Source organism: Xyrauchen texanus, chromosome 22 (genome assembly GCF_025860055.1).
Source record: "Xyrauchen texanus isolate HMW12.3.18 chromosome 22, RBS_HiC_50CHRs, whole genome shotgun sequence".
NCBI classification, from domain to species: domain Eukaryota; kingdom Metazoa; phylum Chordata; class Actinopteri; order Cypriniformes; family Catostomidae; genus Xyrauchen; species Xyrauchen texanus.
In genome coordinates this window covers 31,461,302-31,533,390 of record NC_068297.1, presented here as the reverse complement: position 1 = coordinate 31,533,390, position 72,089 = coordinate 31,461,302, and the positions used below count along the sequence as shown (strand labels likewise).

At 40.2% G+C, this 72,089-nt stretch overlaps 1 protein-coding gene across 1 annotated transcript; it reads left to right on the top strand.

Annotated features, from left to right (window-relative positions):
• The first annotated feature begins 14,711 nt into the window (after positions 1-14,711).
• Positions 14,712-45,945, top strand: kif26ab (kinesin family member 26Ab). The gene is made up of 12 exons (XM_052154315.1): positions 14,712-15,137; positions 19,243-19,426; positions 22,422-22,631; positions 29,133-29,226; positions 30,646-30,908; positions 33,142-33,325; positions 35,218-35,377; positions 36,300-36,462; positions 36,657-39,963; positions 41,267-41,457; positions 42,956-43,106; positions 43,252-45,945. Exons 1-12 carry the CDS (start codon positions 15,118-15,120, stop codon positions 43,428-43,430), a joined length of 5,106 nt encoding a protein of 1,701 aa, XP_052010275.1. The 5' UTR covers positions 14,712-15,117; the 3' UTR covers positions 43,431-45,945.
• Positions 45,946-72,089: the final 26,144 nt, after the last annotated feature.

The following is a 72,089-nucleotide window of genomic DNA, read 5'->3' as shown; positions in this document are numbered from 1 at the left end:
AAAAACATTATGACAGCCCCATTAGTATCTTCATTTTGTATCTTTCCAGGGCTTTACCCCAGTGGCTTTAGATTGAACAGTGCAACTCATTAAATAACAAAAACCTTGGTGACGTTTATGGCTTGTATACTGACCTCCCCACTGTGGCTAAACCACAGCAAGCAGAGCTTAGATTAGCGGCATATCCTGTCTGTTCAAGGATGCCATTGAGGGGGTAATTTAGGAAACGCAAAAAGACAACAATACTTCTCGTTCAGCCACTCGCCCCTACTTCAATATGCTTTAACGCCCTTGTCCATGCACTGTAAACAGACTCATTCTTTCTTTTCTTTGATGTTAATGTTTTTGGAAGTGGTAGGCTTGACTTTTTGGACATGTTTGGGTACTTGGTGGTTCTTTTATTTTATTTTTTTACTGTTTTACAAGCCACAAAACTAGCACAGGAAGCAGGAAGCTTAGTGTTAGTGCCTACCTGTTAGCTAATGTGATAGTTAATGCACAACAGGCCACAAACCCACAAAAAAACACTTTTTTACTAAATAAAAAAGTATACTAAATAGAACATGTTTGTAGATGTATGCTCTAGGGGTGTAACATTTTCTCATGGTTCGGTTTGTATCACGGTTTTAGGGTCACAGTTTCAATACGTTTCGGTACTTTCTATGTTCAGAAAGAAATATGCCAAATACAGAGTAAGAATACTCAGTTTGGTAACAAACGCTTCAAACGCTTCCATAAGGTTTGCCCTTATGGAAAATCACGATGATTTTACCTCAGTAACCATAGTTTCACCTTCTAGTATGTCTAGTAAAACCATTGTAATCACAAAATTAACCATTGTTCATACACTCATGGTTACTACAATATTACTATAGTAAAACCGTGACTACTATATAGATACTACAGTAATTGTGTAATAAAACCATCTTTAATTCTATCAAGACTGTGGTTTCTGATAATAAAACTATGATTACTTCAGTCATGTTACTACAATAATACCGTAATACAATGAGTCCTTACATTTTTTTTGTTGTTGTATAATTACAAAATTTTAAATAATAACTTTATTATACATCAACATAAAGTGAATTTGAAACTCAAATCAAAATATAGTATATTCAACATTCGAAAGCTGTTCATCACTATAGAAGGAATAACGTGCTATTAAAATGGATACAAGAAGGGATGTTTTAATCGTACGCTGAAATTCCAAATCACCATCAATGGAGTAGGGCAACATATGATTGGCAATCAACACCCCAGTCTCTTTAGTTATTGTTTTATGTCTGTCCGAATTAGCACTGAGTGCTAGCTTAAAAACGGAAGGGAGAATGTGCAGTTTCTGTTCTATCTACCATTTGTTTGAGTGGATCCATCTGCCTGTCTATTTGATGCTGTTTTCTACACCAAACCGTTTGCTCCAGATGCATCGTTAGACTTGCCACAAAAAAACATGCACTACCACGCAGAAGTTTGGATTTGTTTGTCATGATCTTAAAAAAACATTTTGATACAAAGGCTCAAGGACGAAACATATTCTATGCAAGCTGACTTGTTTAATGTGCGTTCTTGCATTTCTGTGGTGAGAAAAAACTTCAGTACTCAAGGGGGTGATAGAGTTACCTTCAAACGTCTGTGCCATTAAATTAGATTATTCAGTTAAATTGTTATAAATATACTGACTTTAACTTACTTGCTCAGCAATATTCTCTTCAAACTGTAGCACCATGACAGTAGTTGATTTCAAAGAGAAAACTCACTGTTGCTATACCAATCTGGCTACAGCGCTCCTAGTGGCAACATTGAGAATACACAACGCGTGAAATCGAGCTGCATTGCAAGATGCATCAGCGCTCAAGTATGTTTTGGCCCTTGTTCTTAAATGCTTGAAATTAGTTTGTATTCAAATATAATTTGTGCCTACAAATTAATTTCTTAACAAAACTAAACATTAATGGAGCCGGAGTTGGAGAATGACCTGATAGTGACAGAAAAGCAGCCAACGTGTTCCTAGAATATATGGTTTAAACATTTTTGACACTACATAGTTCCCATACTTCCTTTTGTGTGATTTCATGGTTTTGATGACTTGACTATTATTTTAAAACGTAGAGAAAATGACTAATACAAAATGAGCAGAAGTGTCCAAACATTTGAGTGGTAATGTAAATGATACTCTTTGCAAACAGATGTTAATGCCTATACTGAAATGTATATGTCAGCCATCTAGTTGGCATGGGGATTTGACTTTCAAATTCATGCAATGTAGAAGGTTCATGCAATTGCTTTGAATCAAAAAGATGTAGGGATTAACAGTCATATGACTGTTAATCCCTACATCTTTTGATATATATATATATATATATACTGAAGAAACTGCATGTCCCAATACAGTAATTATTAGGGATTTTCTTGTCCCTTTTCTTTTTAATTAGAACATTTTCCATTTATATTCAGCCTGCTGCATTTATTTTGGTCTGGCTGGGGATTTCCACCCTAGGCTCTCTAAGGGAATAACACAATCCCTTGCTGAGCTTGGCCTGACTTGAGCAATAATTTTTCAGTGTTCTACACTCAGGCTCAAAATGATTTACCTCTGCTCAGACAGCCGCTGGCTGGCTCCCAGCCAAAATACAAAGACCAGGCTTATCACTTGAGCACTTTTACTAAAAGGTGCTCTACCTCTGAGACGGTGCTCTCGTGTTCTCTCTCTCTTTTCACTCTCTGGAGGTCCTCACACTTTTTCCTTTTTCATTTCCATCTCATTTTCAGATTTTTGGCTCTCTGATTTCTGTCTCATTCGCCCTCTCCCTCAATCTCTCATTCTGTTTCACCATATTGTCTCTCTTTCTCCCACTCTATTTATACTTAATGTAATTTTAGGGTAGGGTAGGGTAATAGTAGGGTAAGATGCCCCCCTTAAGAACAATGTTTATTTACTTTTAAATTGTAACATATATAGATAAAGGTTTAGCATGAACTGGATGATGATCATCATCCAACATATTATAAAAGGAAATAAATATAAAAATTTGCTAATTCTGTTGTCATAGCAGAAAATGTAAAATTATGAAAAGGGGCCATATTATGAGATTTAGTACCATCAATGGTCAAGTGAAAAAGTTAAGGTGGGGGGTCATCCTACCCCTGGAGGCGTCTTCCCCTATCTTCCCTTACCTATAGCATGAGTGCCTTGTTATTGATAACAATAATGTTAATCAGTCTCTGGCTTGGATGTATTTTTTAGGTGATAACTGGTCACAAACTCAAATCAAGCCATCTAAACCAACTCTCTGTATCCAATAACCATGACCGGGCCAGTTGTTTATAGCCTATATTCTCTCCACAAGGGACGCTAATATGATGCACTGTAGAGTCCCAGTGCACCAGATCCCATTTACACTATTGGAATATTCACAGTGGCTAAATGATGTATAGGTGTTATGAACTACACTACATTATGATTAGGCTATATTTTACTGTACTATCTCACACTGCCAAAGCTGCCCTTTGGTGAATTCTGTATTGACGTAATGCTCCAATTTTACGGATATCAGTGTGCTCCCATATTCACTCTGTTTTAATGAGGGATAATGTTACAGAGTGACTGACACCTCAGGTCATACAGTAAGTGCTTGAAGGAAGTGTTTAGTAATGGAGGTGGAGAGAGGTCCCCCTCTCCTGTAGCCCCAGAACAAAGACTTATCCATTCTAGTCGATCTAATTATTCCAGTGAAGGAGGTACATTTTTTGAGGAACTGTGACTGCCAGGTTCCACAGGTTAAAATCGTACATGCCTTACATATCTAGAGAGAGATTTCAGATTTGTACTTAGAATTTGATGTGCATCTTTCCTTTGCTCCAAAGCACAAGAAGAGTGAAGAAAAGTAAATATAAAGAATGAGTATTCAAATTATGTACAGTATTTGTTTAAGGTGTTGGACATGTCTCTAAGAGAATGAGAGTCTCTTGATATAATTGTTTATGTTAATAAAGAAGAGATAATTAAGGGAGTTTCTCTAAACATTATGTATTTGATAGAGGAGACTTAGGTTAGTTGTCACTAGAGAAATATCTCTGCAACTCTCTTTGGAGTCGAAAGTCCAATTACGCAAATGTTTGTTTTGTCTAGCTGTGCTTTGGTATGTTGGTTTCAAACGCCTAGTTCAAAACCCTTGTAAATTAGATCATGTTTTGTGAATAACCTATACTAATTGAACTACTCTTCAAACTAAAATTGCAGTATCATCATATTTTTTGTTGTTTCATGAATTGTTTTATGTTTCATAACTGTTTTAATGTTAACATTTTGGTGAAATGCATACAGTAAGCTGTTTAATGGCAGGTTTCATTGTAACAGTTTACCCTATACACTGTAAATGCATGTCCTGCTATTGGGGCACGTTGTCACAGAATGTCAACTTTTTAATGAACTGTTTTTTTCCGGTTTTGAAACCAGTAAGTAATCACGTTTGCATAATCATTGATGAGCGTAATTCAAAGATACAGTTTGTACTCCTCTGATGGTTAGGTTTAAGTTTGGGGTTTGGGTTGGTGGGATCAGTTGATTAAATATGAATTCCTCTTCACTGTTTTACGGGCTGCAAAAATTTTTATCACAACTTACTTTTGGCGCCACTCCGTGGATATTACACCCAAGGAGCTCTGATGTGCTCATACACCCAGCAACACTTACCGCTTTGGCCACTGGGGGGCAGTGTTTCACATTTTGGGAAGCGCAGACCGATTTTAGTTAAAAATAATTCAATCTACCATTCCCGATTTCACTGTGGGATCAGTCTGAATATCTGAGTAAAAAATGCTATATATACCCTATATGTGTGTATATGTATATATAATTTAAACCTACACACACTTAGCAGCGTCGTATTATAGTAGTATCACTTTTCAACTCTCTCATTTCTGGCTTTCTTTTTGTTTTTCCACACTTACATGGGAAATAAATGTAAGACCCCTGGTTACTGTTATGCCAAATATATCCACGTTGCTTTGATTATTTAAAGAAATCCTGTTCACATGTCTTGTAATGTAGTTGTGCTTGTGTCTATGGTAACATGGGTGAGTTTTTATTATGGCTCTGCCAAGATTATGAACAGTAAGGTAAATAATTATGTTAGGAGTCCATTATATTACGATAGGAATGATGAAAGTGTCATGGCATACTTGCAGTACTTTTACCAGTCTCACCACTTGAAAGATCTAATTCACACACCCTTACTGTAGTGTGGACTGTTGAAATGGCTAGTAAGTGGAGTGGGATGCAGAAAACGCTCTGTAACATATGGGTTTCCTATATCATCCCCTTAACCTCACTCTAAATCGTGTTGGCCAGTGGCTGTATGTAAACAATTACATCATCTCTCAGTGCCCATGAAGTGATGTTATAAAGCCGTAATTACAGGAAAAAGGGGATTCAATTGTGAAGCCTTGATTGCTGAATTATTTGCCACAGTAGCTGATGTTTAGCGAGTCAATGTACCTTCATCATACACACCAAGATTGATAGAAGATACTGCATGTATGTGGCTCTGAATTGGAAATGTTGAAACATTCATAGTTGTTAAATGGAAACAATATAGTTTATTTCTCATTGAGGGTTATCATAATCAGATTATTTGATTATTAATGTCAATTAACTAAAGAACAATTGCTAGGCACTGAAAACTACTGCTGTTAAAATTCAACACTGATCCCAGAGCAGTGTAAGCTATAGCTTTAGATTTAGATATCTTTTTACCCAATATTTGTCAGGTAACACATAGCAGCCATAAAATATAAAAAACAAATGTGTTTGCTGTAAACAACCTGCTGATCTTACAGTGATGGATGGTGGTTGGAGGATATGGGTAACGAAATGTGGGTAATGCAGTCTGATCTGATCCATAGTGTTCAGGGCTTTGTTATTCTTGTAGTAAAGAGAAAGTAAAAATACCTTCTTACCAAAAAGGAAAATGTCAGGTATGGTATATAGGGGCAATGTTGCAATTAGCTACAAAGGCTATCTGGACAGACAGTGAGAGGAACTAATCCTTACAAACAAGCTAATGACTCTACAGGCTAATGAGTCAGTCTGCTTGAGGAATTCCTCTTTTTAATTTGACAAAAGCTGAAAGGGAGAAAAGGCAGTCTACAAAGATTATTGACAGCAAGCCAAATGGTTTGGCTCCCACAACAGTAGATAAGAAACCCCGATACATGCAATGGTTCACACATCCACACACGCTCAAAATCCCCTTCTTCACGTCCATACACACTGGAGTCCATTCTGGTTTAACAAAAGCTCAACTAACCTTTTTATGTGGCTCGACAACCATGTATTCCATTTATTTTAGTCATTTGTACATGTTCTCCATGCTATTTGTAGAGGAGCATTGGAGAAACAGATTGATCTTGGCTCTGTGAGCCCAGCTCTTATATTTCACTAATTCAGGCTGCAAAACGGCAATCGATTATGTGCCAATTAATTGTTTTTGGGATTACCTACCTATGTTGTGGTGCAATCTCTTCCATTTTCTCAAATAATTTGTTTTTACTTTCTATCACTCAATAATGAGTACTCTCATGTCATTTTAAACATTGACAAATGTACTGCAGGTCAATGAAGACAGACTTCAGCTTAATATGGTCTGTGCTTACCGAAATTCAAACTACTGCCACAGTGACTAAGGCTGGAAGTGTTTTTGAATGTAGGGGCATGTGTAGCCTGGCCTCATGAGCATTACGTGAGCATGGTAAAATTTTGGCTAAATTGAAATGACGTGCTACATTACATATTTGGCTGCAGTTTCCCAGTGAAATGTCTAGCGGGGGGGTGCCAAAAATGAGTGAAATGGTGTCATAATCAAATGAGGTTTTAAGGTGAATATTAGATTAGGTTTTAATGAGTGAAGCTAATCTACCCAATCTAAAACTTTAACCTAAGCCTAACCAATATTGATCTAAAATAAAATGAGAGTCAAAGAAAACAGACATCCTTATACTAAACCAATGCCTGAACCTAACCGATAGTATCCAAAACACAATGAGAAATGAAAAGCAACCACATAATTTTGTATCACTTCTATGACACTCCAGTAGAGCGTGTCAGCTTGCATGCTTGACTGGTCACGAACCGCAACTTTCCGAGTTCAAATTCCAACACTCTATGAGGTGAGCTACTGCAGAAGCTAATCACTTAGAATGTGGGTGAGTCTGTAATACAGGTGTTAAAATATATTGTTTTTCAAATTATGCCTCAGGCTTTGTTCACACTGCAGGAAAAACACGAGGTTCAACACTTCTTGTGAAGAGCTGCTAACTTCTGGCAAACATTTGCTGCAAATCGCAAGCTCATTTTTATGTGACAAAAACGAGTAGCAAATTTTCTGCAAGTTTGTCAGAACTTTAGATGTTTTGTAAGGGAATCCATGTAATCATGTTGTAAAATGAGGGTAAATATATTTACTTCTTTATTTACTTGTTTACTTCTATATTATTTCTTTACTATTTGGTTGACAGAGTTGACATGTAACAGAACTGTTGAAGTTACTTTTGAACGCACAGACTGAGGACAGGTTAAGTAGTGTATGATAATCATTTTGATACAATAAAGTGGGAACAACACATTTGGCTTCAGAATATTTTAGTGATCGTCTTGTGGAAAGGAATGGCATTTTACTACACATTTTGTCCCATGTCTTAAGAATCAGGCCTTTTGTAGGGACTGCTTTTGACGCTCTTCTCTCAAACTATAAAACATATCTCCAACAAGATGGATTTCCCTTAAAAGTGTTATCAGAGTGCATAATTTCAGTCATATTCTCTGTGAACCCTCAGAGCTTTGATTTCACCCATCTCTGGGTTAGCAGTGGGTGGTAGTGGGAGTCTGAGCTCTGTGTTGATATGTAGGGCAGTGTGTTGAGGGGTAGTGTGTGAGCTACACTACAGACCTCTGGAAAATTAGTCTCCCTCACCCTTGCAATGTGCTCACATTCTCTCTTTTCTCTCTCTCTCTCTCTCTGTCTTCCTCCTGCTCTTCAGCTCAAATGAGCAGTTTAGGGAATAGATCTCTCTCACATAAAAAGCTTAGACTTGTTCAAGCTGCTAGTTTTTCCCCCATCTTGCCCTTACCCACAGGCCAAGGACTTCTCTAAGCACTGTATGTGTCTCGAATACGATTTTACGGTGGTGGTTGCGCACAATGTGGTTTTGTATGTTTTATTTTCTGAACACACACCACACCACACCTAAGATATGATGTGTGATTTTTGTCACATTTGCGATAACTAATAGCTTTATCCCACCCGTCAGAGCAATTATGTTTGTAATAATGCAAACACTTAATTAGATTTTCAGCACACATTGAGACAGAGGTGCAAACATCGACAAACACAGGACATGGATTTTTACATGTCTTGTATGTATCGTTGCATTTTCTTGGTGAAATGAGCACTAGAGGCGCTACAACCAAGGCCGTAGCTAGTGGGTTGATAGGTGGGAATGATTCTAGGGGCCCAAAGGTCCAGGGGGCCTACAACAAATTTTTAATTGTATTTTTTAAAACATTATGGAGTCAGGGGGCCCAGAATTTCTGGCTACTGCCCTGGCTACAACAACAATGAGATAATTTCAGATTTGTACAGAGCAGATATAACAAATTAGAAATAAATGTAATACAGTTCCTGTAAAAGGTGTGTTTGCAGACATTTTAGAGAAATAAATACAATCCAATAATAGATCCTTTCTCTATTTTAAAGTCCCTCTCCAGTCACTGGTTTAACCCCTAAAAAACTCATCTTTTTACAAGAAAATAATCCCTTCATGCCTTAAAATGGCTTAGATATAACTCTGCACCTTTGCCTCATTTAGTATGCATGGATCTATGAATATGCAAATTAGTCCCCACCTCCATCTCCACCCACCCCTTTGCCTGGAGGTCGGCTCGCTGTTTTTTCGGTTAAATTTTCAAAACAGTTCTCTGGGAAATTACTACTGCAAACCTGAGTTTTCTCTGGAAGTTTTGTTGGGACATTACAATTTTTCCATATAAACTGCACCCATTTATCTCAGATTTTCAGATAATTTGGTAATACATGAAGGCTCACCATTTGTTCTTTTGCAACTTTGCATCCAAAAACAGAACATGTCTTGCAAAATACTGATACGTAGCTACACCTGGCTTCTCCTGATACCATTTGCTTTGCCGTATCATATGCTATTAAAGCCCCACCCCGCAAGTTGACAGGATTGGTTCCTTAGGTTTGTGACGTATGAAACCCTAACTGTCCGAATCCACGTTTTTGAGTTTGTCTTTCATAGACTGCAGTTCCAAGGCAAAAATGCTCTGCCATGGGATTGACTGCTGATTTCACGTATTCTAGCATATAAAAAACATCATATGGACATGTAAACAAGGTTAAAAACGTTAAATAAAGAAATCTAAAAATGTTATGGCATATTTAATTAAATAATTTACAATTTTATAAAATTCCACTTCACAATTTCACTTGATCATTGTGGCAGGGCGGAGGGCGGGCCGGGTTGTGATTATACACACCCGGTCCCTTATCAGTCTAATCAAGCCTCCTAGAGGGATGAAGGCCGATGACAGACGGTGGTGCGACGAGAGAGAGATAGTTTACGGACATGTCCGTCAGTGTGTGTGTTGTATTTTAAGTTTATAATGAAAACTATTATTTATATCGTCAAGCCGGTTCTTGCCTCCTCCTTTCCATTGACTGCTTTACACTGGAGCCGAAGCCCGGGAAGGAGGAGGGATGCCTCGACACTGCCGTCCACCCAGGGTAGCGCCGCTGCCATCCACCGGGGGAGGGAGTAGACTGACCACCCGGACGCTGTGAACGGCCGCCTTCCACGAGGCGAGTGGCGACTGGACTCCCCGACCACCTGGCGCGATGGAGCCGCTGCCAGGGGCGGAGGAGAGCCCTGCCATCCCCCAGAAACGTGGAGGGGTTGGAGGAAGACCGCCATCTGCAAGTTGAGGAGGGAAGTGTTCCCCGACCGCCTGGAGCGGTAGGGCCGCTGCCAGGGGTGGAGGAGTGTCCCCACGAGTCGCCGAGAAGGCGGAGGGGCGTTCTGACCGCCAGGGGTCATGAGTCTGACTCCGGTCCGCCCAGGGAGAAGCAGCTGTCGTCCCCCTGAGAGGGTGGAGGAGTGATCGAGGACCAAGCGATGGTGTATCGGAGAATCAGCGAGTAGGTTTTTTTCATCTCTCTCTCCTCTCTCACTGCCGCTCTGTGTTTAAATTTTAGTGTTTATTTAGGGGGTACTACACTGGAAGTACCCCCCATCTTAATTATTTCTGTTTCCCTCCTCTTGTCCCCTCCTTCATCCAGATAGATGGGGATGACCTGCCGGCAGACTAAGCTTAAAGCACGCCCTCCCCCAGGGAAAGAGCGGTAGGGGAGGAGGAATGCTCAAAAGTGGACTGAATAGATCAAATATTTCTAATTGCAGAGGCATCCTCACGCAGTGGTCTAAAAAGAAGTGTAGCTTCTCCCAACTGTCACGACCATAGGACTGCAGATGGGTATTCTTAATGTTTGAGAGTTTAATTAAGAGTGCTTGAGGTGTTTGTTTGACGTGCAGGGGATTGTGACAAATGTACGAATGAAAAGCCTGTAAGGACCACCTACCGATAGACTTTATTTGGTGTTCTTTAAGCCCTTTTTGAGTAGCAGTAGTAGCCACGCAAATGCAGAGTGGCTAGAGAAGTGTTTAGTGGGGACACCCGACCTGGCGAGAACAGATTTGGGGTGTTTTTGGAACCAGTGCCTGGCAACAGCTTGGTTATAGTCATTAATAAAGAGAGGATTGAGGGGGAACCTGGTTCTGTTTCACCTGTATGAAGAATAGAAGGAGAGAGATTGAAACAGCTGGATGGGTGTGGGTAAGTTGAAAAGATATACAAAGTGACCATGTCTTGACTGGTCTGTTTTACTTTGTGTAATGAAGAAACGAATGGTATCGCTATCTAAAATGTTTAGGTCAGAGATTTTAGGGTTAACAAACCAAAATTTGGATTCAAATTTTGATGTGACTGTACGCGGAGATATCGCAGAGGAAAAGGATGGTTTTAGATGACCATTCTTTCCAACAGATACGAGCTGCTACGACAATCGGGTATAGTTTGTAAAGAGGCAGAAGAGGCAGAGGATAGGGTAAATTTGAGAGCTGGGGTGGCCCAGTTGATGCACACCAATGGCCTTGATAGAATGGCCTTGGGAAATTTTTCATCTGATGTTCCAATGATCTGCAGATGATGCATAACACGTTTTTGCATCCCAAGAACAATTGTTTATCCAATTCTATGTCCAGAGCTCCCCAGTATGGGCATTGGTTCCACTGGGACCCTCTGGATGCACATTCAGCAGAGAAAATCTTGTGGTATACATAGACATATATCACCCTTTAGCTCAAGACTGGTTGCCTACTGAAGCTAAGCAGGGCTGAGCCTGGTAAGTACCTGGATGGGAAACCTCCTGGGAAAACTAAGGGTGCTGCAGGAAAAGGTATTAGGGAGTCCAGCAGGGGGTGCTCACCCTGCAGACTGTGTAGGCATTAATGCCCCAGTATAGTGATGGGGACACTATATTGTTAAAAGGCACTGATCTTCGAATGAGATGTTAAACCAAGGTCCTGACACTCTGTGGGCATTACAATTTCCAGAAAATTCCTCAAAAAAAGAGTAGGGGTGTAACCCTGGTGTCCTGGCCAAATTCCCCCCAATTGACCCTTATCAATCATGGCTTCCTAATAATCCCCATCTATTAATTGGCTCTATCACTCTATAGCTGGTGTGTGGTGAGCATACTGGTGCTCTATGGCTGGTGGTGGTGGTTGAGGAGAGGAGAGTCCCCTGGTCACTGTGTAAAGCACTTTGAGTGTACTGTCAGGCAATATAAATGTAACGTTCATTCATTCAGAACAGTGTTCCCCTGAGTGAGAGGGAGAGTTTGGTGATGATGGCCATGTAGTCATTTAGTTTTCTCTGTCTAGTTGGATATATTGCACAAATAACTTCTGTGAATCTAGAAAATGCTTAGCAAAACTCAGCTAAAGTTAGCGTTTTCTTAGAATTGGCGTTCAGATTTTTAAGCACTACCAAAATTTAACCAGCCTAGAGTGCTGGGGATCATGCAATGAGATAGGTGAGAGGAGAGAGGCTAAATCTATGTTGGCACCTACTAGAATTTAGGCACGGATACTTGGATTAACCTGTGGAGGATCCATTACTGGGGCATGAGGAGGGGCTGGTAAATTAGATGCTGAAGATAGTGTATATGTGGCTGAACATGTTAGAGCTTCGAAGGGAGGATTAGGAAAGGATGGAAAGATATGGGCAGCAGAGGCAGCGTCGTGCTGGAGTCTGCTCCATATGGGAATGAGTGAGGCTGAGTGAAGGCAGTTGAAATAAAGGGGTTAGATGACAAAAGATGTATCAGGCAAAGGCAGATATGCTTAGATCTTCTCCTGAGCAAGAAGGTAGAAGAGAGTAATTTGAATGAGAAAAATATTGGAGAGGCACTGCCGTGGAAGGCAACCTTTGGTTGAAAGAGGGCTTGCAAGGGCCATCTGAGGAGGTATGTGGGGATTGGAAATGGCAATATTTTGGTAGAATGCCGTGGAACGAGCATCAAGAGGAAAGGAAGGGGGATTTTGGAGTTGATTAGAGGAAAGGGGAAACTAAGAGGATAAGGTAACCTGTGGGGGAGGAGATTTACAATGCAGTGGGGCATCAGCTGATTGGAGGGGAGGTTTAGCATGAGCTGTTGTTGTTTGTTGTTGGCTGTGGAGGCCCAAGCTGAGCAGTGAATTGAAGATTTAGCTGGTATTTGAAGAGATTCTGGAGTAACGCCGAGTGGTTGTATTACAGAGCTGTCACATTTAGGAGAGGTAGGCGAGCTACAGTTTATATATCACTTGAACGTGTTTGATTAATGGGATTATATGAACAATCTCCTCCTGAACTTGCATTAGGAACTTCAATTATTAAAACAAAACTTATGTATCTTTAATTATACATTTTCATATGAACAACCAGTCAGTAACTGCAATGCTTGATTTAATAGAGACACATGTCATCCTTAAATAAACAGTACATTTCCAGAGACAGTTTAGACTGTTTTGTAGCCTAATGTTGTACTTCAGGTGTGTGAGACTTCAACAGTTCTTATTTAATTTAGAGTTGGACATTCATAACTTGCACATCAGTATAAGATTACTTGTATACTGGAAGCGCTTTATGTTTCACACTGCTCATTAGAATGGTTCTTTCGGGATCGGACTATACTGGAAGCACCATATGTTTTGCGCTGTTGATTCAAAAGAACCGGCTCCTTTGAATAATTATTTCGGAAATTTAACTGTACCAGAAGCGCATATGTTTCACGATGTAAAAAGAGCCAGCTCTAGACTGCAGAGATGCGCTGCTGGAAACACTGTCAGAGTATTTGAGGACAGTGTACCAGCCACATTGTTGGAAAATTGCATGCTGGAGAACAGTTAACGGAACCGAAAGTCACGAAGATCATACGATTCTGGTATTTTTTAAAGAATGTTCTAAACAATAACCGGTTCTTGGTTTCCAACCCTATATCTGGCAAACATTTGCATGTGAAAATAATGAGTGGAAAATGTGTGCCTTGTTTGCCAAATCTCAACATTTTTGTAAGGGTGGGGAAAGAGCCCTGCAGAGCATGTATGCCAACAAGTGTATATATATAAATTATTAACCTTTAAAAGAAAATTTTACTCGCTTTTATGTCCACACAGTGGACATTTCCACTTCGACACAGTTGTAATGCGTTGAATGATCCATATAATATAATTTCGCCACATTCACTTTATTTTCGTTAAATGGGAAACAATCCCTTAGACTTACAATTGAAGGAGGGACCTGAGCCATATCTAAGGTCTTTGGGGGTGGGCTCTTTTAACTTGGACCAGAATTCAACCACCTCAAATACCAATGCAACCACCTAGCAATGCCCTAGCAATCGCATAGCTAAAAACTATCCAGAAGACTTCTTCAACCATATAGCATTGCCATGGCAACCACCCAAACACGCTAGAGTTTTGCTGGTGAGATTAGCATGTGCATACACCATTCACAATCTCTTAAGAAAATGAAAAAAAATCTATTTATTTTTTTCTCCTGTTCTATCCATGCTTTTCTATCTTCAGGACACACATAAAACAATACACACTTCCTTCCCCACATACATATACAAAAGACCTAAAGCAGATACACACACAGATATAGACAAACAGACAGGCATGCAGCACATGCTAAGCAAATCTGTTTGATGTCTGGAGTAGAATAAAAAAAGAGACCCCTTCTCACATGAAGAATTCATGCAGTTAGGGGCATATGTGTGTGTGTGTGTAAGGGTGAGTAAGAAAGAGAGAGAGAGAGAGAGAGAGAGAGAGAGAGAGAGAGAATGCTTGCAAAGCTTTGATTCCTTTTCTGGCCGTGGGAGTGGAAGGGGCTGGGTTGTGGAAAGAAAGAGAGAGAGACAGAGGGAGAGAGGAAGCGTGCATGTGTTTGTATGAGTGTGTTTGTGTGCAGGGTAGCTACCGGCGCTCCTTCGGCAGCGAGAGCCAAATCCAAACCGCTAGATTTCAGCCCCTCTCCTCCGTGAGAAAGACAAAAAGAGGGAAAGAGGACAAAATGGGCCAGGATGCATGACAGAAGAGGTGGACTAACTCAAAGAGATTCTTCCTGGGAGAGAGAGTTAAGAAAGATGGCAGAGAGAAGAACTTGTATGGTTTAATGCACACTGGACAGTGAATGAGAAATTAAATGACATGAGTATCAGGAATGAAGATGGAATGACTTCAAACTCCCATAGGCTGTTTTTTCGAGTGGACATGATCTATGAACTGCAGACTTTGAGATGTTTATGCATTGAGAATGGGCTGTGACCACAGGAGAGGGGCTTACTTTTCACATCCGTACCTTTGCGATTACTTTTTAAAGAGTTTGTTTTTGTATCTTTCCTTCTTGACGGCAAAATGTGGATATGGACAAATGGACAGAAGCGTTTACTTGCATCTCATCAGCCTTGATTTGGCTATAAATTGTGATTACATTAGATGATGGATTGGAAAGAAGTGTAAGTACTTTGAAGGCATTTTTATGTTCTGTGTGTGCAGTGGGTGGGTTTAAAGGGGGGAGGTGACCCATGCTTACTTTCTTAATCTTACTGCAGATGTCAGTTGCAACATAACCGTCTTAATGCTAAAAATTCTTGCTCTGTCCCCTGAGCTCACCTGCCAAATCTACAAAGGCAGCTGTCTTATTGTTTATACATACTTGGGATATGGATTGCTCCTTGACTGTGGAACTTGTCAAAGCATGTATGTTTAGTTTAGTGTGTGTGCATTTGTGTTGCGGAGATGTATGTTTAGGGGAGTGTGTTTGTGTTGCAGGGAGTTTAAGCAGGTTGATAAGTAACAGAAAGTGCAAGCACACTTACTGTATATGTTCTTTATGGCTGCTGTCCATTCATGAACTGAGCCAGGTTGTTTCTGTGTGTGAGAGAGAGAGAGAGAGAGAGAGAGAGAGAGAGAGAGAGAGAGAGAGAGATAATGAGATAGGGGGGAAAGAGAGCATGTGTGCTTCAACAAGCAATTAATTTGAGCATTAGTGTACATGTGTGCGTGCTGGGCATGTTTGAGCTGTTATTGTGTATTCATGGAGTGCTTTTGTTACTGTACAAGCATTTAATCTCAAACCAGCTTTTTGGTTACATTTATTTGGGTGTTCCACCTTGATAAAATAAATGTGTTTGTGTAGTTATTGAAGAAACATTCATGCTTTACTCATGCACTGCAAAATGTCCTGTTCTTTGCCAGTGTCTTTATCTTATTTCCAGTAAAAAATATCTAAACACCTAAAACAAAACAAAAACAAAAAAATCCTAACAAGCAAAGTGGCAAGAAATTAAAGCTTTTTTTCCCCAGAGAATACAAGTGCATTTAGTCTTTTGCCACTAACAGATTTTATTTATTCACTGTTTTAAGCTCACTATTTTATGTATTCTTAAAAAAATCGAATCTTTTTCCTCTCAATAAATGAATAATGTATTATTTTTAAGAAATATTTAATATATGTTTTTATTATTTATTTTCAAACAACTGTCTTTTATGTGACTTAACATATTGATATTGAGTATTTTTTATGTTTTTTATTGTTTAGTAAATTTTTCACTAGAAAAACGTTGTTCTGCAGAATCTCACAATTATTTTATTTTGAATTTTATTTTTGCCTTTTTTGCCCTCAATAAATTAATATATATATATATATATATATATATATATATATATATATACATATATATATATACACACACACACACACACACACACACACACAGACACACACACTCATGCACATACACACACGCACACACAAACTCCAGTTCTGTCTGTCGCTTTATTTAATTTTTTCTCATTCTCTGTCTCTCACACACTGCTTTCTTAGTGCAGAGCTCGCACTTTTCCTCGATCTCCTCCTATTTGTGCACACACACACACACACACACACACACACACACACACACACACACACACACATACACATACACACACTTGAATCCTTTAGAGGGCTGTCAATTCCCTGGGGAGGGGCTTCTACTGTATTCCTCCTGGATATTATAATTATTTAATCAGCGAGCTGCATGTTCTGAGATTATACTCTTGGGTTTGATGCTGGGTGCTGTACGGACTGAGAGAGAGAGACAAGGCGAGGGATAGGGTTGAGAAATGGGGATAGAGAAAAGAAGGGTGGGGTTTTCACTTTTAGAGGTATGGAATGATGCAGAGAGGAGTAGAGAAAGAAAGGGTGTACTGACAGACAAACCTTGACACACACTATGCATGATCGAAGGCAGTGGCGAAACTTGGATCTTGTGCAAAGGAACTGTCGTGCTCCCTCCTTGGGGGGCCTTGGACGTTTTTCATCACCCCTTGGACCCAGTGTCATTTTTATGGTTTCTTTGTGTCGACCGTTGGGGGCCCCCTCTCACACCTTGCCCTAGGGCGGCTGCCCACCCTGCCCTCCCTCTAGTTACACCCCTGACCAAAAGGCTACTGGCAATGAGATTGCTCACCTTGGGAAAGAAGAGATAGACAGACATTTACGGTCAAAATTACACTCAACAAACCTCAGCTCTGACTTTGTGTCTTCTTTGCTGAAACATTTGTGTGAGTTGGAGGTATCTTGGCTTAACCAGAAAGACTTCCTTGCTCAACCAGCATGGGTGTGCAAATCCATCAAGACCAGAACCAAACTACAATTAACCAGCATAAACCAGCCCTGACCAACATAGAGATAAATACTGGCATAAGCTGGTCTTTTCAGCATTGTTTCTTCCAGATATTTCCACCTTGTAAATTTCATTTGATTTGATCTCATCACAAGAGATTACTAGCACAGAATTTCTCGTAACACCTTATTTAATTATTACAAATCCACAACTGAAAAAGCCAGATGTTGTGTTCTCAAATGAGGTCTCCAACATCTGAATTGCTTCTCCAATAGACAACAATGAGATTAAATGGAGAGCCAATGTGGAAGACTCCTACTATTTTTTACTCACCTACTGTGAGTAAAAAAAGAAAAGGTAATCTCACATTCATCTTTATTAGAGTTTGTCGAAGAGATTTCGACTATATCACAAACTGTGCTCAGATTTGCCAAGATTCCAAAGTCTGCAATCAAAAGTCCGAAATTTCAATGTAAACTAACGTTTCTTCCAAGACCACATTGTTTGTGCCATGCGATACACATACATTTTCTAACTCTACACTCATACTCTATGCCAACAGTTGTCTCTTGTGATTTATCCTTAAGAATTAATGAGAAACATCTGAAATTAAGTTGATAGTAATTTGAAAGTCTCCAGAGGTATGAAACAGCAACCTCTGAGCAAAAGAGTTTTCTTCAGGGATCACATCATATGGTCATGTTACCTAGGTATATGCAATTCTTTTTACAATTTTGCTTTAAAATGTGTGCAATACATGAAATAACACAGACAGAGTTTGGCAATTATGCTACAGATCATATGTGCTGTTATAATGTGTGCTCTCAGCAGTTAAGTATTGTTCCAAGTGTGATTTCTAGAGTACTTCTCTCTTGATCATTGTTGCATAAAGTGTAATTATAATCAGTTACACTTAAAGACAGCTGCAGTCTGTCCTTCTTTTCTTTGTTAGCACTACACTGTTAAACTTCAGCCCAAGAGAACAGCTTTAATGTACCTCTTAATGTGAGTTAAGCCCCCAAATGTCACTTGAGAGCATTTTGGTTGTTCTCGCTCTCTCTCCTCTTTTTCCACTCCTGGCGCTCATTTGTTCCTCTCATGCTGTTCCTTTCCTCATAGGTTAATTCAAAGTTCAGTCTGAGGTTATTGATATGGCTTGCTATGACAGAGGCTGTTACTTGGGTTAAGGTCTTGACACAGCCATTACCACCACTCCATCTGGCTGGAGTCCTGTAGCGACATCTCACGTGGATTTTCAGATTAATTTCAGGGCTGTAGCTGGGTCACTGTTCAGCTATATGTAGATGGGTCATTGTTAAGACAGACTTAGCAAATGGCTAATGTGAAGACTAACTATGGGGCTGATCCCATTAACCACAGTTTCACGTTTTTAGAGGACATTTTTCTAGGGTTTCTGAGCACAGAGCCTATTTAGATGGGAAATAGAGAGGGGAAGACTGCCTGTGGAGAAAAAGTGTATGAGGGAGCCCGGCTGTTTACTTTGGCAATGCAATAGGGGGCTTTTGACCTTTTCAGTTTTGATTTTAGTGTTCAGTTTTAAATGTCAAGCTATACCATTAAATCAATCAGCCAAAATTTCAGAAAGACTTTCGTGTGTACACCCCTCGGCCTGAATGAAAAGATTATTCACAAAATTTGCAGTGCTCTTTCTCTGAAATTGCTTTAAAGAAATAAAGAGTTTTGTCTTTTAATGGAACTGCCTTTGAGTGACTGAATTTGGAAGGTTTTGGTTGACTGCTTTGTAAAATTTTTGTTTGTAATGAAAAAAAAAAAGAAAAGAACAAAAAGACAGAGATGTATGTAATAATTAAACCGTTTTTTTTTTGGTTACTGTAATTTAATTGTAATGTTTTTGTCACACTCAATATTGTGAGTATTTGAGAATTGTATTTGGTCCTAATCGGTGTTTGATTTTTTTCTGTTGTCTCAGGGCTGCTCAGAAGCTGAATCTGTCATCCAAAAGGAAGAAGCAGCAGCCACCACTTGCATACCCCCAGGAACCATCCATCTACCCCACTAACTTTAGTGCTGTTCTCCAGTTCTCCCCTCCACCTGCTCCACCATGTCTACTCAGGGCGGGGTCAAAGGCCAAGGAGAACCCTGGCATGGGCAAGGTCAGACAGACTTGTTTTAAAGTATATACTATTTAAACATCCTTAAAACAATATGAATTTACTTTAGAAGCAAAATTGAGTAAGATTGTTACTTTTTTTTCTGGAAATCAAGTGTTAAAATCATATACAATTCTGCTTCTCAAGAAAATTATCTTGTTTTAAGGATTTCTTGAGGATCATAATTTTTTTTAATACAAATACACACTATACATACATATATATATTGTATGTATTTATCATTTATCATATTTTTTCTGTTGGGCTGGTCTCATATCCAAAACACAGCATATGCTGGTCTGTTCTTTAGGGATATGTACTAAAATATCTTGAATATGCACTGCAGTCATCCAATGAACAAACTTTGCATTCGAAACAGAATGCTCACTATCCATTATCCAGCAGGACTGGAAAGCGACTGGTTATGTTGCTTTTGTTGAACAGATTGTGTGCTTGGGATCTTGGATTGGGATCCAAGCCAAGAGTAGCGAGTTGTTCGGGTTCCACACGCCCCTCCTCACTATCCAGAGGGTTTAGTGTAAGACTTTAGCACCATATTACAGCATAAATATAGAGAGATGGAGAGGATTTGTTCCCGAATAGATGCCACCTGCTTGGAGAGATGATTTTAGAACATCATGCCAAAACCTCTAGTCTGCTGAAATTATTGATAAGTGCCCATTGAGGATGAACTCATTACAACCCAACCCATTCACTAATGAGCTTCCACTTCCTACTACTGCATACATGCATCTGATTTTGTTGAATGGACTCCAATTGTTGGCAGCTTTTGTCGTAACTATAAAAAGCTACAGGCGGTAGAATAATGGCCCAGCCATCAGTGTAACTATTATGTTTTGCACAATGACAGCAGTAACATGTCCAGAAGGAAGCCCCTACTTAGGACAGGTGTTTTAATATTCTGTAGAGATTTTTTGCCTATAATAGCATTGGTCTAAATGTGTGGAATGTGTTGCTTATAATTGGACCATAAGGCCCTTTCACATGATTGAGGTGTCAGCGTTTCCCAAACATTTCTCTCTGTTTTGTTAATTTAGCTCACAAGCTAACAGTTAACCTAGCTTTGGTTAGCATGAGGGACACTATAACCATTGCTTTTAAAGCAGATTATAATTTAAAAGTTCCTTTACTCAAGGTTTACAAGTATTCCACATTTTTGCATCCTGCTAGCCTGGCATAGTGCTAAATGATAAGCCTGCTATCTTAGCATATCACCCACCAATTACTAGGCTAGCTTAACATGATGCTAACTCAAAAAACAGAAATGGTGTTTTATGTAGAACGAGATCAGGAAAAGTCCCTAAGTTTTTGAACAGGCTTTAAGAAACTGCTCTCTCTTGGAGTCCTGGGGTCACTCAGAGTGAAAAGAAATTTCAACTTTGACCCTTTGCCTTGACTTTTCAAAGTGCAACCACAGATTACTGGACATTTGCTGATTCCTGACATATCAACACATGAGTGATGTCAATGCAAACATCAAAACAAGATGGAAGAGAGGCTGATCTGGCACTTTTCTTGACACGGACTCGTACAACACATCTTCAAAGACATGTCTTGATTGTCAGAGAATAATCATCAATAGATATTTGATTATGAATTAATAAATAGTAATAGTGAAAAAAAAAGTAAATAGTCAAATTAAAAAAAACTTCTTGATTGATGCTATCTGCAACACATCATATGGAGGTCTAAACTGCATATAATGCTTGTGTTGTTGAGAGGTGTTTTGAAGTCCTGACACAGGTCATCTGAAAGGGACATTAGTGTGTCACAGTGAGACAGCGTGCCATATCATTTTGGTAGGTTCTGCCAAGACAGTATAGAGTTACTACAGCATAAAATGTCTTCATCTCAGAATCAGTGTACAGCATCATAAAAGACATATTTTCAGACAGCAAGTTAATTGCTGTTTGGATTGACTCAGAAACTTGTGGGTCTCCATTTCCAGCCTAGAGCACATGCGGTGTGAAAACCAACAGCTCAAACCTGTCCTCTCATATCAAATGGCCAACAAATGTAAAACCCAACAGTTTAATCCAAGCCCACATTTCTGTGGTGTCTGGGTGGCTGACCCTTTTCCGGGGCCAGTCATACATTCGTTCACCACGTGCACATGTGCATCAGCGTAAACGGCCTTTGCGAAGCAGTGAGGGGGAGTTCACGCCAGGCAGACACTTTGGCGGAGGCATGCCGCTCGGCCCAGGGTGCCATGAAAAGATCAGTAGTGCAGATATTGTTTCTTTTTGCTGGAGCCCAAGTGCTGTAATTATATCTCCACTACAAATCATCCGTGGAATACTGTGGGTTTGTGCAGATATGAACGTAAGATTGAGGGCATGAGAGCTGTTCCCTTGCAGTATTGTTTGTTTTATTGTGCTGTGTTTGCTACAAAAGGTCTTATCGATTCACCGTTACACAATCGTGACAATGTGCAGTATTAATATAGGCAGTCGATTTGTTAATGGCTGGTTTTGTTAGTTCACTGTGTGTGGTCTGTGATAATGATACGATAAAGGCTGCTTTGAAGGAAAGTTCCCTTCCCATTTTCAGCTGCATTTGTTTGGTTTTAAATGAGTAACAGCCAATATTTCTTTGTTAAAACTTATATCCATCACTCTAGATGGATGAGAACTAAGTTGTAGCATTATGACAAAAAAATCTTAATATTTTAAGAATAATTTCAATAAATTCATAAGGCAAGGAATATCAAAGTGGTGTGGTGGACAACAGCAAAGTGGAGCATCTGGTTCTTTAGATACAGTAAACACCACTAACCATTGTGTGAGCTCTCTGTTCATGAATCACGTGTGAATTATTACAGTAGTTTTCATCCTGTGGGCACCTTTCAAGGGAGGCACAAGATGCTTACACTATGTACTATTGTGTTTATATGTTTTGTTCTCCTAAGTTAGTAGTTAAAGTCACCTAAAGTGGGACTGCATTTCTTTTCTTTTCATTCCACCATTTTCTGCACCAGGTCAAAGTGATGATGCGGATCTGTCCATCTATGGGGGTTCTAGATTCATCTGAGTCCCTGTCCTTCTTGAAGGTGGACACTCGTAAGAAACAGCTGACCCTCTATGATCCCTCCCTCAACACACAGCCCACCTCAGTGCAAAGACGTGCAGTGCTGCCTGCCCCAAAGATGTTTGCTTTTGACTCAGTTTTTTCCCAAGATGCCTCTCAAGTAAGATCCTTTGTGCAAATATAAGCCATTTTCTTGACTTGTTTTGAGTGAAGTTTCTTTTTGTTGTGAGTTGAGGAAATTTTTTTCAAGGATGGGTTAGACTAGGCATTATAGCAAAAAATGAATAAATACAATTAAATCAATATCAATATTCAGGTAATTGCTCTGAACAACATGATCACGTGGGAGGTCAGCATATTGATTCCAATACTTCCTGTACCCTAGGATCGGCCACATTATGCCAACTCATTAACAAGCTGCATCTCCTATCAGACATGTTTGCATATACTTCAGTGTGTTTACCTTGCCCTGTGGCATGAACAGATTTACATCACATCAGCAGCATGGGATATCACAGTTCAGATACCGCATTGAAACCAGAATGCTTGCATAATCAGTGACGATTGTAATTTGGAGGTTGCATCTCACATAAAATTTTTGCTCCACTGATGGTTAGGTTTAGGTTTGGGATATGGTCTCACACACAGACACACACACACACACACACACACACATCACAGCCCTAAGAGCGGGTCCATATAAAGTGCACAAAAACATTCTTAGCAGGGCAAGGAGCTTAATGCTAAAATCCCTGTTTTGAGACAGCACCGTTCTTCATAGTATGAGCTCAACAGCTGTTTCTTTTAAGTATAGAAAATAGTTGGAATTCCAGAATCACATATCTAGCAGCTCATTCACAGTTCATTATCTGTGCTCCAAAGCTGAAATGGTTTACATATTAAGATAAGTGGCTATCAAATGGACAGACAAATAAAGAGGAGGAACTTTAGGATAAACATCCTTGACCATGATCAAGTGCAAGATTTAGATGTCACTCAGAGAAAAATATGGTTGTCATCTTAATGTATTTTTATAAAGAAACAAAAATAAAGCCAGAACCAATTAGCTCTCTGTGTACTTAAACTGTTTAAGGCATCAAAGGTGCACTCCTAACTAGGGGTGTACTGTAACGGTTTATCATGGCACGATACATCGCGGTTCATAAATGTGATGATGCACATAATGGAGATGGGACAGTTATTTATATTAGTGTCTGTTCTGTCCAATATGTAAGTTTGTGAGTTTCATGAAAATCATGAGATCAATGAATCGTTACACCATAAATTCACCCATGATTGCGGATTAATAAAAAATCAAAATTTAATGGCAAATTCGCCACTGATAATTTTTTCATGCAAATGAGTTTTGCGGCAAACTTGAAGATAATGAGCGGCAAAGTTGTGGCAAGTTTACAGCTAGTTTGCCGGAACTCTAGATTTCATTCAATACCAAAAAAACATCAATAAAAATAGTTCAATCTAATTAGTCATTTTTTGTTTTACCCATTTTTTTGTGTGCAATCCATCGTAATGATTAATGGATTGTTTTGTAATTAGCTTAGCAACATGTTAATGTATAAATGTGTTGAAATCAATTGTGATATGAATTTCTACACTTTGAATAAGGAGTGTTATATGTGTATCATGCATAGTTGTTGCTTATTAAAAGCATTCCAAATCAGCCACTTCAATTTTGTTAGGATGCTGCCTTAGAAGCCAGCTGCCTATATAGACGGTGTACTGTAAGGCAGTTCACTAAGTCTTGGAACAGAGCTGTAGATATTCTTTAGCTTCAGAATTTTCAAAATGTCAAACGCAAAAGGGAATCATCTTGGTTACTGTCGTAACCTCCATTCCCTGATGGAGGGAACGAGATGTTGTGTCGAAGTAGTGACACAAGGGCTCTCTCTTGAAAGCCTCGGTTACCTCTTATCTTCAAGAAATGGCCAATGAGAATTGGTGAACAGAATTTGCATGCCCCTCCCCCGGACATTTTTCTCTCTCTATGTTTTCTCTTCATAGAGTGTAAGATGGCGCAGGGGCCAACTAACGCTATAACACATTATCGGGGAAGGCGTTCTTTTCCAATCCTATTCTTTCAGGGGGAAAAGACCCCGTGGAGACCACATCCTGCCCAACAGGGGAGGTTATCATGTGGCAAATACGTCACATGGGCTAACCAGCCACACAAGAAAGTGGCGTGGTGGTAGGTCCTGCCTCAACGGGGAGGAGCTCTACAAACACAGCGACCAGGGACAGAGGGGGCTCTGCCCAAGGGAAACGCGGGTCCACCGATAGGGGGACCGTACTGCGGAAAATACATCACAGGAGATTTTGGAATAATCAGAACCTGTGGAGCACCTATTCCAGTACAGGCAAGTCGGTGCCTGCGGTGGGTCTGGCTGCAAACGTCCTCCGCTGAGAGGAAGAACACCCAGTGTCCGTGACTTGTGGACTCAACTGGGGAGGTAGAGCGCACATCTTCACCTCAAGGGAGGGTAAAGGCGCTATGTGCAAGCGATACACCCGGCCAGTTGTTGTCACCGTATTACCGAATTCTACGTGTTCGGACTTGTCAAAACATGTGACGAGACCGGCTCATGTCATGCTAGAGAGATGCCACTGGCCAGTGCCCACGAGGAATCCACAATTCTTGTAGATTGTGCTTGAACCCGCAAGGGGGCAGGCACGGCCTGGGTTTGGAAGGCCAACGCAATGGCGTCCACGATCCAGTGGGCAAGCCTCTGTTTGGAGACAGCATTCCCTTTCTGCTGTCCACTAAAGCAGACAAAGAGCTGCTCAGAGTGTCTAAAGCTCTGCGTGCAATCCAAATACGTGTGCAAAGAACGCAACGGAACCTTGGGCACATATCCCGGTTGGGGTCTCAAGATGACGTGAGAGTCTGCCGGACCGAACTCCAGGCAAGTGTTGCTGACAGAGAGCACTTGCAGGTCCCCAACCCTCTTGATGGAAGTGAGCGCGATTAGGAGGGCCGTCTTCAAGGAGAGTCAAGTGGCTCAAACAGGGCTTCCAGAAGGCCCGAGAGGGCAATGAAGAGATCCCATGAGGGGAACAGGCATGGCCTAGGAGGGTTCAGCCTCCAGGCACCTCTAAGGAACCTGATGATCAGGTCGTGCTTCCCTAATGACTTAACGTCCACTGCATTGTGGTGAGCCACTATGACGGCTACATAAACATTCAAAGTGTAGGGGGACAGCCGCCCCTACAGCCTTTCCTGCAGGAATGAGAGCACTGACCTGACTGTGCAGCTCTGTGGGTCCTCAGATCGGGAAGAACACCAATTTTTGAGTAAGCGGCACTTTAAGGCATAAAGCTGCCATGTAGAAGGAGCTCTGGCTTGATTGATAGTGTCTACCATGGCTGGTGGTAGACCGTTTAGATCTTACGCATCCCGTCCAGGGGCCAAATATGAAGGTTCCAGAGGGCTGGGCGCAGATGCTAGTGGGTACACCATCCCTGAGATAGAAGGTCCTTCCTCAGGGGAATTTGCCAGGCTGGTGCTGTCGCGAGGAGTGTGAGATCCGAAAGCCAAGTCAGAGTGGCCCATTGGGGGGCCACGAGAATGACTTGTTCCTCGAACTCCTTGACCTTGCACAGGACTTGTGCAAGTAGGCTCACTGGGAAAATGCGTATTCGCACAGCCCCCAGGGTTAGCTATGTGCCAGCGCATCTGTGGGGAGTGTGGCCTCCATCAGAGAATCTCGGGAGGCAAACAGATCTACCTGTGCTCTGCCGAACCGAGCCCAAATCAGCTAGACCACCTGAGGGTGGAGTCTCTACTCTCCGCTGAGCGATACCGGATGTGACAGCGTGTCCGCTGTGGTGTTTAGGTTGCCCAGGATATGAGTGGTGTGCAGCCACCTCAGCCACTGCCGACTCCAAAGGAGGAGATGGCGGGCGAGTTGCGACATGCAACGAGAGCGAACGCCGTCCTGGCAATTTATACACGCTAGTGTTGCTGTGTTGTCTAAGCGAATCAACACATCCTTGCCGCGGATCAGCGGCAGAAAACTCAACTGCCAGCAACTCTAGATTGAGTTGACTGGCAGTTTATTTGCCAACCCAGCCAGGGCCCCATCCAGGAGTCCGTTACACACGGTGCCCCAGCCCAACTGGGAGTAGTAACTATGACACGTCTGAACACCTGCTGTAGGGGGACTCCTGTCCGTAGAAAACAGAGGTCTGTCCAAGGGCTGAATAAGTGACGGCAGGAAGGGTTGAAGGTCACGAAGTATGTGCTATGATGCCGTGCCCATCTCGGGACCTAGGAGCCTCTGAATCTTTTTCAGTTGAATCGCTGTTCTTGTCTGAATGAACTTGGCAGTTCAGCATCGACTGTGCATGCTTGCTCGTGAGGCGCACTGTCATTGAGACTGAGTTTAACTCCAAGCCGAGAAAAGTGATGCTTTGAACTTGCGAGAGCTTGCTCTTTTCCCAGTTGACCCGAAGCCCTAAACGGCTGAGGTGCGTGAGCACCAGGTCCCTGTGCACACAGAGCAACTGTCGAGAGTAGATTAGATAGTCGTCGAGGTAGTTGAGTATGCAAATGCCCACTTCCCTTAATGGGGCAAGAGCTGCCTCTGCAATTTTCGTGAAGACATGATGGGACTGGGACAGACCGGAGGGGAGGACCTAGTATTAATACGCCTGGCCGTCAAAAGCGAACAGTAGGAAGGGTCTGTGATGGGGTAATATTAATATGCGAAAGTACGGATCCTTCAGGACTACTGCCGTGAACCAATCTTGATGACAGAAGAATGTCAGAATATGTTTCTGCGTCAGCATCTTGAACGGGAGTTTGTGCAATGCCCGTTTCAGAACTCGCAGGTCCAAGATTGGATTCAACCCACTGCCTTTCTTGGTTACGATTAAGTAATGGCCAGGCGATCTCCGCATGCAGGATGGAGGTTTTTTCACTCTGCGCGAGGTAACACGGACTCTGCTGAAACGGGGCAGGCACCTGGCAAGTTGAATCGTGTAGCTGAGTCTGATGGTCCTGGCCAACCACTGCGATGGGTTGGAAAGTGTAAGCCACACGTCCAAGCTCCAGGTGAGGGGCACAAAGGGGACGATAACATGTGATGTACCTAGAGGTGGGGCGACGTCACGTCGGGGCGCATTGCTTCATCCCAAGGTGGTTGTCTTAGGAGAGGCTCGAAGCACTTACCTTGCTCCGTGTACCCGGTCTGGGGTACGAGCGAGGGAGTAATTTTCGGGTAGTGAACGACTTCATCAGCTCATCATGCACCTCCAGGAAGAAAGGAACGAGGGCGGGGGGGGGTCATGACCCAACCACAAAGGCTGCCTCTGTGTGATCTCTGCCAAGACTCGAGAGGCAGCACCTGTGGCCGTCAGAAGAGGTAATGACCGCATCCAGGAATGACACAAAGACGGAAGGGCATCTTGAAAAAGACGCATCTTTAAAAAGATGTTCAACGTCAATGTGTTTACTCTTTTAGAGAAATATATACTCTTTTAGAGGGCCGTCGAAGTGCTAAGGGACGTGTCTGCACTGGTGCAGAAGAAGAGAAAAGCCACTGAAATGCCCCATATTTCCAACAGCGTATGCTCTTTAGAGGTGAGTGGAACAGCAGTGGATTTTACTCAGCACGCTGAAACACAACTGCTCGGCTCAGAAGAAAAATCTGTCTGAACAGATGCACACTTCCCTCCTTTTATATAGATATATGTCCGGGGGAGGGCCATGCAAATTCTGTTCACAATTGTCATTGGCCTTTTCTCAAAGATAAGAGGTAACCAAGGCTCTCAAGAGAGACCCCTTGTGTCACTACATTGACACAATGTCGAGTGAGTGAAAGAAGGAGAACTATAGATAACATTGTTTTAAAAAAAACATTTAATCGATTAAAACTTTCTATATTCAAGGTTTTACAAGTATTCCACAGTCTTGCCTATAAATCAGGCCTAGCATAAGGCGTTCAGATCTCAGTACCAGTCCAGTGAAGTTGTGTAACTGTAAATCCTCCAAATCTACCATGTGTGTGGTTTAGTGAGACCACAGGGACATATTTCTTAGCAAAGCAGTGAGCTGTTTTCTGTCTTTTGTAAGAATGTGTGTGTGTTATGATGTATGGGAGGAAATTGCTGCAGTCCCAAATTGTCTCCAGGGACCTGGGCTAGTGGAACAGGTTGTAGCGATTTGTCTGCAGTGTGCAGCCTGTGCAAAGCTTCACATATCTGATAAATCTGTGATGAGGATAAAATTAAATTTAAAAATAACATCAGAATGCTGATTGTTAAGACTGTACTGTGATGTAGACTATTGATTAGACTTTGCATAACTGCTTTTTTAAAACTTAATTTAAAGCTAATACCCAAATTTAAAGGAATAGTTCACCCAAAAATTTTTATTCTGTCATTGTTTACTCACCCTAATGTCATTAAAAACCTATGTAATGTTACTTCTACGATCACGTTGTGGGATGATACCAAAAAGTAAATAAATTGTTATTCATTCTCAAATCAAATCATGGCATTTTGTTGCAAGACACAATTAAACATATTTTGTTCACCTTAATCATGCAATAGTTGTATCAAAACTGAATTGCTTAATAATGATTTCACATATTAATAACAGTAGAAAACTGTTTAAAACCCCTCCCCTACCCACCCCCCACAGGCTGAAGTTTGCTCAGGGACAGTGGCTGAAGTTATTCAGTCAGTGGTGAATGGAGCAGATGGGTGCATATTCTGCTTCGGTCATGTCAAAGTTGGTAAGTTATCCTCAAAACATGGCATGCCAATGAACTGAAATGCCAGTTCAGCCATTGGCCTTACTGTACAGTTGTTTATGACAGATTGCTTGATATTTTAATGTCAAGTATCAAGAGTGAATATCAAAATGTGGTTTTACTTTGAAAGTATACGAGTGGGTCACTCAAGTGTGTGTGTGAATGAGAGACCAGAGGCTAGAGTCTGTAATTAAAAGCTGGCTAATTGACCCTCAGACTGCATCAGAGGTCTGAGCAATTGCCAATTATGCTTGTAAAACATTGCATCTGTTTCATCCTTCATTTTTTACTTGTGGCCTCAGCGTTCAAGCATTATTTATGGCTCTTTTAAAGAGAGCAGGGTAGACTCTACAGAACATTTGACATCTTTTTGTACTTAATGCTCAGTACTGTTAAACTGTAGTCTTGATCTTTAAAGATGACATTAATGGGATTGGCATTCAAATTGCATTTAATCTTGGTTATGTGTTTCTAGTGAAATGGAATAATCAGTGGAAATACTATTGGGAGGATCTTGATTGTATTAATAGTTATTTGATTGGATTGTGAAAATAATCATGTTTCACACTTGTTTATTTAAACGTTTCCTAGTTATCAGCAAAAAATAAATAAATAAAAAATGAGGCAGGGGAAATCCTATTTTTCCATTTTGCAACTTTTAATATAGGCAGATGCTATTTGCACCCTGATGCAAATAATGGTATACTAATTTACACCACAGTGCAAATGGTGGCAGATATTATATTCGCCCGAACCCTGGTGCAAATAGTGTAATATTCTATTTGCACCCATATTTAAATACAACAAACAGTATGGGCATCAATGCAGTGTGTTTATTATGTTTGTTTAGAGTCCCACAGACACACTGCATTAACCCTTACCCCTAAGCCTAACCTTAATCTTACTTTAGAAAAATAATCTTGCTTTTACTACTGTAACCATGGTTTCATCATGGTATTTTTTGTAAAATTATAGTAACCACAAAATTAACCATGATAACTATAATACCACCATATTACTGTACTAACACCATGGTTAATTTCATTAAAACTATGTTTTCTGCCAAAAAAATATGGTTACTACAATATTAGTAATACAATGATGTAATCTACACTCACTGTGTGGCAGATGCTTTTTACATCGAGGTGTAAATAGATATGCCTTTTAAATAAACTCAGTTAGAAAAAGTTCTTAAAATAATATGAGATTTAAAACTCATTCCATTTCATCAGATCCTTTTAAAGTACTGATAATGATGTGATATGATTATTTTCCAACACAGTTATTTAATCAAATTAGTGATTGAAATACCTATACATGAAACACTTGTTCATTGAGTGCTCATCATCATCAACATTATCATCATCTTGCCAGAATCAACAGCTTTCTCTCTCTCTCCAGGAAAGACATACACCATGATTGGCACAGACAGCTCCACCCAGAGCCTTGGCATTGCTCCCTGTGCCATCTCCTGGCTGTTCAAGCTCATCAACGAGCGTAAGGAGAAGACTGGTACACACTTCTCTGTGCGGGTGTCAGCCGTGGAAATCTACGGTAAAAACGAGAGTCTGCAGGACCTGCTGTCGGATGTCCCCACGGGCAGTCTGCAGGAAGGCCAGTCTCCTGGTGTCTACCTGCGGGAAGACCCCATATGTGGTACACAGGTGAGTAACTTCACAAAAAGATCGTATCCTGATGGTTCCAGAAAAAGCACTTCTGATTATTATGATTATATTTAATATAATAATCTACACACTAAATAGTGAAAATGTGCAGATAGAATTATTTTGCCTATCCCAACTTAAAAGGTTAGCCTTTTGTTGGTTGATTCCCCTCCGAAAAGTGTAAACACTGACTCAGTGGTGCTATCACAACATCGATGTTTGAGCATCTCGACCAACATTGGCCCAACCAATTATGTAAGTTTGGGGCAGGTTTTTTTCAGGGGAGTGTTTGGGTATCTTGCCTGAAAATAGACAATTCCGTTTGGTGGTGCAGAAATTATACACTTCACGTTTAAGAGCTTATTTCTACCTGATCTGAGTCTTAAAAAAAATATGAAATTGGTACTAAAACCCAATGTAGTCAGGTTGATTTAGTCATAATAAATAAAACAAATTACTTGAATAAAACCAGTTTAGATTTTACTTGTTTTATTTTTGACTTTGTAATTTGTGTTTTTATTATTATTATTATGGAGAAACTCCCATATCTCCCAACTTGTCTGGACCATGTGGTAGAAAAGCCTATGACATGTCTAGGCCAATTGGCAACGACAATCATTGTATAATTTTTATTCTGACAGTTAATTAGTTTTCATAGGTTTTAAATACATCTCTCTTTACCCTTACCAGTGTGTATTACAGAATAGTTTTGGATTAGTGCCATCACCAAATATTTCTGGAACTGATAGACAGATGTTTTATTTGCCCCATCAGGAATGATCTAGAGGAGCTGCTGCTCTGTTTCACCATCCCCTCCCCCTCTTACCTTCCATTGGAATAATAGGGGAATAATACCAGTTGGGGGTAGTTCTTGTTTCGGGGTAGGTAGAGGGTAGTTAAAAGCGCTGCCAGGTGTTGGCATCAGATGTTGTTGTTTAGTGTTTTTTTTTGGGGGGGGGGGAGCTGCACATCAAAGGCTGCCTAGAGCCCTGTGAAGTTCAGATATGGGGAGTGGGTCTACTCTATGCCCATTTCTACTCCCAGTGTTCTCCCTTGTCTCTAATTCCAGAGTGTACCATAGGCCACAGGCAGTTAGTGAACAATGCATGAAAGCTGTTGCTAGCTGTTGTTCTTAAGGAATATCACTCTGTATGGATGGCTGCTTTTTAAATTGTACCACCTATTAAGGTCAAATCAGCATTAATCATACTGAAATCTTTCATAAATATCAAGAAAGAACATGCATGGAGCAATGACCCATTCTACATTGCAGGACTGACTCATGCAAAATTGTTTGTCTTCTTGAAGATGACCATAAATATACTCCATCTTCCACCAGGCTTTCTTTATGAGAAGAGATGTTGCCCTCTGCCACTATTCACTCTTTCCTTCAATAATCCTACTCTTTCCATGGGCATTTGTTTTTCTATGATTGACCCAGAGAATTGTATTGCCTAGAACAGTGTGAAGAGGCTCAGTTATCTTGATCTCCTTTTCTGTCAGCTCCAACCATATTTATTTTTTTCTTATCTTTATCAACCATAATAGAACACAACCTTGCCCAAGCTAATAATACCACTGGAGTATGTACAAGGAGAACAACAAAGGACCTAAGAATGAACCTTGTGGCACAACACACTAAACCATTTATGGGTTGTCTGATGTCTGTTCATTTATGCAGGACAAAATGGAGTACAAAACTTATCACTGAAACCCTGTCTTTGATGTAATCTAATGATGTATTGGATGAGAAAAGACACTTTACACTTTAAAGCCATTAACTTAAAGTCAATTATTTTATTGTAAATGTATAAACTGTATAGATATGTAAATATGTAAGTAGTTTGATTGTGTAGGGAGACCATCTCTAATAAAAATTATTGTAATTTGAAATTCTTAATGGGAGTAGACACAATTCGTTTCTATAGTAACAGCAACTTATCTGATTGTTGAATCATAATTCATTATTAAGGGTCGTGTAGTTCTTCATCAGATATTTGGCATTTTTTTATATATTTTTTAGGATGAACTGGAGCTTTTAAGGAAGCATATTTCGTGGTTTAAAAACCTCAGAGCTCATGGTAACATTTGAAAGGTTTATAAGTTTGTATCATTAAAAATCAATTTCTCTATGGAAAAAATTCATGGGATTTTTATATCCACAAACCTGTGTTTTGCACTTTTTCGATACCACTCACTTAAAAGCTCTATCTCAACCCTCTCCATGTTCTAGCTCCAGAACCAGAGTGAGTTAAGGGCACCCACCGTAGAGCAGGCTGCCCTGTTTCTTGATGCAGCCATCGCAGCACGTAGCACCAGCCAGCCAGATGCAGACGAGAAAGACCGTCGCAATTCCCACATGCTGTTCACCTTGCATATCTACCAATACCGCATGGAAAAGAGTGGCAAGGGTGGAAGTAAGTCTAATGTTTAAACACTGTGTTAGAAGAAACTACTGTGATGTTAGAGCCTCTGTGTGTAGTAAATTGATTATGCTCAGTCTAGTTTAATAACTTCTCCTCCTCCTCACATTCCCAAAAATACATCTCCAGCTCATTGATGTAATAGCTTAGATATTACAGACTGAATCAGTGTTACCAGAATCCCATATATTTCCCTCTCACTCCATCATGGTAGGAGTGAAATCAATCATGCCTGCTTTGACCACTTCATTAAACCTTAATGGGAATTTTAACAGACATTAATAATTAATGAGCAGCTAACAGCTCTAATCATAGAGGTACCTGTCACTATGCCATCACATAGCTGATATGCATATGTAAATGCTGTGCTGGCCACAGCATCTAATAACAGTGGAATAACCATAGAAGCACCCTTAAATGGCTTCATCAAGCCTGCAGATTTTAAATGCTTGGTGACATTATTTGAGAAAAACAGCAAAAGGAAGACAAAATGCTGGAAAGGGATAAAATAGTTTTTCCTGTTTTTCACAAATGTAATAATATAGCGTAGTCGAGTTTCAAGGTCTGCCAATATTTTATATGATCACGTGCAACACACTTGTTTAGCCCACATGGTGTGAAATATTTGTCATCTCAGATTCACCCTTTGTCTTTCCGTGAAATAAAACAAACAGTAAATGAAGATAATGACCATCATTCACCACTTATGTTTATTGTACTTTAGCTATTCATTGTAAACACATTTTACCTACATATACAGCTTTGCACACTCTAGGCATTCTCCCAACCAACTTCATGAGGTGCCACTGTAAACGGCCCTGCTCGCCCCGCTCCGAACGGGACTCGAACCGGCGTCTCCAATGTGGGAGGCCGGTGCGCTAACAAGGATGCTAAAGGCTACAGCCTCTAGCGTCAGTCGCTAGTGCACCTCTTGAGGTCAGGAGAGTGAGGTTTTTTTCACTGCACAGCTATCTACCAGCTGGCTCCCGTTACACTCACCCCCCTAAACCTCACTCCCATCTGGGTCACGGCACCATTGTTACTGGTCCTGCTCGCCCCACTCCAAACGGGACTCGAACCAGCGTCTCTGGCGTGGGCGCCGGGTGCTCTAACAAGGAGGCTAAAGGCTACAACCTTTAGCGTCAGTCTCTAGTGCACCTCTTGAGGTCAGGAGAGTGAGGTTTACACACTGCACAGCTATTTACCAGCTGGCCACCGTTACACCACCTTGGATTGGCTTTTGAAACAGTATTGGAATTCCTATGTATGCTGGCCACTTGTTGGCTACTTTTCCTACACTATTTGGTCCAGCTAATTTAAATAAATAAATTGTAAAGACATTAATATTTAGGTACAAATTATATTTGTCTGTGAAACCAATTTCAAGCATTTTACCATAAACCTTTAGATTAAGATCCTTAAAAAACAAATAAAAGTTAAGTGTATCCAAACTGTTGACAGGTAGTAGCTGCTACTGATATCAGTAATCGGGTTTGTCAGTGTATTTGTATCTTCAATTGCATGGTAGGTTTAAGAATGAATTATATGTCTTTTAACTGCTATAATTTTTCACGTTTACACTGTTGCTATTGTAAACACTATATTAACACAATAGTTATTACATTGCATGGCTACGTGATTTTATTATATTAACAATTTTGTTATTATGTTTTTAAGCTCTCAATTTGGTAATTTTTATATGAAAGCATAATTAATGTAAATGTAACTGTTGCAAAAGTATTTATTTAATAGTAAAAAATTATGCATTGGTTGTGGTAATAAAATTTGGTTGTGTTGAACACAGCTGAGATGCAATCACAAAGTCACAATGACAGAATGTTTGGACCTCAGGAATCACCTCTCTTTTTCTTCAATTTGCTCTTTAGTGTCTGGTGGTAGGAGCCGGTTGCATCTGATTGACCTGGGAAGCTGTGAGAAGGTGCTGAGTAAAAGCAGAGACGGAGGAGGAGGTCTGTGTCTTTCTCTTACTGCGTTGGGCAATGTCATACTGGCTTTGGCCAATGGAGCCAAACACGTCCCATATAGGTAAGAGAGCCATTTTGTTATGAAATGCATATGACTGAGACATCTGGAAAACATCTTAAAAACATCATATAAGTAACATAAGTATAAAATAGTGTCTATAATTCTGTCATGTGAAGGCAAAACACAGTAACTGCGTATTTGGTAAAAGTTATGACTGAAATCAGGTCTCTTGGACTACTGTGACAGATGGTTTTGGCACAAATAGCCTATGCTCAGATTTAGAGAAAATGGAGTCAAAATTGCAATAACTTAAAAACCCACATTAAAAACAAGTAACTTTTTTTTTTATACAGCCATTTATTTGTTTTTCAGTTTTTATGTAGTTACTTCGATTTGCCTTTGTAAGGCACAATCATAAATAGTCATATTGTAGGTTGTTTTCTATAATGAAATGTGAAGTGGAATCTTGCATAGAGAATAAAGGCTTTTCATAGGTATGGTCATTAGCAGTATGTGCATGATTATTAGGAAGATATCTGCCTCTGAGGTCAAATTGTATTTCCTTAGAAGACATAATACAGAAGGAGTTGAGCACATAATCAAAGCTTCCAGATACAAGTTCATGCCTGTGAACTTGTGTTGACAGGTTTATCTTTTGACTGATACACTACTGTTTATCTTTATTCTTCTGGGCTCATAGATGAATCATGCATACATTGTTTTTAAAAAAATCTCTAAAAGAAACTGACATATAGTTTGGGTTACATATTCTTCATTTCCGCTCTAGAACCTATGGCAAGATTTACACTTAGCAGTATTGCAATATAAACATATTTTTATGACTAATATGGTTTACATCTTTTGGTGTGGTTTAGAGAAAATTTCACGGCTTGGCTCTCTCAGTACATGAGTAAACAGCTCACTTTCTGCTGACAATCTATCACCCTGTAATTATACTAATAATCAAAATGTATTTTTCCAGAAATAGCAAGCTCACAATGTTACTGCGTGACTCTCTGGGGAACATCAACTGTAGGACAACAATGATTGCCCACATATCGGACTCCGCTGCCAATTATACAGAGTCTCTCACCACCATTCAGTTGGCCTCCCGAATCCACTGCATGAGGAAAAAAAAATCAAAGGTAATTTTATAGGACTACAATTCAAGAAGACTCAAATAGAAAATAAATTTATTCTGCTGTATTTTTTATCAAATGTTGTTCATTTTAGTGTGATTACTTGTACATTTTTAACATGTTGGTGATTACATAAATGCAAGACATAAAAGAATGAACTTTCTTTACAGTTGTTTGACTTAGACTTTCTCTTTGTCTAGTATGCATCAAGTTCTTCTGGAGGAGAGAGTTCCTGTGATGAGGGAAGGATCCGTCGACCACCACACTTGCGGCCTTTTCATCCCCGAACTGTTGCCCTTGACCCAGATTTACCATCATTGTTTAGTGATCCAGACTATTCTTCAAGCAGCGAGCAGTCATGTGACACTGTTATTTACGTTTGCCCTGGTGGCGCTGCCATCTCTGATCAAGAACTCAGTGACAATGAGGGTCCCCCAGCCTTTGTTCCTATCATCCCTTCTCTTAACCGCAAGCACAGAGGAAAAGATGGCCCAGTTGACCAAGACCACTTCAAATGCAACACCTTTGCTGAGCTTCAGGAGCGATTAGAATGTATCGATGGTAGTGAGGAACCTACAGCTTTTGTTGGAGAGTCTGGAGGAAATTCTACAAGCCATAAAATGGACTGTAGTGCAACCAAGTTGAAAGAAGGCTCCAGTTCCATTTCGGTTTCTCCATTTTTATCAACACAGGACAGCATATCAACAAAGTCCATTTCTGTTGTCAGTAAACTGCCCAGCAGTCCAAAACACAAGTACAGACCAGAACATTCCAAGTGTCAAAGTGCCAAAACATTAGACAAAGATCTCAAAGACATGTCTGAGAGTGTGTGTAGGACAAGTGCAGATGGTGAAAAGGTGCAAATGTCAGAAAATGGAGCACTTTGCACCCCAAGAAAACAAAGTAATTCAACAGCATCCCAAAACTCAGAGCCTGTGGTTAGGGAAAAAATATTTTTCAATAAAAAACAGTTACCCAAGCCTGCTCCCCCACCACCACAACAACGAGATTATGTAAGGGTCAATAGTGACACTGAAGAAAAGTCTGCCACAAGGATACCACCAATTGGGATGAGCCATCAAAAAAGAGGGGATTCAAATGAGAATTTTCCTGTCAGAGTATATCATCTTAACCCCAGTACTCCTGTTGAAGTAAGGTCCAATCTTAGTGAAAGATACATGGAAAAGGACATCTTAAAGACAACTGTTACCCTCCAACAGCCAGTGGAGTTGAATGGTGAGGATGAGCTTGTGTTCACTCTTGTGGAAGAGTTGTGTATTGGCAGTATTGTGGACAATGGGAGGCCCTCAAGTATAGTTAGCTTCAATAGTGATTGCTCATTACAGGCACTCGCCTCAGGGTCACGACCAGTAAGCATCATTAGCAGTATAAATGATGAGTTCGATGCATATTCATGTAGTGTTGTTTCCTCAGAGCCAAACATTAAAATGGTGGCACCACTGCAGGAGAAAACCTTTGCTTCACTGGGGAGTCATGGGTCTTCTATCACCTCATGGCTCAGTGAAGTAAGTGTCTGTACACTTGAGAGTGAAGGTGCCCAATCAGCAGACGTTTTTCTCCCTCAAGGGGCTCATAATGGCCCAGATCGCAGTTTTTACTTTGAATCTCTAAGCATGTTCCAAAGCAGGCCACAAAAGGAGTCTAAAAACTCTTTGAATGATAGTGGCTGTAGCTTCTCATTGGATAGCGACAGTGCTACATCAAGCAAACTCTCCCTTAGCAAGTGCCCATCCTCTCCAGAGGCCTTGAAAGTACCTGCCAAAAGTTTACCAAAACTGGAAAAGGCAAATACCATTCATGTATCTGATCCCCAGTCCACACGAGACCCTCTGGTTGTCCAGCGCAATCTTTCCAGGAAATTAAAACCTACCTCATCCATAACCCAGAATAGCAGTGTCAGTGGAAGCAGCACTAGTAGCAGTTGGAGACGTGAGCCACCTAGGCAAGACTGCATACCAGATAATCCATGGCATAGAACAGATAGCTCATTGGAGTCTTCAATAAACTCTAATTCAGGTTCTTCATCCAAACTGGTGAAAAATGGAATGAGCAGAATTCCTGCAAGAAAAGCAGGAACAAACAGCAACAGTGTACCTCGAATGCCCCCTAAAACATTGGGGTCAAACCCATCCCAAAGGATAGTGGATGGATGTGAAAAATCCAGCAAAAACAGGAGAATAGATCCCCCTAGCAAGATGCCACAGTTCAGACGAGGAGCAACAACACTTGGGACAGTTCCAGTCATCCATGCATCCATTGATGCCAAGGTTGTTCAAGATATGAGTTCATCAACAGGCAGTTTGAAGTTCTCTTCATTGGGAAAAAGTGTAAAGACAAGTAAGCAGGAGGAGAGTATGTCAAAACATGGAAATGTATCTCCACCTCCCCCACCAGTTCGCAAATCCAGTTTGGATCAAAATAATCGAATCCTGTTTCCCTCAAGTGCCTTAAAGTCTGCTCATGATGCAGGAAATTCTATAGCACCAAGGGCTACAGGTTCAGAGGATGAGACTGATTTTTGCTGTAGGGGTGACTCAAATAGTGCAATAGCATCAAACTTAAAGTCAGACCATAGTTTGATAAAAGTGACCTCCAATCTTAAGGCTAGAGGAGCTAGAGGAGATATAGGTCAGCTGTATGGAAGCCAGATATCTCTTGACAGATGTGACAGTTTGTCTTCTTTGGGGTCTAAACCTGCTCTTAGTCGAGAGAACAGCGGAGCTAGTCTCAACAGCAAGTCAAGTAAATCTGTCAGCAGACCTGTTGCCACCTCTTTCCCAATTTCTACCTCTACACCTTCTTCTATAAACCCAGTCATCACTGGAAAAAGTGGGCTTGTCAAAGGAACCCTAACTACAAGACCAGTACCTGTAAATGGAAACAAATCTCGTACATTGTCTGCAAGCAACTCCAAAGCCCTGAGTTCATCCACCAGGTCTCTTGCTGTTCCTGCAACAAGGAATGTTAACCTTCCACCTTCAGGAAAGAATGCATTACCTCGAACAACAGTTGAAGGCAATGGTAAATCCACAAGAGGAACTATTATGGGTACCAAGCAAGCAATGCGGGCAGCAAACAGTCGCGTTAGTGAATTAGCAATGGCCAATACTTCTGGAAAACACTCTAGGGTATCAGGTGATTCAGACAGTGGCAATGACTGTGGAGTCAACCTCAATGAAGACAAGCCTACCCCCATCCCAATTCTCCCTTCCCCGTATAGTAAGATCACAGCCCCCAGAAGACCTCAGCGCTACAGTAGTGGGCATGGAAGTGATAACAGTAGCATCCTAAGTGGGGAGTTACCTCCTGCCATGGGACGAACTGCACTCTTCTACCACAGTGGTGGAAGCAGTGGTTATGAGAGCATGATCCGTGACAGTGAAGCAACTGGCAGTGCCTCTTCAGCCCATGACTCTGTGAGTGAGAGTGGGATGTCCTCCTCTGGTCGCACAAGGAGCTCCAAATCACCCAAGAAGAGATCAAATGGTAAATAACAGGTTCTGTTTTGTTTTTAAGTGTTTATTTATTTTTTGTTTTGATGGGGTCATGTTGATTTTGTATTGAGAATTTTGCACTTGTACATGAACAACTGTAACACTGAAAGTGTTTTCCAAATGGTATAATATTCAGAATGCTCTCAAAATTGTCCAACTCTATCTTTTATAATTTTGAGAGTGTATCTTAACATAAAGTATTGTTATAAACAGGTGAAATGTGTCTGGAAGTATGTGTAAAAATACCAGTCTCACAACCTTCCATGTGGTCAACCTGTTTATTCCTAAGCAATGCAGCAAGACTTTTCTATACATTTTCCCATTATTTATTTATGTTGATATACAATATACACAATCTCAGCACTTTGTTAGGATCACTATACTAATAATGGGTAGGACCTCCCTTTGCTCTCAAAACACCCTCAATTCTTCATGGCATGGATTTCACAAGAAGATGTTGGAAGCATTCCTTTGAGATTCTGGTTCATATTGACATGTTTGCATCAATCAATTTCTGCAGATTTATCAGCTGCACATTCATGCTGCGACTCTCCCGTTCTACCAAATCCCAAAGGTGTCCTAATGGATTCAAATTCAGTGACTGGGAAGGCTACTGAAGAACAGTCAACTCATTGGCCCTTATCAATCATGGCCTTGTAATAATCCCCATCCATTAATGTCTCTATAACTCTATTATCTCCTCTCCACCAATAGCTGGTGTGTGGTGAGCATACTGACGCAGTATGGCTGCCGTTGCATTATCTTGGTGGATGCTACACACTAGTGGTGTTTGAAGAGGGTCCCCTCCCTGTTCACTGTGTAAAGCGCTTTGAGTGTAGTGTCAGAAAATGAATTCATTCATTCATTAATTCATTCATATATATTTTTTATTAAAATGCATGTTAATTGTTTAACATACAGTATGTACTGTACTGTATATGCCTACATGTGACAGCTATTGCATAGCTACATAACTTAAATTGAATGCTGGACATCTCTACATTAGATTTAATTCAGGCAGAAGGTTTTGATATGAATCCCCATCTATGTCTGCCTCCTCATACATACTGTATATACATACAAATGACTAAACCACTTAGTATATTCTTTGGGATCTGTTTTGTTCTTTATGTATTTTTATCAAATTGGCACAGCTTGCTTTCTATTGATTTTCTCATCCATCTTTTTTTAAAACAATTATTCATTTTATTTCTCTTTTTGTATCACATTTTGCTTCTGTGCCCCATTTCCTTTTCAAACATTCCATCTCAGATTTTTCTCTCTCAATGCACCAGGCCTCCAGAGGCGGCGTCTCATCCCAGCTCCCTTGCCAGACACCGCATCTCTCGGTAAGGCTGGGACCACAGGCCAGTGGGTGGACCTTCCCCCTATGCCTGGACCACTGAAAGAGCCTTTTGAGATCAAGGTGTATGAGATTGATGATGTTGAGCGGCTTCAGCGCAGAAAACAGGAGAAGGCAGATGAGGTAAGAATAGAGTGCTTCGACAAATGGAGAACAAAATTACTTGGAAAACATCCGGTAATATTAATCTATTTCAGTAAATATTTATTTAGAACTTTAGTGTTTTCTCATGGCAATGCAAACTACTTTTTCTATCCCTGCTGAAAAAAGCTGGTTTGTTGGTCTTTACTGGTTTAAGCTCATCTAACTGGTCTCATCTAACTTGACCTAGCTGGTGTTCAGCTGATTTAGCTGGCTGGTAAGCTATATCAATTTACCGTTTGAATCTATAAATACTTCATAGCTGAAGTGGATAGCTGAAATGTCACAAACCACTTTTTTTCTTGGATATAGCTGCCTAAAGATTTGCTTTGCAAATAGCATATGCTATTGTCCATGTACCACATTCAGACTCTTGTCATTGAATGAAGGTCTCTATAGCCCTTTGCATTTTTTTTTAAGTATGTGAGGATAATATCCAGCTTTCAGTCTTGACCCTCTCTATGTCTCCTGATAAATGATTGCATCTAAATCCCTGATCAAGTTTTCTTTGAAAAGGAACAAAAATCATTAAATTTGAAACACTAGTGTGATGGAAAGCAAATAGATGTCTGACACTAATTGGGTTATGCAGGAGAAATTAGAGGAAGGCTATACAAGAAAGGCTTTGAAACTGGAGAAGTGAAATTCAACAGTAAATTAATGTACAGTATTATTATTTTATTTCCAATTCCATTTTCGGCCAGGACTATCTAGTTACTGTATATAGCTGCTTGAAGGTATGTTATTGCTCTTATGAAGTGCTCTCACTTATGAGCATTCCAGCATGATTTGTTAAGGGAATGTGCATTAATCAGTGGAATGTTGCTTTGTTTACACTCAAATAGATTTAAGAAGATAATCCAAAAATTGTCTTCAGAGTTATTACGGCTGATTAGTACTGCAAAGGACTGTGGTTTGAGATTTCCATGGATATTGTACCTTCTGTAGTAACGAACAAGGGTGTTTTCCTGGAGGTGGTGTTTGTGTTGGATGCTGCTTTTGATTGGATAATGAAAGTCTTGATGGATGATATATATATATATATATATCTCAAGTTCTTATTATAGATCGCCTGTCATCTTTGTCTCAAGTCAGTTCAGGGTGTTGAGAAGGTATGTTGATTTATCAGTATAGATGTGGCTAGATTATACAGTATAAGTGTATCAAACTATAACACAAGACCATGGGAGGATGCTTGTTTTCTTCCATTACAATGCCTGGAATATATCACAGTAACATTCTAGTTCTGTTTCCTGTGGTTCTTTTGTGTGGTAAATGCCACAGTCTAGGACAAATTGAAGTAATTTTGTGAAACCTGCACTGCACCACCCTTTTTTCCTCATAACACTAGTGTGAAATGCCCTCTCACTCAATAATATGCCAAAGAAAAAAGAAAAAACGAGATTTCCCCTCAGTCTGCGTGTGGTATGGAATTGCTACAGTATTTTTAATCAAAGTCATATCCATCTTCTGTCCACAGGGCCTAATGTATTTTAACACTAAATTGAAGATTCTTGAGAAACGAGAGCAGCAGATCAAAGATCTCAGAGCCAAACATAAGACTCTGAAAGACGAGCTTGAGGAAACCAAGTCTAGACTAATGATGGACCCCAGCAAGTGGATAGGAGAGTGTAAGAATTATGCATACCTTTCACACTACCACAAGTTTGGACACATATGCATATATATATATATAAAATAATGGAACATTCTAAATGTCAGTGGATTTATGTATTAAGATGTTTCTTAACATGTTTACTGGTTTGTTTTGCACAGTTGAGGTAGAACAGGATATGGATCAGGAGTCGCAGGAGTACCTAGATGCGTTGGAGCAGGCAACGTCAGAATTGGAATACTGCGTCAACCTATGCAAGTCCCGTGTCATGATGGTAACCTGCTTCGATATCCATGTAGCATTTGATGTGCAAGAAGGTCTGCAAGAAGTGGAGGTATAAGATCAGGATGTACAGCAGAAAGAGATGGCGAGATGGAGAAAGAAAGACAGAACCCTGGATGTCTGAACGGAAGGATAATAAAATGTAGCAGCCTGTCTGGCGATTCTGAGAAACAAAAATGGAACAAAGGAAGATCATAATAATAGGACGGAACACTGAATTCTGCATGAAGAAGTAACTTGTTATCTTCTGGAAAAGAGAAAATCTTTCTGGCAAAATGCAGTGCCTCATTACAAACGTATTGTATAGACTTCCTCAAATGGAAAGCAAACAAGCTTTGGTGCATTTGACACGTTTCCTGACCTGAGAAAAAAAAAATCCTTCTAATTTACCGAAGAGTTATTCAACCACAACACAAAGTGCCTTTTTCAAATGACTGTTGTGTAGATTGTTTGTCAATCTTTTTTTTTCAACTGGTGCTAGTTCTAAGACCAGCATACTCAAGCCGAACCATTTTTTTGTTTATTTTTTACAATTATTTGATTGCATTTTATAGTGTATTTATATAATCATGCAGTGTGTAAAATGTCATTTTGGGTGAGAAAGGAGAGCAATAAGCTGATTTTCCACAGTTTGCCTTTGCCTCTTAAACTTTCACTTCTGGCAGCATATTGTTATTAAACCTTTTGAGCCTCATGTTCTATTTCTTGTTAGTGTATGAGTGATTTTTTACATCTTGCCTTTTTAAGGAACACAATTTGTTAGTCTCATGTAATGCAAGCCAGTTTCTCTAAAAATATTTCCCCAAACTCATTTGGGTATTCCAAGCTGTAAGATCCAAGTTATGCCACTGGTTTGAGATTGGACTATCTGTTTGTTTCACCAATGGAAGTTGGTGGGTGTTTTCAGGAAACCTGAGAAATATTCATCATTTTTGAAATTCCATTTGGTGACGCTAGTGGAATATAAATTACACACTTCACCTTTACCGTGTTGATTTCCCTTTACAAACAACACTTACAGAAAGAATCACTTGTTGTGTATTGAATTGGTACTAGATTTACCTAAAAGGTGCTCAATGTGAATGTAAATTCAAACATTTTAGTGAACAACACAAAAAAGAGTGTACAATTTCAAGCCTCAATAATGGTCCTCAGCAGATAAATTAGTCATCATTGTGCATCAACTGAACATCATTGTTATGGTAACAATGGATGTGTCTTGTTGGATAGGTGCATTCTATTAAAATGCAGATCAAACTGTTGTTCTTGTTTACTTTAAATAGTCTCTTCAGCAAAGAGTATTCATCGGTGTAACCTGACATGTCTAGCCCAGCCTCTCTCTGTGGATGCATTTCTATCTGCATTAAAGAGCTGGGTGAGGTGACATTTGTGCAGTAAAAGACAGAGTCAGTCCTCTCTAATACTATTTAGACAACAACAACAGTGATTTGGAAGGAACCTTAAAATATCTGATGCGATTTTACACATTGTGGCCCCTTCAGTGGCATATGTGATAATATTGATATCCTTCTGAAGACCAGTTTAGACCAGCATGGTCTTTCTGGTGAAGCTGAGTAACCAAGGAAGTCTTGCTGTTTTGAGATAAATTAGACACTTGGTGGGGATCCAGCATATCCGCATCCCATGCTGAAGACCAACAAAGCACAACATATAGGTCTACTGGTGACTACATATGCTGGACTTTTCAGCAGGGTAAGACACTTAATATATACTAAGGAAGGTTCTTCTTGAATGTCATAAAAATGATCTTACCTGACCTGTCCATGTCTCCAAACATTATGAACACCAACATGCAATGCTTCAGTTGATGACACGCTGCAGGTTTTTTAAGATGTACACTGTGGATGTAGATCCAGGCCTTAGTCCTATGCATACATGCAATCATGGTGCTAATCAAACAACTTCAAAATGCAACAGGAAGCATTTGGCACAAAGGATTGTCTTGAGAGCTAGCCTTCACCAGTTTCTGAATTGTACGATCAATACCTTATAGTGCTCCGGGTGTTAAACTCAATGTGCTGTTTAATGACTGCTGTAAAAGAACACCTGCAATGTTTTTATTTATGTCATAGAAGCTGAACTTTAGTTGAGAAAGTGATTCAATGTTTTCACATGTAGCTGCCAGAATGGCTTTCATGTTTCTTTTCTGTTGAAGTATGGTTGTGAATGACCTTTAGATCTCATACAACATTCAAGTTACTTTTTGTCATTGACATGAGAAAAGAAAATCCTGGATTTATTTACTTTTATATACATACTCTCATGCCCTTTTTCAAGATGCTGCATGAAATTTGTATTTTTTCTAAACTTTTTTCCTTTTATTTGAATTTTGTAATAATTATGTTGGCATTCATTATACTTTATGAACATGGATTTAACCGACACCAAACTGATACTTGCTTTGAAAGCTGACAATGTATGTTGAGTCATGTTTCAAATCTAAGCATATTTTTGTATCTTTTTTTTTTTTTTTTTGTAAAGAAGTTTCTGAACCTTTGTATAAATGTATATGTTGGCAGCTTGGGATAACACTGTTTTTCTTGTGAATAAAAATGTCCTTCGTATTTGTCTTTGTCTCTGGATCTTTGTTGTACTATTCATATTACTGATTTGTCAGAAATATTTATCTCAACATGAGAAAAATATATAATAATTATAATAATTGTTTTGCTGTTGTGTGGGTGGTTTCCAAGAATTTCTGTGTGGTTGCTAGTGTTTTTAACATGTTACTAAGTGGTTAAATATAGATAAAAAAAAAAAAAATACCTTACATCCATCCATCCATCCATCCATCGTCAACCGCTTATCCTGTGTACAGGGTCGCGGGGGGCTGGAGCCTATCCCAGCTAACATTGGGCGAAAGGCGGGGGACACCCTGGACAGGTCGCCAGTAATACCTTACATATTAAAATAAAATAATAGTGATGCTTGCATTTGTAACACACTTATTACAAACAAAGTTTTTTATAAAACAAATTTAGATAAAAAAAAAAAACCAAAAGGCCCAATGCTTAGCCGTCAGGTCTAAATTCTCACCAGTGATTGAACAAATTACAGTCACATTGCAAACCAGCATGACTAAACCTAAAAGAAAAAATGACCAGAGCAGATACTTTGTGTCTGAATACTGTATATTGAATAGAATTGTCATATGATCAAAGCATACATCAGCATTTTTGTTTGTAAATAAAGAACACTTATATTTGTGTTATATTCCAAATTTACATTGACATTATCATGAAATGCATTTGGGAGCTTTCAAATATGGTAAATGTCAAGGACAAACAGATGGCTGAAAGGGTTATCATGATGCAGTTCAGACTAGTGTCGCTGCCAGCATTTGTTTAGTTCCATTTTTAACTGCTATGCCTCATTAAATCGTAAACATTTTGTCAATTGAGGTGAAATTTCATCCAATGCTGAGCTGCTATTAAAACAAGCAGAGGAACTGGAGCCAGCAAAACAATTATTCGAGCTTTCATTTATAAATCAATCTCTAAAGTTTCATTTATTCATCACTGTAAACACAGCATGACACAGAACTATATAAAGAATGAGAGATATGTCAGCAATCCTCAGGTGTTGGAGAGAAATGTATAATGCTGAACCTCCACAACACACATTCATACAAAAACACACATATACACAACATGGTCCTGTCACCTCGTCATTATGTTGTGCTGTCACCTGCTCTGAATTTCACACACGTATACACTATTTGATTGACCGTACCTAGGCACAAACACACACACACTTGAACACACATACACAACAATCAAAATTGGGATTACAGCAATCCCAACCAAGTAACCACAGATCACTTTGTCTTGCAATTTAATAATCAAGCAACTTAGAACTTTGTCTTTTGAAATTACGCATATGTTATGTAAGGTCCAGATATTTCTCACTGCACCATGAATGGAACATACACAAAGCTGCATCATTAAAAATAAAATGCAGGTCTTTAACCAAGCCATGCAGCATGTTAATGCTAGCAGGTCAAGTAATCAACTGTTTGCACATTGTACATGGCGACATCTCTCTGGCCCATGGCTTCCTCATCCTTTCTGTCATTTCATTGAAAGCAGCATGATTTGGCTATTGTACTGCAGCAGCTGGTCACTATATCTCTAATAAAATATGTAGCCTTTAGCCTAGCATGCCCTGAGTGCTTTTTGACAGCAGGAAAGAGCTTCAAATCACTGAAATGACAATTATTTAAATGCACACAGAATTTAATGTAGGATACTGTTTAATTTATTCCTGTGTCTGTAATTACTAGAGTAATAATCCATAACTGGGAATGACTATAGAGCAGTGGCGATTTCTCAGGGCCAGCAAAGCCTTCTCTGCCGGCCTAACATGCCAAATAAATAAATATTTTTCATCCTTTCATTCTCAATCACCTTTTTCATCCCACTCTTATTTAATCTACAAACAAATAAAGAAAAACTAAAAGTTTATCCGGTTAGATTTTATTCTATTATGCTTACAAGCAAAGTGTGACAACTGTTTCACAAATAGCATGCCCGAAGCCGAGCTTGTTAGCCGAAGCAGCGCCTGAGTCTTAGCTCCACCCTATCAGACCTTCAGAATATCCACAGAATCCCTCAACAGTGCAAATGAATGAGTAACTAAAGTCAGATTGTCAGATTCATCAGCCAACCAGATTGATTTATTTGTTCTTGGTGGGTGTGATCTTTAAGATTTGTCCTGGACGAGGCCTTCTAGCTGGCCTTGAGTGACGCAATCACGCTTTAAGTGGTGTACATAATTTGAAAAGCAAAGAGCGCAATACCTTGCCATTGAGAAAGAGATCCTTATGGATTTAAAAACATGAGATGTTCTGCATGACCGTGTGATTGCTTAATTTATTAATCAGGAAAAGAGGACTGATTTTCACTTTAATTAAATTGGTAAGTGCTTTTTGCATTGTTATAGCAACATCAGGAGTTTTCTAAGTGTAAATTAGGCTGCTTGAGAATGCATTTATGGTCGGAGATATAAAATAGGAATATCCCACATCCAACTTGAACGAAACGCAGCATAACCGTGTACCCTGACGAAATGAAATGTAATCGCAAATATTATTAGATAGATTTTTCCAGGTATTATTGAGCTCCTTGGTAGATTCATATGAAAAATGATGATTGTTGAATGTCTGTTCTGTCATTTCAAGTTCTGGCTGTCGTACGTAGACATGTTTTTAAAACGTCAATTGATATTACTAGTTAGCTGCGACATAATATATGATGCCCAAAGGCATAGGGTGTCTTATTCATTGTGAATCTGTGTTTTCTCAATGGCATGAATCACACTGAAGGCCTAGACTTTAAATGCTTGGCCCACCATTGCTATAGAGAGAGTTTAGCAATGATGGACCACTGCTATTAAACTGAATAGGAGAAACTGAAATGGCCAACGGATGTAGATAAGGAAGTGCCACCTTACAGTTAAAAGAGCCAATCACCTTTGAGATACAGATATCACCTGTCAGTGAACTCAAGAACATGCATGCAAATTTTGTATTTTTTTTTAGCAGGATCTGAGCAAAATTAGCATCAGAATTTAAATGCAATTTTATTTTATTTTTTTTAAGTGGCTACCTATACATATTGCTACAGTTTAGTGGTGAACAAACCCTAGAATCACTTCAACAACAATTACTGTTTTTTACTTTTTATTCGCTTTTATACGACAGATACATCTAAATACTTTAGATCATGACTTGTAAAGCAATACATAAACATTTTTAGTCTACATAACCAACTGCATTTACAAGCTGGTTAAAGTTTGTTCTAAATGTACGGTAGTTGAATTGACAGAGTGTCACACTTGTGCTGTGAAGGATTGGGGTATGAGTCCTGAAGAGCATGTGAGTCGACACTTGAGCCGAAAGTAACAAGAGAGCACCACAAAATGACATGGTTGCTACAGCAATTGCGTTTATCATGTTGCATTTTCTTTTATGACATTTTCGATTAGGTTTAGGTTAAAGGTTGATGGTAGGGAGGTAGTGGAACTCAAACTGCATATGAATGCTATGGGACACCATCCGAGTGTCACTTGGTCTGAAGCCCATATACAATCACACCAATTTATTGGCTAATAAGCGATGCCCCCTAGGGAGCTACATCACAGGCTCCATAAAGGTGCTTGCTTTCGTGCCATCGAGTCAAATTATCGGTTCTTCAATTCATAAATTGTCCAAGCTCATGTTTGTTTCTAGCTATCCGAAGCGAGGATTATTTTTCTCTCTTTTACATTAAATATGTAATGACATCTTTGAAACTTCGTAAATTTAATTGCAATTTCAGTGTGATTTTCCAAACATTACAAGGGACCGACGAGGACAACAGCACTTTGTCTAGGGTCGCTATTTCTCAACATGAGGTGTTATCCCCATTTGTTCCAGTTCTACGGTGTCCAGATTGTGAGCTCTATGTGCTGGAGCTATTTCGGATTTTGGCTTTGTTTCTGAGAAGATTGGAGTGCAAAAGGACACCGGAATCCTCCTTGTGTTTGTCGCCCTCACCCTGAGCGAAACATAAGTCATGTCAGACATGCTCTGAGGCCTAGCTCTGCAGCCATTTTCTGATGAACAATGCGTGCGAAAGACCATGCGTGTCATGAGCCGCCGCCATTAAAAATACGCCGTATGAGAGAATTTGTAGTTGGATTGTAAGGAAACAAAATGGGCCCATTTGTCCTTATTGTCTTTTTCTGTGTTGTTCTGGAAGAATGCACATGACTAAAGCAATGGAGGATTGGCCTCTCTCCCCTCCCTGTTTGGGGCACAAGAAATATAACTCAGTGTACAAAAGAAATATGTCTACACATGAGCCTGATGGGCATGCTATGTAACAAAGGGTGAGCCCCTATTCAGTGAACGAAATTGAACCATACGAATGTATTTGTTTGCCCTTCAGTCAGTATCAACATGAGTTCATCTTTGTACACGCCTTGATAGCCCAACAACCAGAATATAGTTCAGTTTCCCCCTGAAGCTTCTGCTGGAGAGCGAACGTTGAGAAATCACATTCTGAATTCAGCCTCTGTCTCCATGACCAAGGGCCTCGAGGCATGCATAACATAATTCAATGTTCAACAAGCATAAGTATACACAAAACACAGTCACAAGCACCACACAATGTCCCCCATAGGAATCTTGGGGCCATTGTGGCTGACCAGCTTGTTTCCAATATCCCCCATGTTCAAAGTCTTTTTCCCACTCAAAATGCCAGGGAAGAGGTTTTATCAATGAACGTCCCTGCTATATGCACACTTCAGTATGATTTTTTATACATTGCTAGATAAAATAAAGACAATTCTACCTACATTCTTCCTCTTTTAACATGCCAGGGAAGATGTTTTATTCCATGAGCATTCCTGCTATATACACTTCAAGAAATGTTTTATGAATGCCTGGATATAATACAGGAACAAGTTCATTTACACAAAATTTAGCACAGGCGCTTTCTCAAATTAGCTTTTGCCGGCAAAGCAAAAAAAAAATGTGTCCATCCGTTTGAAAAGAAAAAACTTTCTGGCATCACGCACTTTTGAAATGCATGGATGCAACTCTGATGCCCTTGAGGCTTCAAGGCATCTGCATGTTGAATTATCGCGATGATTAGTTGGTGCTAGCTCGCTCAGAGCGTCTGGCTGCCCAAAACCGAGATGTCTTTCTCCATTTCAGCAGTCTAGGGTTGTGAGTGAATCTAGACAAGAGCGTCTTGTTGCCAAGGAAACAGACTATGTTTCTAGGTATAGAGTTAGACTCGTGGGCGATGCAGGTGCGCCTGTCCCCAGCTTGTGTTCTGTCATCACGCCAGTGTCTAGCGATGTTCAGAGTGGGATGTGATCTCCCTGCAAAGACATTTCACAGGCTTTTGGGACTCATGATCATATTGTCAGCTGATATTCCCCTGAGCTTGTTGCATGCAAGACCTTTTTCAGTGCTGGATGAACTCCACAAAAGGACTTCATCCACTGATGCATGCACTTTGTCCCTTAAGAGTGATGTGTGGGTGCTACCAGGCTTTATTGCAATGGAAACGGACCCGCTTTCTGATATTGAGCATTCCATTAGAACAGGTGCTTTGCCGCTAAGTGGTAATGACAGACCCCTCTTCCGTGGGTTGGGGCTCTGTATAGACCAGTGGTGGGATTGACACATACACTGTCTGGAGATGTTCACAGGTGCTGCTTGTGCCATGGTGAGACTGTTTGGATGAGGTTCGAGAGAGCGGAAATGGACTTATTCGCTTCGAGCGAGATGTCACACTGTGCCCTCTGGTTTTCTCTCTCATCCGGCATCGATGTGCTTTTCTGAAAGTTATGGATGTGGCCCCTCAATGGGGTGCTCTTTTGAATGATGGTTTAACCTCTGCTATGGTTTATACCAATCTAAATGCTAGAGCTCCATCAACAAGGAGGCTGTATATTTTTAAGTGCCGTATTTTCGCTTCTGAGTGTACAGTGTGTACAGAGTTCACTGCCCTGTCTGTACAGTGCTGGAATTTTTGCAGTAGCGTTACGGGGCCAGGGTTACCCTGGCAATGCTTAAAATCTATGTTGTTGCTATAGTGGCTAAACATGTGCTCATCAATGGAGTCTCTGTTGGTAGACAGTCCCTTGTTTCTCGTTTTATGTACGGAATATGCAGGCTTAGGCCTTTCGTCCCATCCGCGTCCCTTTATGGGATATATCTGTTGTGTTAGAGGTGACTCTGGTGCCCTATTCGAGCCTAAGACAACAGTTATTGGTAAGTTTTTGACTCTTAAAACGGCCCTGCTAGTGGCATTGGCATCGTTTAAGAGAGTCTGTGATTTGCATGCACTGTTGATCAATCCATTGTGGATGGATTTTGCACCAGGGTGTACAGAGGTTGTGTTAAGGCCTAATTTGGGCTATTTGCCCAAGGGTATTTCTATGTAATTATGCTCGTAAACCATTAATTCACAAACTCATTTGAGTTGAAGGAGCATGAAAGGTTACATATGCTTTGCCCAGATTGGGCGCTGCGAGATTATGTTGAACTTACTAGCCAATGGCATAAGTCAGAGCAGTTGTTTGTGTGCTTTGGTAGCCACAACAGAGGTGTTTCGGTGTCCAAGCAAAGACTGTCTCATTTGCTTATTGATGCGATTTCGAGTGCTTATGAAGTGCAAGATTTACCTTCAGCTATAGGTATTCGTTCCCATTCTACGAGCAGCATGGCATCCACTTGGGCTTTGGCTAGAGGTGCATCCTTGGAGGGCATTTGTATGGCGGCAAGGTGGTCCTCTCCGCATTCATTTGTTAGATTTTATAATCTGGACGAGGGTCTCGACGAGGGTACTCCTGCTTCCTCTTTGTTGGAACAGGAGTAAATCCATCATTTATTTTATTCAGATGCTTTAGCTCGCTTGTGCGCCACATGGCTTAGACAGTTGGCAGCTACTGTTCACATGAGGTGAATGCATATCGTTCCCATAGCGTTCATACACAGCTCGAGTTCCGCAAAAGGGAAGGTCTCGGTTACCATGGTTCCCTGAGTGGAAAGAGATGCTGCGAAGCTGGCCATACTCTCTAGCAGTTGCATAGGCTCATGCATTTTGCAGAAAATCTGACTCAATGTCACGAAAATGAGTGCCTTTATGGAGCCCATGACGTAGCTCCCTAGAGGGTGTCGCTTAAGCACCATCAGCCAATATATTGGTATAATTGTATAAGGGCTTCAGATTTTGTGACACTCGGACGGTGTCCCATAGTGAATATATCCATCATCTCGTTCCCCTAAGGGAACCAATGTTATGTACCTATCCGATACATTTTGTTTGTTTAAAGCTCAATACAGAATTAACCCTTAAAACCTAATCTGTTTAGGTGAACATTTTATTCGCTTTTGGCATCACAGTGGACATTTCACCTCTTGAGTATGTGCAATAAGCCATGTAAAATAATTCGGCAAACAATTTTGTAAAAAAAAAAAAAATTGTAGCCACAATCACATACTTTCATGAGAACAGGTGGCAAAAGTTAGAAAAAGAGAAAAATTAGAAAAGGCCCTATAAATGGCAGTCCAAAGTTGCTGCTAACACCATATGAAGAGACAAAAACTATTGTGCAAAGAGTAATCCTATTAATATCTGAAAAATAAAAAAAATGCTAATATAGATCGATTATAATCAGGACAATTTTGGGATTATCAATGCATAAAAAGGCATCAATCTCTTTAATATAATTATAAATTAATAAAAGAGAAAGTTCACCCAAAAATGAACATCCTCTTATAATTTACTTACACTCATACCAACCCAGATGTGGATGACTTTCTTTCTTATGCAAAACACAAAGAATATTTCAGCTCTGTTGGTCCTCATAATCAAAGTGAATAGTGACCAGAACTTTGAAGTTCCAAAAGGGAGTATAAAAGTAATCCATAAGACTCCAGTGGTTAAGTCCATATCTTCTGAAGCAATATGATAGGTGTGGGTGAGAAATAGATTCAATATTGAAGTCAATTTTAAATCTGTAAATCTTCACTTTCGCTTTCACTTCAACATTGCAGTGTGGAAGTGACATTCACTTTCACATTCAGCCACCTACTGGTTGGGGCTGGTCAAAGGTGGAGATTGACTTTTAAAAATACTTAAATATTGATCTGTTTCACACCCACACCTATCATATTTCTTCAGAAGATATGGATTTAACCACTGGAGTCTTAAGGATTACTTTTACGCCTCCTTTATGACATTTTTGTACCTTCAAAGTTCTGGTCACCATTCACATGCATTGTGAGGACCAAAAGAGCATACAGTATATTCTTCAAAAAAAAACTTAATTTGTGGTCTGCAGAAGAAAGAATGTCATACACATCTGGGATGGCATGATGGTGAGTAAATGATGAGATTATATAATATGACTCTATCTACACTTTGTTCCAAGCCTTCTGAAGCCATACAATAGCTTTGTATGAACTCTCTGAGAACTGTTTATGAACGTTATATTAAAGAGTCATTCATGAATATACAGAGATATACGTAAACTGTGCCAACAATCCTCCACAACACACACAAAAACCACACACATATACACTCATAGACATATACACACATGAAGCTACCCTGTCACCTTGGTATTGTGTGAAAACACTCACTATTTCCTCCTTTTTACAGATTATTTTGCAGTATACTTCATGATAGCACCCTCAAGATAGCAGAAATCTTATTTTTCATATTCATGTCACATCTCTTGTTGATTTTTAATAATATCTGTTCTTGCTCATGCATTATTAACTTGTGTAACCAACTCCTTTTGTATCCAGCTAGTGCTTTAAGCCCTCAAACCCCTCCAGGATCTCAGCTTTATGTAAGGGCCACAGCTCGTACACTCTAGCTATCAGAAGAGGCCTCGTTACCACAGAGACACTCTAGAGATGCTATTGGGAGATGTGGTGCACTGCTGAGTCTATGGTTTTAAAGGGCCGTTTTGACCCTGATGCTGAAATGAGAACCTCAGGACGCTCCTGCAGGGGGCAGAACATGAAGGGAATGTGATTAGGACAAGTTCAAGGAAAAGTCAAGAGGAACCACAGCAGTCCAAAATCAATCCAACACATTTTAATGGAACTCTGAACAGAGCATGGAATAAACTGAATAAAGCCAAACAAAAAGCTCGAAGGAGCACAAAGAATACATTGTATGTAAAGGTTTCAAAGTTATTTTCGATTTCTTTTTTAATCAAAGATTCCCAGAACTAGTCTTGCAGATGTTTTTTCTTGCATTAAAATGGAAACATGCCTGATTGAAACCATGCCTGATCCAGCTAGTTAAAATCTTAATGAAAAGAGATTCAACAGTATGAAATTAGTTAAAACAAAAATGTGTGCTTAAACACCTTTAAAGGACTAGCACCCTCAAAAAAATTTAACTTCTGTCATTATTTATCTCTCATGTTTTTCCAAACCAGTATGTTCTTAATTGTTGGAAAATATAAGGAAATGTTTTAAAGAATCTCTTTAAAGAACCACACAGCTCTTTTCCACTCATCCGTTCATAGTTACCACACCTGACAAGATCTAAAAATCGAAGAAAAACAAATCAACATAATAGTTGCCCGTATAACATGTGGACTGTATTCAAGTCTTTTGAAGTCATATGTTAGCTTTGTGTTAGTAATAGATAGAAATTTAAGTTGTTATTTAATCTTCACATTGCTTGCATCTGGAGGTTCAGATTCAATAACAGATTCAAAAATGGTCCTTTGACATACTTTATGCCAAAATGGCATTGGTTCTCACATGTGTAGTCACCGAATGGACTATTTCTGATGTCTGGATGAGAATGCTAGCTAGATATGAGCTAAAGGGGGCAGGATTTTCAGTGACTAATGACTTGTAATGACTGAAATGTCAGACTGTTCCTCACATAAACCACACAAACGCTATTTCCATTCTGTGTTCCTTAAGAAAAAAAATAACAATTTAAGCCAGGGTTTTTAACGACATAAGGGTAAGTAAAAGGGTAAGTAAATAATGATAGCATTTTTTTGTGAACTATCCCTTTAAGTACATTTTTAAGTATAATCACTTGCAAGGAAACATTATTGGTGTTCCCAGCAATACAGAGTGCACAGACCAAGAGGAAGTGATTGTAAGATTTATTTCCACTTGTCATTTCTAATGAGTAGAGGCTTCGGCACCTTAATGACACAGGGTCCCTCAGTCGGTCACTCCCATAAAAATGCACAGTTGATTTGTGAGGAAACAGAATCAATCCCTATATTGCTTAGGTAGATCAAGGCAAACGTTATCATCCCCACTATAATTTATTTTGGTTTACACCTGACATGAAAGGTTCATGGTTTAATTTAGCCAGAGCAGTATTTACACCATCTCAAAAGTTCTGTTTTCACACCTTGACTTTTTATGCTTGTCCATATTTTGAGTGTATTGATTGATTTTTGATTGAGTAGATGGGAATGCAATAGTATTTTTAATTAATACTAAACATGACTAATTAATCATCAGAACTCTCATATATGTACATTTAAAATTTATTTGTCACAATGCAGGATAATTGTAAATTAACTAGGGAAAAATGCAATTTTATAAAAACTTGTAGACCAGTTTTAGGACATAAAATATAAACTTTCTCTTTTACATACAGTTTAAGTACATCGTTACCCTATAATCATGATCTTGTTTTAAAAAATAATAATTGTTATGCACAAATTATGCATAAACTACCCACAAACCCAACCTAGAATAATGTGAATTCTGTAGAATGTTCACAATATTATTTATTTATTTATTCTCAATTTACATCTTAGGATATTGTTTCTTACCAAACCTTTACTTTTCTGCATCCAGATATAGGCTGTTTTCTGCCTTTTATACTGTGGGGTTGTTTGTGCCACCCATTGTCTCTGTTAAAAGAGAATTTACGAGTGCCCTACAGTCAAGGGGTACAGCAGCAGGTCTGGGCATTGTTAGAGCAGCAGCAAGAGTAGGGATTTACAGCTTTGCAATCAGAGTTGGCTTTCTAAAGCAGGGGCCTGCTCTTTTAAGAAGAGTCATAAACTTAGCCAAATGCTGCCACTTACTCAAAGTAATTAAAACAAGCTGGATCAGAAAGGGACTTTAAACTACCATAGTGTTTGGGTTAGATTTAGTGCTCACACATGCCTAGCCCTGCCCAGGGTTGCTTCAGGGGTGCAATAACTATTTACAGACATTAACTAACACACATATCACTATCTATTGGTCCAACCCACTGCTTTATATTTGTTTTGAAGTGAAACCTTGTGGTAAAAATATGGTGGTTCTTTACAATTAAGAATAAAATATATTTTAAATTGGAGGTTTTTACTATTTACATTAAAAAGAACTCTAAACTAGTGGTTGTAGCACTGAAGAAATTTGACTTCAAATCATTTTAGTCCAACATTTGTGCACTCTATTCCATATATTCTGAAGCCGTTCATGATTTGTGCCAAATGTAATTACTATTTTGGCTGATTTTCAGTGAATAACAACAAAAATTGTGCTCTGTTCATCGCACAAAGCTATCATATGCCTTCAGAAGACTTGGAATATAGTGCATGATGATGAGTCGTACAGACTGCTGTTATAGAACTTTTTGCTGTCTTTGTGAAGACTGACTTTTGTTGTATGGAAAAGAAGTCCACACAACAAAATGGTTGATAAACAATTGTATCACCATCTACCGCCCCTTCATGGCACACAGAAGAACTTCTGTTTGTATACAGCAAGATTGCAGCAATGGCACCTTGAAGAAGATAGAGGAAGAGAAGAAACTGCAAAAAAAACAAAAAACAAAAACTAATTTGTTCTTGCATGAAGGGTAATTGGGATTTGAGAGATTTTCAGTGAATAAAGACATACATTTTGGTCTGTTCCATAAAAAAGCTATAATAAGGCTGTGGAGGGCTTGAATGTAGCACACTGGTCAAGTATGGACCTCTTTTATGGTACTTTATAGTAGCATTGTAGTTACTAGATATACTTTATAGTTTTTTAGAACTTGACAACCATTGATCCCCATCTACTGAAAAGAGCACTCTGGAAATTGTATTAGATTACTTCTGTTCTGTTCCATTTTTTTTTTTAACAGACATAAATGACATTTTTGGGTGAACTATTAATTTAAAGATAGATCATTGTAAATACACTCCTTGGGCAAATATGGCAGAAGTATGAATCAACAGAGTCTGGTCAAGCATGATATGGACTTGGGACCTGTCAGCTCAGTTGGCAAGCTAATGTTAACCCAGCCTCTACCCAGAATCCCTGTGTAATAGAGATATTTGGCAGACACAGGCCTGCTCTAAGCTGACAGCATCATGGCAGTAGTCAGCCAGACTGGTGTATCCTCTTCATTATCCTTTCTCCCTCTCGCCCTACTGCTGGAAGGGTAATAAGAGAGAGAGGTGACCCTTATAGAGACTGCTGATATACCACTGAGAGAGGATGTGCTAATTAGACCCAGAGAATGGCTTATAACCCAACAAATCTAAAGCGGACAGACTCATACTTTCATTGAAGTCCTCTGTTGTTTAACAAAGCCATTTATTGGTTATAAATAGTGTCTATTGCTCTTTTGTTTACATAAAGAATATCCTACAATCAAAGAAAAACATTGCTTTGGTGTTTTCTAAGGCACTATTACTAGTGTTCATATGCAGGCTTAAAGATTTGAACAAACCAATAGTCTCAAATTGTAATACACATAACTTCTTGCAGTGAAATTCTGTGGGCGAAAATGGCGTGGGCAGAAGTTCTGTGCATGCAAAACCAGCAAAAATATAATTTTCAAGTACGTAGCCCTTTTTTAAAAGGAACAGTTCACCCAAAAATTAAAATTTGCTGATAATTTACTCACCCTCAGGTCATCCAAGATGTATATGAGTTTCTTTCTTCATCAATACGCAAAAAAAATAATTTAAGAGTTTTACGATTTCATTTCAGACCTCCTCCTTTAAACAATGCAAGTGAATGTACTAATTTTTGATGGTCCAAAATATTTTATTTGCACACACCTTATTTACGGTGCATCAAAATAATCCACACAACTCCAGTCCACAAATAAAGTTATTCTGAACCCAAAAGATTGATTATTTTTAGAACAAAACAATACTTATATACCTTTTAATGACAAATATTAGTTTCTGTACATCTCTATGACACATGCTCATGAGAGGGACGACGTAAGCTCATTGGTAAGGTCACGTGTCGGGTGGAGGAGGAGTCAGGAAGCTCGTCATTGTTTACAAAAGAAACTTGTACAGACCACAGACCAAGCGCCGTTCACAAACCAAAACAGTCCCAATCTATTTCAAACAATGCGCAACTCTACCTATTTGAGCCTGAATACGCCAATGAGGAACTGAGGGAGATGGAGTAGGCTGCAGCAGCGTTGCAATCACAATTCTCAGAGAAGCAGAGATCTATGGAGACATTGTGCTGCACATGGTGTCAATGCCAACCAATCAATTGGACCATAGCAATCCCACCGTTGGAAACAATTAGCAAGGCATTTTGAACAATACACTTATACAAATGCAAACCTACAGCTGAGACAATTAAACTTGTGTACAGCACACCTTCTCTTGTAAACAATGATGCGCTTCCTGCCTCCTCCTCCACACGTGACCTTACCAGTGAGCTTACATCATCCCTGTCATGATCATGCGTCACAGAGATATGCAGATATACAGCAAATATTTGTCATTAAAAAGTAAGAATTGTTTTGTTTTTAAAATAATCAATCGTTTGGGTTCAGAAGAACTTTATTTGTCGACTGGAGTAGTGTGGATTATTTTGATACACTCTAATTATGCATTTTGGACCGTCAAAAAATGGAGTACATTAACTTGCATTGTTTAAAGGAGGAGGCCTAAAATCCTAAAAATCTTAAATTCTGTTTGGATGAAGAAAGAAACACGGATACATCTTGGATGGCCTGAGGATAAGTAAATTATCAGCAAATTTTCATTTTTGGGTGAACTATTCCTTTAATGCTGCACTATATTCTCAGTGAGACTTAAGTTAAAAAAAAAACTCACCGCTAAAATGATATCCTTGTTCAATGTGAATATTCAGTGTTTCTGTGAACGAAGCACTGCCAACACGGAGTTCACCAACAAACCAATATCAATACCGATATCGATATTCGACAACTCGAAGCTAAATCTTGTTTTGTCAGTAAGCAACCACCTCAAAATCACCTAGTAAACCCTAGCAACCATCCATAACACCCTAGCAAACACGTACTGTAACATCGCTCCAAAAACCTCTCAGAACACCTTAGCAACCACATATCAGTGCCCTGGCAACCAACCACAATACACTAGTATCATTGCGGAAAATGTTTCATTAGCAAGCATCACTCACATTTTGTTCAATGAATGTAAACATTGAGTTGTACTTATACACTCAACTGATTGGATAGATATTTTAAATAATAAAAGATAATCAGCTTCTAACATTTTGAATTTGGGAAGACCATGTGACCTCTTTGTGTACCTGAGAGAACACATGCCTTAGAAGTGAGCTATGTAAACTTGTCAACACTTATTAAAGTGCTAGAAGAAGCCCTGATGTGATCTCTAGAAGATACTAAATCTCGTTTCACAAAATTAGTCAGCAAGCCAAGTCAGTACTATATCTGAGAGTTTCTTCAGGGAACACCTGTCTCGTAAGGATGAAGATATGCTGTCCAAGGCATGTTGGCTGAAGTTTACATCTGTCAATTGTTTAGAAATGCCTTATCAAAGTTATCTCGAGTTTGAGGTTGAAACCATGGGTATTACCATACCAGAGTGTTTTTTTAGTAGTCAGAGACTCACAAAACTCTTCTGCTGTACCAGCCTTCATTGGCATGATTATTTGCAGATGTAGACAACTGGTTCATGCAGAGTTTGACACTACCCTAGGTGGAGAGTTGCAGTATGGTTGGAATTTCAGCAAATGTAGAGTGTCAGCAGTCTAGAGAAGTGAAGCGTAGTCTGAGTATCTGGAAAAGACATGATACACATATATGCTTCATCAATTACAATGATAATGGTCAAGGGAGCAAAGAATATGTTAAATTATGGTTCACAGTACTTCCTATTAGAACCAGCGAACACATCCTTACCTGGCAGTCTGATTGTTTTTCCTTTTATTGTGTCTTCAGAGAAACTGTTGTTTCCTGTACATATTGTGAAACTCTCCCCAGAAGATATCTGTTTACAGGCCAGAACCAGACTTGGTACTCTGTCTCGTGTCGAGAGTGTGAAGTCCAGTGAGAGGTGTGAGGTGTGATTTCAGAGAATTTCTGCTGATATTGATGAGATCAATGTGTACAAGTATAAGGACGGGTAAGGACAAGGCGGGAACTGGCTGAACAGTCAACGTAAAGTTTAATCAGAAACTCAACATAAACCAAACACAAACATAAGGATACACATGCAATGCGTCCACGTGTCTCTCTCTCTCTCTCTATCGCACTCTCTCGAACTGGCACCTCCGGCTCCCCTTTATTTCACTCTCCCACTAATCAGCTGATTCAGCACCGGCCGTCCACCATCACGGCCCGGCCACGCCGTCCTCCTCGTCACACGAATTCACAAATGTTGCAGAGGCCGCCCTTGCCCCACTAAGGGAAGTAGGCATCCACATATTCAACTAACTCGAAGACTGGCTGATCTTAGCTCACTTTCGAGAGGCACTATGCGCTCACAGGGACCAGGTGCTCAGGCACCTCAGCCGTTTAAGGCTTCTGGTCAATTGGGAAAAGAGCAAGCTCTCCCCGATTCAGAGCATCTCTTTCCTCGGCATGGAGTTAGACAAACGTTCGCACGCAGTCAGTGCTGAATTGCCTTTCATCATTCAAAATAGGCACGCGGTCCCTCTAAATCAGTTCCACAGGCTCCTGGGGCAAATGTCATCCTCAGTCACAGTCGCGCCGCTAGGGTTGATGCATATGAGACCGCTTCAGCACTGGCTTCTGATCTGATCCAAGATAGCGGCGCAGTAGCACGCAGCGGCCACTCCGGATCCACAATGGTGCTATTTTTGTTAAAAAGCCCGACTTTTGCAACACATGGACATCGGAGCAACCGGTGGTCGTGTCTACCATCGCCAGACACTACTGAAATATAAGACTCATGCAAAAACCAAGCTGCATGATGACCTGCAGGAGGCGCTACGCATACTCGGCTTGCTGCGGAGACCAGGCCTCCAGCCCTTGGCGTCGCCTGATGCCCGTGGCCGGGGGAGAGGACGTCGTAAGCGGTGTGCGAGAAAGCGGAAGCGCGGAAAGAGGGCGGGGGTCCATGCTAGGCTAAAAACAAACCCTAGCCGGCTCTCCCGTCTATCCTGCTCTCAAATGTTTGCTCCCTGGACAATAAACTGGACTATATCCGACTCCAGCAGGCTACGCAGCGTGAGTTTAGAGACTGCTGCGTCTTTGTTTTCACGGAGACGTGGCTCAGCGACAGAGTTCCGGATGGCGCCATTCAGCTAGACGGGCTCGCCTCGTTTCGTGCCGACAGAAATACAGCTCTCTGCGGTAAGACTCGCGGTGGTGGCTTGTGTGTTTACATCAACACGGAATGGTGCAAGAACTCTATGCTAGTCTCTATTTACTGTTCATCGCTGTTGGAGCTTGTGACTGTTAGATGCAGACCTTTTTATCTACCACGGGAATTCACCACTGTTTGCATAACCGTAGTGTACATTCCCCCAGCGCTAACGCTAAGGAAGCTCTGTGAACTGTATGGGGCTATGAGCGAACTGCAGAACGCTCACCCCGACGGACTGTTTATTGTCGCCGGAGATTTCAACCATGCAAATCTCAAGACAGTGCTCCCTAAATTCCATCAGTATGTGGACTTTGCAACGAGAGGGGCGAACGCGCTTGAACTTGTTTACACAAACATCCCAGGCGCGTACCGGGCGGAGCCCCGCCCCCACCTTGGCTACTCAGACCACATCTCTGTTATGTTAATTCCGGCATACAGACCACTCGTCAGACGCACAAAACCGCTTCAGAAGCAGGTGAAAACCTGGCCAGCAGGAGCCATCTCTGCTCTTCAGGACTGTTTTGAGTGTACTGACTGGCACATGTTCAGGGACGCTGCAACATATGGTGATTCTACCAACTTGGAGGAATACACAGCATCAGTGACCAGCTACATCAGCAAGTGCATTGATGATGTCACTTTCTCCAAGACCATCACCACACGCTCCAACCAGAAGCCGTGGATGACTGCGGAGGTGCGCACGCTGCTGAGGTCCCGAGACTCCGCCTTCAGAGCAGGCGATAAGGCAGCCCTAAGAACAGCTAGGGCCAAACTGTCACGGGCAATCAGAGAGGCAAAGCGCGCACACGCCCAGAGAATCCACAGTCACTTCCAGGACAGTGGTGACACGCGGCGCATGTGGCAGGGCATCCAGGCCATCACCAACTACAGGACAACATCAGTTGCCTGTGACAAAGATGCCTCCCTTCCAGATGCGCTGAACGACTTCTACGCTCGGTTTGAAGTGCAGAACGACGTGATGGCGAGGAAGTCCACCCCTCCTCCCAACGACCAGGTGCTCTGTCTTACCACGGCAGATGTGAGGAAAACTCTACGTAGAGTCAACCCACGGAAGGCTGCTGGACCGACAACATTCCTGGCAGAGTGCTCAGAGGATGTGCAGACCAGCTAGCAGATGTTCTTACTGACATCTTCAACATCTCTCTGAGCAGCGCCGTCGTTCCAACGTGCTTCAAGGCCACCACCATCATCCCCATGCCAAAGAAGTCTTCAGTGTCCTGCCTCAACGACTACCGTCCCGTCGCACTTACACCCATCATCATGAAGTGCTTCGAGAGGCTCGTCATGAGGCAGATTAAGACCCAGCTGCCCCCCTCACTAGACCCACTGCAGTTTGCGTATCGTTCAAACCGTTCAACGGACGATGCCATCACCACAACCCTCCATCTGGCCCTCACCCACCTAGACAATAAGGACTCATACGTTCGAATGCTGTTCATAGATTTCAGCTCAGCATTCAACACAATCATTCCCCAGCACCTGATTGGAAAGCTGAACCTGCTGGGCCTGGACACCTCCCTCTGCAACTGGATCCTGGACTTCCTGACTGGGAGACCTCAGTCAGTCCGGATCGGGAACAGCATCTCCACCACCACCACACTGAGCACTGGGGCCCCCCAGGGCTGTGTGCTCAGTCCACTGATGTTCACTCTGCTGACTCACGACTGTGCAGCAATGCACAGCTCGAATCACATCATCAAGTTCGCCGATGACACGACCGTGGTGGGTCTCATCAGCAAGAACGACGAGTCAGCATAAAGAGAGGAGGTGCAGCGGCTGACGAACTGGTGTAGAGCCAACAACCTGTCCCTGAATGTCGACAAAACAAAAGAGATGGTTGTTGACTTTAGGAGAGCACAAGGTGAACACACTCTGCTGAACATTGACGGCTCCTCTGTGGAGATCGTCAAAAGCACCAAATTCCTTGGTGTTCACTTGGCGGAGAACCTCACCTGGTCCCTCAACACCAGCTCTATCACCAAGAAAGCCCAGCAGCGTCTCTACTTTCTTCGAAGGCTGAGGAAAGCACATCTCCCAACCCCTATCCTCACTACATTCTATAGAGGGACTATTGAGAGCATCCTGAGCAGCTGCATCACTGCCTGGTTTGGGACTTGCACCGTTTTGGACCGCAAAGCCCTGCAAAGGATAGTGAGGACAGCTGAGAAGATCATTGGGGTCTCTCTTCCCTCCAGCAAAGACATTTACAAAAAACACTGTATCCGCAAAGCAACCAGCATTGTGGACGACCCCACACACCCCTCACACAAACTCTTTACCCTCCTCCCGTCTGGCAAGAGGTACCGAAGCATTCGGGCCCTCACGGCCAGACTGTGTAACAGCTTCTTCCCCCAAGCCATCAGACTCCTCAATACTCAGAGACTGGTTTGACACACACGTGTCCTGAGTTGCACTTTAATTACTGTCACTTTATAACTGTCTGCTACCTCAATAACTGCTATGTGCATAGAACGCTATCTCATAGTATGTTATGTTTACATTTTTAGAAACTGTCATCTTTTTGCACTACTGAGTACTGGTCGGCGCTGCACTGTTTATTGTCCTGTTCATTGTCAGAAATTTGTTGTACTGTCCTGTACTTTTTGCACATGTTTGCATGTGCACTTTATATAGGTATATATAGGTTTTTTATATAGGTATTTTATTTCGTTGTGTAGTCTCATATGGTCCTGTGTTGGTCCTTTGTTGTTTATATGTAGCACCACGGTTCTGGAGGAACGTTGTCTCGTTTGTGCTGTGTACTGTACTAACTGTATATGGTTGAAACGACAATAAAAACCACTTGACTTGACTTCAGAGTCGAGTCGCGAGATGGGCATGGCGACACAGCACATATCATGTGATCTTCACCCCCCTTTGTTGTCAGTTTTTCAACCCTTGGACAGACCTCTGTTTTCTGCGGACAGGAGTCCTCCAATGATGCCTGTGCTGGAACATGTGCTCCACAGGTTCTGATTATTCCAATATCCCCTGTGATGTTTTTTCCACGGAGCATTGGGGAAGGATACTTGTAGTCTGATGCACCTGCTATTTCCACACGCAACAGCTTGCTTGCACCTGCATCAGCAGTCCACGTAACACGTTCAGTGTTGTGGCGTTTTTAAATAGGGACCCCTAGTGTCACTACTGTCTACACAATGTCGAGTGAGTGACAGAAGGGGAACGTCTCGGTTACGGTCATAACCTCCGTTCCTTGATGAAGGGAACGAGACGTTGTGTCCCTCTTGTCACAACACTGTACTCAGCCGTTGAAAGGGCCGGGACCTTACTCTCCGCTCCTCAGCTGATGTCTGAACAGATGTACGATTCCCTCCTTTTATACCCGTATGTCAGGGGCATGCAAATTCAGTTCGCCAATTCTCATTGCCGTTTTCTCAAAGATAAGAGGTAAACGAGGCTCTCAAGGGAGATCCCCAGTGTCACTACATTGACACAACGTCAGGTTTACGACAGTAAACAAGACTTTTTTTTTTATAAAACTGACTCCTGATGTAGAGAGTGTTTTAATTTGTATAATAAATTACCAGGAAAGTAGAGATGATAAAATAATGTATCATTATGCTTAGCCATTATCAGGTTTTCTCTGATGCCTGAAGCAATACTTCAGGCAGAATATTCCACCAGTCACAAACTACAATTCATCATGCATTAGAATGAGAACACAACTATTTCTGGGCTTAAAAGATACAAGACCTAAATCAATGTGGAACATTGTATCTCAAAAGGAGGACAATGTGGCCCCCCATGTGCAACTTAAATTGCTTTCGCAACTCAGTACTCAATACACACTACTCATGAGTACTTTTAAATGATCTACTATTTTACTCTTACTTGAGTAGTTTTTAGGAAAGGTACATTTACTCCACTCATACTACATCTTTTAAGATGTAACAGTACTTTTACTTGAGTATTATTTTTCAGTACACTTTCCACCCCTGCATTTATATACGTGCCCTCCCGAGAACATCGACAGGAAAATAGATGACTGGGCACCCCGCAAATTAATCATATCTTATTTAATGATTTATAGCTCAGAGTGTTTTCCAATTTAGTGAATAAGTGTAATATGTGGAAATATGATAATGCTATTGTTTTAAACTGTTATACATGTCCTTAAAGCCTGGTTAAAAATGCATAAAATGCTTTGAGTTATTTAAATGTGTTAAATGCAGGGACTAACATTTTTATTTTTTCATTTCAGTTCATTCTAAGCAAAACTGGTAATTTTTGGTTCCAGTTCAGAAGTTCTGCAGACTCCTTTCCAAAAGGTGACTGGTTAGAACAAAATAAATGTTTTAAAACATTTTTAAATGACCGTACTCTGTGCCAAGGGGTGGGTGAAATACCACTTGCAGTGTTGCCAGATCTTGCAAAAGAAACAAGCCACCTGGTCTGGGAAAAACAAGACCAAAATGAGTCAAAATGCTTCTGAGTCAAAACCTGGCGGCATTTTTATCTGTATTAATGCATCATATCTAACAATAATTCAGTGAAGACTTGGAAACTGAGAAATATACTTTTTACCTCTAATGTTTCCCTTGTACCTGGATTAGCTGTGCATGTATATGTAGTAATTATACATACCAGTGCATTCAGAAAGTATTCAGACCCCTTCATTTTTTTCACATTTTGTTATTTTGCAGCCTAATGCTAAAATGCTTTAAATTATAATGTTTTTCCACATCTATCTACACTCCATACCCCATAATGACAATGCAAAAATGATAACTTTGCAAATGTATTTAAAAAAAAAAACTGAAATATCACATTGACATAAGTATTCAAACCCTTTGTTATGACACTTGAAATTTAGCTCAAGTGCATCCATTTCTCTGGATCATCTTTGAGATATACATGCACTTTGATCGGAGTCCACATGTGGCAAATTCAATTGATTGTACATGATTTAGAAAGGAACATACCTGTAAGGTCTCAAAGCTGAGAAAGCATATCAGAGCAAAATCCATGTCATGAGGTCAAAGGAATTGACAGGACAGATTGTGATGAGGCACATATCTGGGGAAGGCAGCATTGAAATTTCCCAAGAGCACAGTGGCCTCCAAAATTCTTAAATGGAAGAAGTTTGGAACAACCAGGACTCTTCCCAGAGGGTTGCCCCTTTGGCTGTGCCTGCCGGCAGGCTTTTCCCCACCTCTCAAGGGCTGGGGAGGGGTACAAGTGGAGGGGAAAAAAGAAAAGTGAAAGGGCAGGCAGAGCGACAGTGAGAGAGAGAGAGAGAGAGAGAGAGAGAGAGAGAGAGAGAGGAGAGATAAAAATTGCTCACCAGTTCCCAGACACACCGTCGCCAGGTCCTCGACCACTCCTCAACCTTTTTGCAGACGATAGTCGTTCCTTCCCTGGTGGACAGCAGCGAGTCTTACGACCCCTTGCGGATAAATTCCCCTCCACATTCTGGCAGCCAGTAGCAAGCCCCTCCACCCCTGGCAGCGGCTCCACTGCTATAGGAGGCCGGCAGCGAGCCCCTCCTCCATTCGCGGATAGTGGCCGTTCCTCCACATCCAGGCAGATGGCCGTGGCTGCTCCTTTGGGTGCACGGCAGTGGCGAGAACACGACAGCGCATCCCTCCTACTTCCCGAGTTCCAGCACCAAAGTAACAGGGTTACAGTGGGAAAGGAGGAGGCAGGAACAGGCTGAACAGTCAATGTAATATTTAATGTAAAATTCAAAACATTAAGTCACAACACACAAATGCATTTAGCTGCCTTTATCCCTCCCCTGATTAGACTTATGCGCTGCGTGCGTAGTCACGGCCTGGCCCGTCCCTCTTCCTCGTCACACTGAACAACCAGGAATGAACAGTAATACACATTGATCGAACAACACCTCACAGTCTTGTTAAAATAAAAAAAATAAAAATTATAAATAACTCTGATGTCTACACTGACTAAGGTTTATAATATGTTTTATTATGCGTAGTCTTCAGCATTAGTTATATAAACTCAATATCATCTGTAAACTAAGGAAATGACAAACCATCAGGTTATACTGGTGATATTTCATGTCAGAGTTTAACCTTCATTGTACTACCCTGTGTTTTAATTAACATTGTACCTACAGTACTTTGTTTCTTCAGAGGTCTGGAGAATTGGACACTTGGACAACCCTGCATGTGGCAACTAGTTGTGGACTGGTAAACTGGCATTGTTGATTTTCAGGACTGAGCATGCAAGAGCTTTGGCAAATCTATATTCCCCTCCCCCCTAACATTTTCTCACTCCCTCCTCACAGTTGTTCATGAATATGAATGAAGGGCGAGTCTTGCTGGCATCATTAATGTGCCACAAGTCCACATAAATTACACCAATATAAAACTCCAAATACTTGGCCAGTAAAGGTTGGTGATTTCAGGAGAGGGACCGAGTAGACTATCATGATAACTTAGTTAGGAGAGTGTCCTTTTGATGTTATTAAAATCTAAAATCAGCCATTAGATTTGCAAAAAAAACTTTTAATTGCTTAACCACAAGTCTTAATTTTGCCAAATCATACTGTAAATTTAAACTCTCCCCACCAAATAGATCAAGCTGTGGGATGTCATAATTTAATTAAATTATTTTTGTTTTTTTCAATTTCATTAAGAAAAATATTGTCTCGAATGTCTCACAAAATATTAACAATGTATTTTTGCAGCATAAAATCCTGCAATGTCTGCATTGCTTCTAATTTATTGAATTGCCATGTGAAAATGGCAATACAAAAAGCTGCAAAATATACCATAATGTTCCTTTTTTCATCATTGTGCATGAAACAAAGCAATGCACCCAATTTATTTCACTGTTTTCCCTTTCTTACCCACTTCAGAACTCACCAATTCATCTGCTTGGAAAGTGATATGATAACTACATTCATGGTCAGGGTTGGGGAGTAACAGAATACATGTAACGGGATTACGTATTTAAAATACTAAATATTAACTAACTTTATTCCACTACAGTTACAATTTAAATCATTGGTAATTAGAATAGAGTTACATTCAAAAATTATTTTGATTACTGAAGAGATTACTTTGCATTTTGTTGTCATTTGTTTTATTTAAGATTTAGTCCTTTCAGATGGAAACATACATATTAATGATGCGATCCAAAGTGGATTTGAACAGCGGTGAAACACTTTCTTATGAAGTGTTACATTCATAGAGCAAACAGAGAAGTAAGTTTTTAGCAGAAGAAATAGAAATAAACCTTGTGTAAATTGTCAGCTTTACGCTAAGCTAAAATGCTATTTCTAGCCATTTTACATGCACATGTTACCAGACACAATCATTCTTTTTTATCTAGAAAATTCATGTTGGAGCATAATATTTTTTTTTTTATATGACCTTTGCTATTAGGGCAAAAATCATATTCTTGATAATATATATTTTTTTTATGGTTTTCCTTTAAAAATATCTTAAGAAACAACACTGCATAAGATATTTAGGTTTTTCAGAGAATGTATTTTTAATATGTGTATTTTGTCTTACTGTACTGACAGAGATTTAATAGTCAAAACAAGTGAAAAAAATCTGCCAGTGCTGAAGAAGTAATCCAAAGTAATTCGAATATGTTACTGACCTTAAGTAATCTAACAGAATATGTTACAAATTACATTTTACAGCATGTATTCTGTAATCTGTAGTGGAATACATTTCAAAAGTAACCCTCCCATCCCTGTTCATGGTGATCGTGATTTTACAAAGTAGGATTTGATCCTAGATCAAACAGTTTTGTTGAGCACAGTACTTACCCAGTATAAGTTGAATGTGTTACATTTGTTGCATTGCTCAATGCTCAGAGGATGGTGCAAAAGGAAACAAGCTGGCAACACTACCAAAAGCTTTGCAGTTGTCCAGTTGTCAACAAAGTCTCTTAACAATCAAATTACAGAAGATAAGCACAATGCAATCATTTGTTCCGCAGGTGTACAATTACCAACAGAAAGGATCTTTTACCTAGTTTTACACAATTGTTTTTGCAAACCTTTGGTGAATAGGTCATGCATGTATACATTACATTTGCTTTAAAGTGAATGTTTATTATTAACTGCAAGCATCTCCCTGGGTGTCACCATGCTTGCATGATGTCATGCACCTGCATCACTGCAAATTTAGTGTTTATTTTGGTTTCTGCAAGTTTCCAAGTTGAATGTCTGACTTCAAGTGATGTTCTATTCTCTTTTCACAGTTAGGTAGTTGGAAATTCGGAATTACCGAGTTGAATGGAGAGTAGAATTGCCAACCTTTTGACACTTAAGGGACACTTGAGCATTTTAAGCACCCAAATACAGGATGCTGCTGTCTGTCCGAGGGGACTGAGGGGTTGGAACATTTTGCTGCTGCAATATGTGACACAATGCCTACAGTATGTGATGTGTTGAGCAATTTGAGTGCTTAAATACAGAACAAGAGGTAATCCCAAAATACATGACGTCCCAGGTAATGCAGGACAGTTGGCAACCCTAATAAAAAAGCATAACCCCAACACTAATCCGAACTATTTACTACAGAAACATTTTTGAAGCCCCAAACCCAACCCTAATCCTAAACCTAAACCTTAAATCTGATTGCTTGATATGAATGTTGTTCCTATCATTTCATCATGCATTATTTCCTCAAAGAAGTGTGACATCCTACCGGCTAAACAGACGCCTTCAAAAGAGAATTCCTAAATTTTTAGGTGGTTGTATTGGATTCCTTAATAGACATTTTCTATAAATATAGATGTAGTTTAGTGCTGAACATCTTGCTGTGACATTGAGCAGTGTAGCCGCCTAATGGGGGGTCTGGACTGGGGTTGTCAAAGCTCTTTAGCAGTGCCAGAGCTTCAGAGAAGGGCTTTAAACTTTCAAAGTCAGAGAGAAGCTTTTGTACAAAATCTAAAAAGCGCACCACATCCAAAGAATGTTTGAAAGAGTAAACAACTGGGAAGAGGAGTGATGGTGGAGATGGAGTGAATTCTGACAGTGGTTTTGACTTGCATTCGTCTGGGACGTCTCCCGTCGTTTATGTGTTGTCTGGAGGAGAATTATGTTTGTAATGATTCTCTTCTGTGATGGATGGTATGGCCTTGTCCATTAAACTCCTCACATTCAAATCAATCATTTTCATCCACTTTATAATTCAATACTGGTGAACAACAAATGTTAATTTGTTAAAGGATAAGATGTTAATTCAAGTCTGTCTTTTGGAAATGTATTATCAGTTCTGTGTGGCCCATTTCAACACAACTGACAACACAATTATACACTTTACAGTATATGACAATGAGGTGAAGTGTGTCAGAGACTAATTCTTTTGGCGTTGGAAAAAAAACAACCTATAATATTTTATTCAGGCTTATGATTATTTTATTTTTAATTAATTTATTTTTTTGTTACACTGGGAAATAGGAATAGATGGTGGTGTACTAAAATAAAATAGATGAAATCATTTGTTTGTTGATAATTGACAAATTTACATGGTTCGGATTATTGATCAGTCCAGATACCCAGGTAACATGCTTATTTCCATGATTCTAGCAAAAAGTGTCAATGCTTTTGTGTTTTATTTCTTGTTGTCTGGCATATAGAAATGTTGCAACC

Bases quoted from the DNA above. Each gene is read 5' to 3' on its own strand.
- kif26ab (XM_052154315.1), top strand. From the start codon at position 15,118: ATGATGGATTGGAAAGAAGT. The intron at 22,632-29,132 runs GTAAGATCCTTT...CACCCCCCACAG, and splicing joins TTTCCCAAGATGCCTCTCAA to GCTGAAGTTTGCTCAGGGAC. The intron at 33,326-35,217 runs GTAAGTCTAATG...TTTGCTCTTTAG, and splicing joins AAAGAGTGGCAAGGGTGGAA to TGTCTGGTGGTAGGAGCCGG.